Below are 70,979 nucleotides of genomic sequence, written 5' to 3'. Positions count from 1 at the left end.
CTTGAAGCATGTAGGGCCGGTCTTCTGTCCTGCAGACCTCGTCGGGGTGCTAGTGGGAGTATCCTGACGAGTAGGAGGTGTCCGTGGAGACCTCTATGGAGCATACTGAGCTGGGCGTGGTCCTCCTCCTAGACGAGTAGGTGTACCCTATGGTGAAACGTAGTGGGGACGAACACTGCTGCTACCCTGTCCATGTGAGATAGCCTTCCTCTTCAAGTCTCCCAGTTGAACACGCTTGTGTTCAATAGCAAGAGCCTTATCCAGTAGCCTCTGAAATGATGGAAATGTATGTGCAACCAGTGCATACTGCAGGGATCCATTAAGTCCTTCAATAAAGTGCTCCTGCTTTCTCTCATCCTCAGCAACTTCCTCCGGAGCATATCTCGACAGCTGAATGAATTTATCTCTGTACTCGCTGACAGACATGTTGCCTTGCTTTAATGACAGAAACTCCTTCTTGATCTTCATTAATCCAGCTGGAATATGGTAGTTTCTAAACTTTGTACTGAACTCTGCCCAAGTAATAGTATCAGCAACATCATGGGCAGCAGTATAGGAATCCCACCAGTCAGCAGCAGGACCTGTCAGACGACCTGAGGCATAAAGAACTTTCTCCCAGTCTGAGCATTGGGCGATGTTGAGCATCTTCTCAATTGACTTCAACCAATCATCTGCATCAAGTGGATCTGGTGAACTGGCAAAGGTCGGTGGCTTATGGATCATAAATTCCAGGTGCTTATCACGCGGTGGAACTGGTGGTGGTGGAGGAGGCAATGGTACTTGTTGTTGTTGCTGTTGTTGTTGTTGTTGTTCGAATTGTTGTTGCAGCTGTTGTTGCGCCCTTCTCTCCTGACGTATCTCTTCTCGCTCCTGGCGCAATTCCTGGCGTATCTCTTCTCTTTCTTGGTGCATTTCCTGGCGTTCTTGCTGCATCTGAGCCCGCATATCTGCCATAGTGTCCGCCATTTGTTGCATCATCCTCATCTGAGCTGCAACCAGTGGGCCAACTCCGCCTGGTGGGGGATTAGGAGGATTCATCTCTGCTAGTTGTGGCTGGGGTTGTCTAAATATCCTTCGAGTGTGTCATCTGGGAGGTAAATCAATTCCACCACCCCTCTTGGTATTGACCATCTGAGTTAGATACATATGGTAAGAGAGAATAGTAGACAAGGCAGTAATTACGAATTATGTTACTTTGGGGGATTTATTAGCTAAGCATATTAATGTTTTACCTACCATAGCTAATTCATTACCTTATGGTGGCACATACTAAGATGTCCATATATAATATTTCAATCAATCAAAGAAGCAAATCAGACATTTATCTTCAGAACAATCAAACAACATTTTTTTAAATAGAGAAAATAGTTTTTTTGATTTTGTCTTAGGCCTCCTATCTCTTAAAAATGTCTTAGGGGTAGGGATTCCAAGGTGTGAAATCCATCTTGTCTCAGAGTAGAAAAGATAAGAATGATCAGAGTAGAACAGTAGAAGGTGAGACAGGATCAAGATAAGAATAGAGAGAATCAGAGTAAGGTAAGTAGGTAAGGGTTTTGTCCATTTCTATCTAGGTTTTGTCCTACAGTCAACATTTTCTCTGGTACCACTTCTATCACACTCGGATTTAAGGGACAAATCTGGGTGCATCTCATATGTGCGCTAAGGAAGAACAACACACATAATAACAGAGTGCATAGAGATAAATGTCATAAATATCATAAATGTACTTATTACATAGCGAAAGTCTTACAAAAATAAATGATAAAGTAAAGCGAACTAAATATTATTCCCTGGCGCCACAATGCTGACTGGGAGACGCCACCTAGATCAAGTCGAAAGCCTCAGTATTAGGCGGCTCCTCTTCGACCACCTGTTCTTCTCCTGTGGGGGGGTGTGAGACAGCAAGAGTGAGCTCACATACGTTCATAGATCAACAAGTCGTGGGGAATAATGTGCATGAACTCACCAAAGGTGGGAGTTCATGTGAAGTGTAAGGCTGATCAACAAAATAGAGGCTGAAGCTGAGCATTGCTTTTATAAGTTGGTCAAAATTTTATTAGCAATTACTAAGTGTAAGTAAATACCAAACCTTAATAATAATAAAGAAAAGTAATGATAAAATAATCCCAAATGCGATACAAATGTCAAATTAAATTTAAGTTCCATAAATTAATCATGTGAGGGTCCGAGCTCCTCATGACCGTGAGGACGACTAGTATACCAGTTTTACACTCTGCAGAGGTTGCGCATGTTTACCCACAAGTCATGTTACCCATCTGCCAAGAGACGGCCAATCCCATACACCTCTACCGAGGAGGCGAGGCAGGGTAACACTACGAGGCCTTTACAATGTTCCACTAGCTTTAGAAATCCTGCTACAGTTTATAGGAAGCTCCAGTGCAGGAATCCCTCGCCTGACCGCCATCGCAGCAAAATCAACCCAAGGACCTCCCTACACTGACCACTCCCCTACTGCTCTTGCCCCTTTCGGGTAAGGAAGTCATCCACTAGCTTTCCTAGTTAATCAGCCAAGGGCGTCCCATTAAACCCTTGTGGTAGCACTATTTTCCCGGGTGGTTGCTCCATGTTCCCATTAACTTAATGATCTTAACATGAACAGTAATAATAAAAAGATAATAAAAGAGTAATCATGAATAGTGTATCTCCATACCCAAATCCATATAAAGCAATAGCAGTACTACCCAAAAATATTTCAGTGGTGAACAAGGTATAAAGATAACCAAAACTAGGGTAACCTATTGGATCCCATCAAAATTAACCTATGCAGATCATTATAATTAATATAAACATGGCTGGGAAAAAGGTAAGTGATCAAGGGCACAACTTTCCTTCAATGAGCTCCTGCTCAGTTACTTATACTTGCTGAACCTCAGAATCCACAGTGGCTTGCTCGTCTACTCGCATCAACACAATACATACATAGTATAGCAAAAATTAACATCACACCAAACATGTAAATAAAATATACAATAATAATCTACACATTAAAATAAGATTATAGGAACTGGAATCATTAAATTTGGAGTTATATATTTTAAGTTATGAATTTCTAAAGGTTTAATGTGCTTGAAATAGGATTAAACAAGAAATAATTTTCTTTCTGTTTTCATGACAAAACAGAGACTCTAAGTGATAGAGAATATTATTACAAAAATTTAGAAATTGGAATGGACAAATTTGGACTAAAAATGAATTTTCTATGTATTTTTACAAGTTTCTATATTTGTTTTTGTCTTAAAAACGAATTTCTATAATTATTTCTCTGTTTTTAATCTTCCCTGGACTGGGCGTCAATTCCTGGAAAACTCAGGGGTCTCTGTGCAAGATAGCCTAGACACAGTGAATAGTAATACATGGACAGCGGGTTTAAATCCAGAGAACCTAGGGTACTTTAATAATTTACTCAGCTGAAGGGGTATCCTGAATTCCTAGCCATAGGATCGCAAGTGGACAGTTGCGATTAGATTTTTATAAAACTTAAACCAGTCACCAACGACAACCGCCAGATCGAGATCCGATGGCCGCGAGGCATCCACGCCTTTGACTACCCCTCACCGCCTAATCCCGATCCGATGGATCAGATCGAATGCGCGAAAGGGTATTCGAAGATCTAATCCTGGACGCACGTCCGCAGATCAACGGCCCACGTGGCTTCTACCCTACTCCCTCGTTCACCGGCGGCGGGCGATAGAAACCCGAGTGCCGCCGTGGCGCCATTGCCGGCACAGGATGATACGACGCTAGCGTGACCTAAATTCGAATTCAATCGGCGCCACACAATGCACAAGCAAAAGGGAAGAGTTCGGACAGCTGCTCACCGACAATTGCGAGCCGCAGTGCCCTAGCCACGAAGAGGTGCTTGTTCTCCGCCGCGGACGCGTTCCGGTGAGAAATTCGCCGGCGTCGGACGCCTCCAATCCGATGCTGATGCTGCGGAAACACTTGCCGGGTCGAGGCAAAGTTCCCCGACCACTCGCTCCACGCGGCACACTTAACCCGGTGAAGTCTCCCTCTCGTCTACCCACGGTAGTAATGGCGACGGCAAATTCCTCGCGGAGTGGTGAACTACGAACGCAGGGGGGTAAGGGGAGAGTCTGTGTCCATGCCTTATAGTCCGGTGAGTCCGCATAGGTCGGCCAGCCGCGCAACGTCCGGGGCAAGGTAGTTGAGGGAACCTGCCATCACCGGCGACGGACTTGGTCCACGCGGTCGTGGCGAGGTGGACGGTCCTAGACAAAAGGGCCCACAAGGCAGCGATGGAGAGCTACAGATGGGTGAGTCGCGACCCCGGGTCCACGCGCCAGCGACGACTCACAAGCACGAGAGACCGGCAGCCGGGCCCAGGCTGTCGGCGTCACTACTCCACGGGTCGGGCTGCACGGAGTCAAAGGAGAACTGGGCCGGATTGAGGGTAGTTGGCCCATGCGCCATGTCTCCCCTTTCCCTTTTTTTATTTTATTTTCTGCATTATTTCAAATTTGAATTTGAACTTAAACTTAAATTCCTGCTTCTATGGCTCATCACCCCAAATTATATTTGTGAGATTAGGGGTATTAATTATGAACATATTTATTTACATATATATTATTTATATTTTCATATCCCCCTTCTCTTTTTCTTATTTCTAAACCCAAATTTCAATTTCGGGTTTAAACCAACGTCTAGTAATTATTACCTTATTATTTTTGTCCATATTATTTTATTTAATGCACAAACATATAAAACTCCAACATGATGCGTATATATTTTTTTATCATTTGTTTTAATTCATCTCTAAATCTTATGTATGCTCTTTTTATGATACAAATGAGGCACATAAAATAAGGAGACCTCTATATATTCTTTTTATACAATTTTGAGTATTATACACATTGACCTCCCTATCAATGCGCGGGAAGGCACCGCCACCACCCCCACCCTACTGTTGTGGTTGTTCTTGTTAAGCGGGTTCTCCTCGCGGTGGGTGCGGCAGCGGTTGGAATGGTCGATCGTGGTCGACTGAGTTCTTGAAGTCCATGTAGTTCCACCGGGTGTGGGGCATCTCCATGTGGTACGGGCACTGGGCGTTGAGGATCTTGTCCAGTGTTCGTACATTGCCTCGTGGCGCACCGTGGGGCCAAGTCGTTAGGGGCCCCGCCGTGTGCACTTCGTCTCTGGGCCTCTTGTCCCATCGCTTGTCCTGCTGCTGGTTCCCATCCTTCTTTAGTGCCTAGGGCGCAGGCTTCGCGTGGCCGATGAGGTCATGAGCCTGTTCATAGGGGGTGATTTAGATGTTTGCCTCTCGGAACAACAATTCTAAGGTGGCAGGAGCTTTAATTTCTGGAGGATGGCCCGGATGAAGGCAGAGTCATTAGACTCATGGTAGAAGTCCTCGATCACAGCAGCCTCCGCGACGTCGAGGATGCGGTTCCTCATGGTTTGAAAACGCTTCATGTAATACCCAAATTGTAAATAATAAGAAATGAGTTGATCTCATTATATCTTTTGCCCTCTATATATTAGAATATGTAAACAACCACATTTAAAGTGATTAATTAGCTAATGACACCTAAATAATCTATGCATCATGTTGGAGTTTATTTGTCTGTGCATTTAATAATAATCATGATAATAGTAATAAAAATATAATAATGTTGATATTGGGATTAGAGCCTAATTTGCAATTTGGAATTTAGAGAAAGAGAAGGAAAATACTATACAATACAAAGAAAATACAGATATAAATAAATAAAACTTTTCATATGGGTATTTGAGTTTGTGTATTTTATCTGAGTTTGAAATTGGCAACAAGATTTGAATTTAAATTTGAAATCTAAAATAAAGAGAAAAGAAAAGGAACAAGCCACATTGGGCCAAATCCACTTAAATCGGCCCACTCCCTACTCCACCGCGCGGCCCAGCCAATCGATTGAGCGCCAATAGGTGGGGCCTGAACGTCAGTCTCCCCACTGCCCGCGAAGCACTGCCCTCTCAATCCTTCCGTGACTGGTGTGTGGGCCCTGGTGTTTGAGTCAATGGCGTGTGGGCCATGGGCTGTTAGCCCCTTCACGTAACCGACGGTCGTCGCGAGCACAACGGGCTCCGCATCCGCCGCTAGCTGCCGCAACCGTCACCTGCAAATAAAAGGGGAAGCCTCGGTCGCGCTCAGGAATGCCAAGCCCCGTGCCATTGCCCGAATGCTCCACTCCGCGCGTGCCATTGAAGAGAGGGGGAAGTTGCAGGAATTGTTCACCGGAGCCAGGAGTTCGCGCCGTGAAGCTCCCCACCATGGTCCGACCCCCACGCGACACCTTTGTCGGTGAGCCCCTCTCCGCAAGATTTGCCTTCGTCCCTGCTATGCGATGCTGTGCTCACATTCGATGATTAGACTCGTGCGCCCAATGCACCTCGCGCCGGCATGAAACCACCGCGTCAATGGGTTGCGCCCGTCGCTTGGCGCGCCGAGGGGAAGACGATGGTCTCGTAACCATGGATTGGTGAGTGGACGGCGCAGATTAGATTCTAGGGCAGCGTTTCATTCGGGTAATCTGGTCTGTCCGATTCAGATCCTACGCTTGTGGATCGATCGCGATCACTTAATAGTCGAGGCCATTGATCGTTAATCTAATAGGCAGATCAGAACAGGTGCGTGGCGAGTGCACAGCCTTGGATCAGGGATCCAACGGCTCCGAGTGAAGCAGCCTTAAGCGCCGGAATAATTTAATCCGAGCAGCAAGATTTAGATCCTACGGATGGTATTAGATGATACCCCTTCGGCCGAGAGTCTTTACATAAAAGACCCTAGGTTTCTTGCTTATCAACCCGCGGTCCAGGACAGTAGTAAGATCCTTACAGAGAGGCTCGAGACTTTGCAAATTTAACCCCGAGCATTTGCAGAATTATGCGTGCAGTCTAGAGACATAGGAAATTGGATAAATTAATACAGAAAATACTTTTCTAGTATATAAAAATAAATTCTAGATCTTGTTTAATTCCTAGAAAATTCATTTTAGCTCCTTTTTAATCCATTCCAGTTGCAATAATTTTGTTTTAATATTGTTTATCACTCGGTAACTCTGTTTTAGCATGAAACTTATATTAAAATTAATCACTTGGCTATTTTTGTACCAAACACATAAAACCTTCGGAAAATCATAACTTGTAATCCGTAACTCTAAATTTAGTGATTCTCGAACCTATGATCTCGTTGCGATGAGTAGATTATTATCATGTATTTTGTACTCATGTTTGGTGTGATGTTAATTTCTCCTATATCATGTCTGTTTGTATTGCTTCGAGTAGATGAACCAATGACCGAGGATCCAGGTGTTCAGCAGGTAGAAGTTGCTAAACAGGAGCTCATTGAAGGCAATTTGTGCCCTTGACCACTTTTATTTACCCAATAATGTTCTCTATAATCATTTTGGCATGCATAGGCTTAATTTTGATGGGACCCAATAGGTCACCCTAGTTTGGTCATCTTTACACCTTGTTTACCCCTGAACTTTTGGGTAGTCTTTGCTATTGCTATATATGGTTTTGGGTGTTGGGATAACTATTACACATGGTCATTCTTTATTATTGTTGCTCTATTTCTGTTCATGATAAGACTATTATGTTAATTGGAACATGGAGCTTAACTTGAGAAACACGTGCCACCATAAGGGTGGAATGGGACGCCCTTGGCTGACTAACTAGGAAAGCTAGTGGAGTTCTACCTTACCCGAAAGGGGCAAGGGCAGTACAGGAGTTGGCGGTGTAGGGAGGTTCTCGGGTTGATTTTGATGCGATGGCGGTCAGACAGGGGATTCCTGCATTTGCGCTCCCTAGAAACTGTAGTGGGTTTTTTGAAGCTAGTGGAACTTTGTAAAGGCCTCGTAGTGTTACCCTACCTCGCTTCCTTGGTAGACGTGTATGGGGCACATACAACCCTGTGGCAAATGGGTAACATGACTTGTGGATAAAGGGTACAACCTCTGCAGAGTGTAAAACTGGTATACTAGCCGTGCTCGCGGTCATGAGCATCTCAGGACTCTCGCATGATTAATTTATGGAATTAAACTCAGTTTTGTCATATGCATTGCATTGTGGTTTATTATTAAATGTTGATCTATTATTACTCTGGGTTGGTATCTACTTACGTTTTGTAACTGCTAATAAAATTTGACCAACTTATTAAAAGCAATGCTCGGCTTTAACCCTTATTATTTGATCAGCCTTACACTTCACATGGGCTCCCACCTTTGGTGAGTTCATGCACATTATTCCCCACAACTTGTTGAGCTATGATGTTTTGTGAGCTCAGCCTTGTGATATATAAACCCCCACAGGAGAAGAACAAGTGGTCCAGGAGGAGCCTTACAACGAGGAGTACGAGCTTATCTAGGTGGCATCTCCTAGTCAGCTTGATGGCGCTAAGGAATAATACTTAGTTTGCTTTATTGTTCTCATTTATTTTTTGTAAGACTTCCGCTATGTAATAATGATATTTGTGACATTTATCTCTTTACACTTTGTCATTATATGTGATGTTCTTCTTTGGCGCACATATGAGACCCACCTGGCTTTATCCCTTAAATCCGGGTGTGACAGAACTGGTATCAGAGCAAATGTTGACTGTAGGACGAAACCTGGATAGAACTGGACAAAACCCTTACCTACTTACCTGACTCTGATTCTTTCTATACTTTTCTTGATCCTATCTCACCTTTTGTTGTTCTACTCTGACTAATCTTATCTTTTCTACTCTAGAAAGACAAGAAGGATTTCACACCTTGGAATCCTACACCTAAAACCTCTTAAAGAGATAGGAGACCTAAGACAAAAAAAATAATATATATATATATATATTCGCTATCTAAAGTGTTTGGATGTTTGTTCTAATGGTAAATGCTTGATTTGCTTCTTTGATTGACTGAATTAATATAGCAGGGCATTCTAGCATGTACCACTATAAGGTAATGTATTAGCCTTAGTAGGTGACACACTAATCTACTTAGCTAATAAAACCCCCAAAAAAGATCATGTCTCGTAATTACTCGTCTTATCTACAATTCTATCTTACCATGTGTTTCTAACCTAGATGGTCAATACCAGGAAGGGAGGCAGAATCGATCTACCTACCAACCACCGCAGTAGGAGGATCGTTAGACAACCACAACCAGAAATGAATCCTCCGAATCCTCCACCGGCTGGGACAGATCCAGTGGTTGTCGCTCAGATGAAGATGCTACAACAGATGGCAAACTCGATGAATGAAATGCAAGCTCAGATGAGGCAAGAACGCTAGGAGATGTGTCAGGAAAGGCAGGAGATACGAGAGGAGATGAGGCAAGAACGGTTGCAACCGCACCAACAACCACCACTACCTCCACCACCACCACCAGCTCCACCCCGGGACAAGCACCGGGAATTCATGAGTCACAAGCCACCTACATTTTCTAGCTCTCTAGATCCTTTACATGCTGATGATTGGCTGAAATCAGTGGAGAAGATACTTAATATCGCTCAATGCTCTAATCGGGAGAAGGTGCTCTACGCTTCAGGTCGTCTTACTAGCCCCGCTGTTGATTGGTGGGACTCCTACACTGCTGCCCATGATGCTGCCAATAATATCACATGGGCAGAGTTTGCTACCACAATTCAGAAACTACCATATTCCTACTGGCCTGATGAAAATAAAGAAGAAGGAATTCCTACCACTAAAGCAAGTCAACATGTCAGTCAGTGAATATCGTGATAAATTTATTCAGTTGTCGAGGTATGCTCCAAATGAAGTTGCTGATGATGAAAGGAAGCAAGAGCATTTCATGGAGGGGCTTGTTGGACCACTTCAGTATCAGCTGGTTGCTCACACCGTCCCATCTTTCCAGAGGCTTCTGGATAAGGCTATAGCTATTGAACACAAACGTGTTCAGCTGGGTGAGATGAAAAGGAAGGCTATCACCCAGGGGCAGGGGAGCAGTAGCATCCGTCCTCGCTATGTTCCACCCCAGGGTACACCAGCTCGTCCTGGAGGAGGGCAATGACCAGCTCAGTATGCACCACTAAGGACTCCACAGACTCCACACACTCATTAGGTTCACCCCGGCGAGACCTGCAGGACAGGGTACAGTCACCACTTGCTTTAAGTGTGGTGAGGTTGGGCACTATGCCAATGCTTGTCCGAAGAGGATTCCCAACACACCCGCTCGAAGCAATGTCCAAGGCAAGCAACCAACTCTAGGTTCTGGCAAGGGATTCAGCATTGTCAGGGTCAAACAAGTCAGTGTTGATGCTACCGTTGATGGAGATGACATCGCTATTGGTATGTTTTTTATTAATTCAGAACCTGCAACCATATTATTTGATTCTGGTGCTACGCATTCATTTATTTCTGCTCGCTATGTCAACACAAATGAGTTACCACTTCAAACTATGCAAAAACCACTGATAGTAATTACACCTAAAGGGCCTATTGAAGCAAACTATATGACCAACAGATTAACACTAACAATCATGGGAAGGGAATTCTGGTCTATGCCTATAGTATTAGAGGAGAGCAGTATAGATCTGATACTTGGTATGTCATGGTTAAGAAAAGTAAAGGCAGTTATAAATTGCGCTAGGGGAACCGTAGAACTCACCAGTCCAAAAGGGGAAAGATTCGAAGTAATGATTATCATAACCACCTCTACCAGACCCGCTGTATATCTAGTAGATGGGAAATTTGTGGGCAGAAACATCCGTGTGGTTAGAGACTTCCCAGATGTCTTTCCAGAGGACTTATCTGGGATGCCACCAAATAGGGAAGTTGAGTTTGTTATTGATCTCTTACCTGGAACCGCACCTATTTCAAAAAGGCCATACAAGATGTCAGTAGAAGAACTAAAAGAACTTAAGAAACAGTTAATGGAGTTACAAGAGGTGGGGTACATTCATCCGAGTTCCTCACCTTGGGGAGCACCATTTCTGTTTGTACAGAAGAAGGATGGTTCACAAAGGATGTGTGTGGATTATAGATCACTTAATGATGTCACCATTAAGAACAAGTATCCCTTACCTCGTATTAAAGATTTATTCGATCAGATGAGAGGTGCTAGAGTATTCTATAAAATTGATCTCAGATCAGGATACCATCAAATGAAGATTAGGCCATCTGATATTCCCAAGACGGCTTTCTCTACCCGATATGGTCTATATGAGTTCACAGTCATGTTGTTTGGCTTAACTAATGCACCAGCCTACTTCATGAATCTAATGAACAAGGTGTTCATGGAGTATCTTGATAGATTCGTTGTGGTATTCATCAACAAAATTCTCATTTATTCCAAGAACGAATGATAGTGATCATGAGGAACATCTACGGATGGTGCTACAGAAGTTACAAGATAATCAACTCTATGCCAAGTATAGCAACTGTGAGTTCTAGCTTGATGAAGTACCATTCCTTGGGCACATCATCTCCAAGGGTGGAATCTCAGTGGATCCGGTTAAAGTAACAGAGATAGTAGGTTAGAAGATACCAAGTTCAGTCACGGAGGTCTGGAGTTTCCTGGGACTCACAAGTTATTACCGGCATTTTATTGAAGGGTTCTCCAAGATAGAGAAACCTATGACCTCACTATTGGAGAAGGGGAAAGAGTTTAAGTGGACTCATGAATGCCAAAAGAGTTTCAATCAATTGAGGTTTAAATTGATGTCACCCCAGTGTTGATTATGCCAGATCTGCAGAAGGGATTTGACATATATTGTGATGCATGCCACCAGGGCTTGAGATGTGTTCTTATGCAAGGACATGTCATTGCCTATGTGTCTCGCCAGTTGCAGAAACATGAGCTGAACTACCCCACTCATGACTTAGAACTAGCAGCCGTAGTGCATGCTCTCAAGATTTGGAGGCATTACATTATGGGGACCAAATGCCAAGTCTATACTGATCACAAGAGCTTAGAGTATATCTTCACCCAGAAAGATCTCAACCTTAGGCAACGCCATTGGTTGGAGCTAATCAATGACTATGACTTGGAGATTCACTATCATTCGGGCAATGTGAATCTGGTTGCGGATGCCTTGAGTCGGAAGGAGCATGTTCATGCAGCTATTGTTGGCCAGTTACCCGATGAGATAGTAGAAGATTTCAAAAGACTCAACCTGGGATTAGTTGCACATACTGAAGGAATCACTATCGAAGTGGAACCTACCTTGCAGCAAGAAATATGCAAGGGTCAGATCGGTGATGCAAAAATCCAAGAAATCAAAGATCTAATGGTTGAAGGTAGAGGTCCAGACTTCACGAAGGATGAACAAGGCACAATATGGTTCAAGAACCGGATATGTGTTCCTGAGATTGATAGCCTCCGTGAGACCATACTGAAGGAAGCCCATCACTTAGATTACTCTATTAATCCTAGTAGCACTAAGATGTATCAACATCTGAAGCAGAAGTATTGCGGTATGGGATGAAAAGAGATGTAGCTGCACACGTGGTTGTGTGTGATGTATGTCAAAGAGTCAAAGCTGAACATCAAAGACCAGCTGGACTACTACACCCATTAAAAGTACCCGAATGGAAGTGGGAAGAAATTGGTATGGATTTCATTATCGGGTTACCTCGCACCCCGAAGGGTTACGATTCTATATGGGTGATCGTGGATAGACTCACCAAAGTGGCTCACTTTCCAGTCAACACAACTTACAAGGGTTCCCAGTTGGTAAAGTTATACATGGCTCGAATTGTGTGCCTACATGGCGTATCGAAGAAGATTATATCTGATCGAGGATCTCAATTCACCTCAAGATTTTGGAAGAGTCTTCATGAGAATACAAAGTTGAACTTCAGCTCAGCTTATCATCCTCAAACTGATGGCCAGATTGAGAGAACTACCCAAGTACTTGAGGATATGTTAAGAGCATGTGCCCTTAAGCATGGAGGCAGTTGGGACAAGAGTATACCATATGTTGAGTTCTCTTATAATAATAGTTACTAGGCCAGTCTGAAAATGTCACCATTTGAAGCTTTATATGGCAGAAAGTGCAGAACTCCTATGTATTGGGATCAGACTGGTGAAAGGCAGTTCTTTGGGTCTGAGATTATTCAAGAGGTAGAAGAACAAGTGTGGATGATCTAGGAGAACTTGAGAATAGCACAGACTCGGCAGAAGAGCTATGATGATAACTGAAGAAGACCACTACAATTTGAGGAGGGTGACCACGTGTACCTCAAGGTGTCATCAATTCGTGGAATGAGAAGATTCAAAGTTAAGGGAATGTTATCCCCATGCTTTATTGGACCCTTTAGAATCTTTAGGCGATTTGGGGAAATGGTCTACCAGCTTGAGTTACCAGATCATTTGTCTGATGTACACGATGTATTCCACGTGTCTCAACTCAAGAAGTGCCTCCGTGTCCTAGAGGAACAGTTACTGATGGAAGAACTCAGTGTGGAAGGTGATCTAACTTACACGGAGTATCCTATCAAGATCATTGACACATTGACTCGGATTACAAGGAATAAAGTAAACAAAATGTGCAAAGTGCAATGAAGTCATCATGGGGAAGATGAAGCTATTTGGGAGAGAGAAGATGAGCTACGAATAGAATTTCCCCACCTCTTCCCTAGTTCCTCTTAATCTCGAGATCGATATTATTTTTAAGGGGGATAGGATTTGTAATACCCAAATTGTAAATAATAAGAAATGAGTTGATCTCATTATATCTTTTGCCCTCTATATATTAAAACATGTAAATAACCACATTTAAAGTGATTAATTAGCTAATGACACCTAAATAATCTATGCATCATGTTGGAGTATATTTGTTTGTGCATTTAATTATAATCATAATAATAGTAATAAAAATATAATAATGTTGATATTGGGATTAGAGCCTAATTTGCAATTTGGAATTTAGAGAAAGAGAAGGAAAAATACTATACAATACAAAGAAAATACAGATATAAATAAATAAAACTTTTCATATGGGTATTTGAGTTTGTGTATTTTATTTGAGTAAGAATTTGGCAACAAGATTTGAATTTGAATTTGAAATCTAAAAATAAAGAGAAAAGAAAAAAAGAAAAGAAAAGGAAGAAGCCACATTGGGCCAAATTCGCTTAAATCGGCCCACTCCCTACTCCACCGCGCGGCCCAGCCAATCGATTGAGCGTCGACAGGTGGGGCCTGAACGTCAATCTCCCCACTATCCGCGAAGCACCGCCCTCGCGATCCTTCCGTGACTGGTGTGTGGGCCCTGGCGTTTGAGTCAATGGCGTGCGGGCCAGGGGCTGTCAGCCCCTTCGTGTAACCGACGGTCGTCGCGGGCACAATGGCCTCCGCATCCGCCACTAGCCAGCTCAGCCACTGCAGCCGTCGCCTGTAAATAGAAGGGGGGAAGCCTCGGGCGCGCTCAGGAATGCCAAGTCCCGTGCCATTGCCCAAATGCTCCACTCCGCGCGCGCCATTTGAAGAGAGGGGGAAGTTGCTGGGTGCACGCCGGGGGGAATTTCCTCCACCATACGTCCTCTAGCGGGTGCTCTGGCACTTTTGGCCGGGTGTGTGGATCCAAGAGGAGGCAGGATTGGCGCCTCCGAGGCCATAGCACAGCGGGAATTGTTCACCAGAGCCGGGAGTTCGTGTCGTGAAGCTCCCCACCGCGGTCTGACCTCCACGCGACACCTCTGCCGGTGACAGAAGAGCTATGCTGATAACCGGAGAAGACCACTGGAATTTGAGGAGGGTGACCACGTGTACCTCAAGGTGTCACCAATTCATGGAATGAGAAGATTCAAAGTTAAGGGCAAGTTATCCCCACGCTTTATTGGACCCTTCAAAATCTTTAGGTGATTTGGGGAAATGGCCTACCAGCTTGAGTTACCAGATCATTTGTCTGATGTACACAATGTATTCCACGTGTCTCAACTCAAGAAGTGCCTTCGTGTCCTAGAGGAACAGTTATCGATGGAAGAACTCGGTGTGGAAGGTGATCTAACTTACACGGAGTATCCTATCAAGATCATTGACACATTGACTCGGATTACAAGGAATAAAGTAAACAAAATGTGCAAAGTGCAATGAAGTCATCATGGGGAAGATGAAGCTATTTGGGAGAGAGAAGATGAGCTACGAATAGAATTTCCCCACCTCTTCCCTAATTCCTCTTAATCTCGAGATCGAGATTATTTTTAAGGGGGGTAGGATTTGTAATACCCAAATTATAAATAATAAGAAATGAGTTGATCTCATTATATCTTTTGGCCTTTATATATTAAAACATGTAAATAACCACATTTAAAGTGATTAATTAGCTAATGACACCTAAATAATCTATGCATCATGTTGGAGTATATTTGTTTGTGCATTTAATGATAATCATAATAATAGTAATAAAAATATAATAATGTTGATATTGGGATTAGAGCCTAATTTGCAATTTGGAAATTAGAGAAAGAGAAGGAAAAATACTATACAATACAAAGAAAATACATATATAAATAAATAAAACTTTTCATATGGGTATTTGAGTTTGTGTATTTTATTTGAGTAAGAATTTGGCAACAAGATTTGAATTTGAATTTGAAATCTAAAAATAAAGAGAAAAGAAAAAAGAAAAGAAAAGGAAGAAGCCACATTAGGCCAAATTCGCTTAAATCGGCCCACTCCCTACTCCACCGCGCGGCCCAGCCAATCGATTGAGCGTCGACAGGTGGGGCCTGAACGTCAATCTCCCCACTATCCGCGAAGCACCACCCTCGCGATCCTTCCATGACTGGTGTGTGGGCCCTGGCGTTTGAGTCAATGGCGTGCGGGCCAGGGGCTGTCAGCCCCTTCGTGTAACCGACGGTCGTCGCGGGCGCAATGGCCTCTGCATCCGCCACTAGCCAGCTCAGCCACCGCAGCCGTCGCCTGTAAATAGAAGGGGGGAAGCCTCGGTCGCGCTCAGGAATGCCAAGCCCCGTGCCATTGCCCAAATGCTCCACTCCGCGCGCGCCATTTGAAGAGTGGGGGAAGTTGCTGGGTGCACGCCGGGGGGAATTTCCTCCACCGTACGTCCTCTGGCGGGTGCTCTGGCACTTTTGGCCGGGTGTGTGGATCCAAGAGGAGGCAGGATTGGCGCCTCCGAGGCTATAGCACGGCGGGAATTGTTCACCAGAGCCGGGAGTTCGTGTCGTGAAGCTCCCCACCGCGGTCCGACCTCCACGCGACACCTCTGCCGGTGACAGAAGAGCTATGCTGATAACCGGAGAAGACCACTGGAATTTGAGGAGGGTGACCACGTGTACCTCAAGGTGTCACCAATTCGTGGAATGAGAAGATTCAAAGTTAAGGGCAAGTTATCCCCACGCTTTATTGGACCCTTCAGAATCTTTAGGTGATTTGGGGAAATGGCCTACCAGCTTGAGTTACCAGATCATTTGTCTGATGAACACAATGTATTCCACGTGTCTCAACTCAAGAAGTGCCTCCGTGTCCTAGAGGAACAGTTATCGATGGAAGAACTCGGTGTGGAAGGTGATCTAACTTACACGGAGTATCCTATCAAGATCATTGACACATTGACTCGGATTACAAGGAATAAAGTAAACAAAATGTGCAAAGTGCAATGAAGTCATCATGGGGAAGATGAAGTTATTTGGGAGAGAGAAGATGAGCTACGAATAGAATTTCCCCACCTCTTCCCTAGTTCCTCTTAATCTTGAGATCGAGATTATTTTTAAGGGAGGTAGGATTTGAAATACCCAAATTGTAAATAATAAGAAATGAGTTGATCTCATTATATCTTTTGCCCTCTATATATTAAAACATGTAAACAACCACATTTAAAGTGATTAGATAGCTAATGACTCCTAAATAATCTATGCATCATGTTGGAGTATATTTGTTTGTGCATTTAATAATAATCATAATAATAGTAATAAACATATAATAATGTTGATATTGGGATTAGAGCCTAATTTGCAATTTGGAAATTAGAGAAAGAGAAGGAAAAATAGTATACAATACAAAGAAAATACATATATAAATAAATAGAACTTTTCATATGGGTATTTGAGTTTGTGTATTTTATCTGAGTAAGAATTTGGCAACAAGATTTGAATTTGAATTTGAAATCTAAAAATAAAGAGAAAAGAAAAAAGAAAAGAAAAGGAAGAAGCCACATTGGGCCAAATTCGCTTAAATCGGCCCACTCCCTACTCCACCGCGCGGCCCAGCCAATTGATTGAGCGCCGACAGGTGGGGCCAAATGTCAGTCTCCCCACTATCCGTGAAGAACCACCCTCACGATCCTTCCGTGACTGGTGTGTGGGCCCTGGAGTTTGAGTCAATGGCGTGCAGGCCAGGGGCTATCAGCCCCTTCGCGTAACCGACGGTCGTCGCGCCGCGCAATGGCCTCCGCATCCGCGGTCCGCCACTAGCCAGCAAAGTCGTCGCAGCCATCGCCTATAAATAAAAGGGGGGAAGCCTCGGTCGCGCTCAGGAATGCCAAGCCTTGTGCCATTGCCTGAATGCTCCACTCCGCGCTCGCCATTGGAAGAGAGGGGGAAGTTGCGGGGTGCACGCCGGGGGGAATTTCCTCCACCGTACGTCCTCTGGCGGGTGCTCTGGCACTTTTGGCCGGGTGTGTGGATCCAAGCGGGGGCAGGATTGGTGCCTCCGAGGCCATAGCGCGGCGGGAATTGCTCACCAGAGCCAGGAGTTCGCGCCGTGAAGCTCCCCACCACGGTCCGACCTCCACGCGACACCTCTGCCGGTGAGCCCCTCTCCGCAAGATTTGCCTTCATCCCTGCTATGTGATGCTGCGCTCACATTCGATGATTAGACTCGTGCGCGCCCAATGCACCTCGCGCCAGCGTGAAACCACCGTGTCAATGGATTGCGCCCGCCGCTTGGCGCGCCGGGCGGAAGACGATGGTCTCCTGACCATGGATTGGTGAGTGGACGGCGCAGATTAGATACTAGGGTAGAGTTTCGTCTGGGTAATCTGGTCTGTCCGATTCTGATCCTACGCTTGTGGATCAATCGTGATCACTTAATAGTCGGGGTCGTTGATCGTTAACAGGCGGATCAGAACAGGTGTGTGGCGAGTGCATGGCCTTGGATCAGGGATCCAACGGCTCCGAGTGAAGCAGCCTTAAGCGCTGGAATAATTTAATCCGAGCCGCAAGATTTAGATCCTACAGATGGTAATAGATAATACCCCTTCGGCCGAGAGTCTTTACATAAAAGACCCTAGGTTTCTTGCTTATCAACCCGCGGTCCAGGACAGTAGTAAGATCCTTACAGAGAGGCCCAAGACTTTGCAAATTTAACCCCAAGCAACTCCGAATTATGAGCACAGTCCAGAGACATAGGAAATTGGATAAATTAATATAGAAAATACTTTTCTAGTATAAAAATAATTCTAGATCTTGTTTAATTACTAGAAAATTCATTTTAGCTCCTTTTAATCCATTCCAGTTGCAATAATTTTTCTTTAATATTATTTATCACACGGTAACTCTATTTTAGCATGAAACTTATCTTAAAATTAATCACTTGGCTATTTTTGTACCAAACACATAAAACTTCAGAAAATCATAACTTGTAATTCATAACTCTGAATTTAGTGATTCTCGAACCTACGATCTCGTTGCGATGAGTACATTATTATCATGTAGTTTGTACTCATGTTTGGTGTAATGTTAATTTCTCCTATATCATGTCTGTTTGTATTGCTTCGAGTAGATGAACCAGTGACCGAGGATCCAGGTGTTCAGTAGGTAGAAGTTGCTGAACAAGAGCTCATTGAAGGAAAGTTGTGCCCTTGACCACTTTTATTTACCCAATAATGTTCTCTATAATCATTTTGGCATGCATAGGCTTAATTTTGATGGGACCCAATAGGTCACTCTAGTTTGGTCATCTTTACACCTTGCTTACCCCTAAACTTTTGGGTAGTCTTTGTTATTGCTATATATGGTTTTGGGTGTTGAGATAACTATTACACATGGTCATTCTTTATTATTTTTGTTCTATTTTTGTTCATGATAAGACTATTATGTTAATTGGAACATGGAGCTTAATTTGAGAAACATGTGTCACCACAAGGGTGGAATGGGACACCCTTGGCTGACTAATTAGGAAAGCTAGTGGAGGTCTACCTTACCAGAAAGGGGCAAGGGCAGTAGGGGAGTTGGCGGTGTAGGGAGGTTCTCTTGTTGATTTTGCTGCGATAGCGGTCAAACGGGGGATTCCTGCATTTGTGCTCCCTAGAAACTGTAGCGGGTTTTCTGAAGCCAGTGGAACTTTGTAAAGGCCTCGTAGTGTTACCTGCCTCGCTTCCTTGGTAGAGGTGTATGGGGCTCATACAACCCCGTGGCAAATGGGTAACATGACTTGTGGGTAAAGGGTACAACCTCTGCAGAGTGTAAAACTGGTATACTAGTCGTGCTCGCAGTCATGAGCAGCTCAGGACTCTCGCATGATTAATTTATGGAATTAAACTCAATTTTGTCATATGCATCGCATTGTGGTTTATTATTAAATTTTGATCTATTATTACTCTGGTTTGGTATCTACTTACATTTAGTAACTGCTAATAAAATTTGACCAACTTATTAAAAGCAATGATCAGCTTTAACACTTATTATTTGATCAGCCTTACACTTCACATCAGCTCCCACCTTTGGTGAGTTCATGCACATTATTCGCCACAACTTGTTGAGATATGATCTTTTGTGAGCTCACCCTTGCGATATATAAACCCCCATATGAGAAGAACAGGTGGTCCTGGAGGAGCCTTACAATGAGGAGTACAAGCTTATCTAGGTGGTATCTCCCAGTCAGCTTGATGGCGCTAAGGAATAATACTTAGTTCTCTTTATTGTTCTCATTTATTTTTTTTTGTAAGACTTCTGCTATGTAATAATGATATTTGTGACAATTATCTTTATACACTGTCATTATATGTGATGTTCTTCTTTGGCACACATATGAGACGCACCCGGCTTTATCCCTTAAATCCGGGTGTGACACCTCTGGAATGAGCAGAGTGTCTCATCGCTTTGGTGCTTTATGGACTTGAGGTCCCAAGGTTGTGCCGGTTCATTGGAAAGGGATTGAAAGTTCGAGTCAAACCGGCGGCTAAAGTCATCCCAATCGTCAATGTTGTGGCAAGGAAGATGTCGGAGCCATTGCAGTGCATCTTGCCTAAGAACAATGGGCAAGTACGTTGTCATGACTTCCTCAGTTGCTCCAGTGGCCTGGGCAGTGATTGTGTAGACGGCCAACCACCCACCTAGATCCTGTTTGGGCTTGTAGTTGTCGACGTTGGAGACTTTGAAGATAGGCAGCCATTGAATTGCCCAAAGTCGGGTGAAGGGTCGAGACCCCGCACGTCCCCCAGTCCTCCTGGTGATATTCTTGGGCATGGTCGTGATGATGGTCCCTGGGAGGTGAGTGATCTCGTGTGTCATGTCGCCTCTCCCGGGCTGACCGGCCTAGAGCCGGGCTATTCGTATAGGCTACTTCCAACTCAGCTCTGGTGGCACGGCTACATGCCGGTGCACCATGATCTCGATCATACTCTTCCCCCTGCCTCATCTCCTTTTCGTTCCAGTGACCGCGTGAAGCTTTGATGTTGCTTCGTATGTATCGCCAACTATTGATGGCATGGCGTAGGTCATTTGCCGGATGGATGAGGGTAAGAAGATGGTTCGCTGCCTGGGTGAGTATCTGCCAGTAGCCTTCCACGTCTAGGATGCGCGGCAAGCCATTGGCGATCTGAGCCAAGGCTCCACCGACTTCACTCGGCGTGTTCAATGTTTGAGCAAAATCAGGTGGCAGATTCCGAGCAAGAAGCGGGTTCTCGTGTCAAAGCCTGTCGTCCTGCTCAGCTTGTTCCCGCTCGCGCTCCTGGGCATGGTGATGATCACGGCGTCGGGAATTGCGGCGCTCACGGTGCGCTCTGTCGTTAGGGGTTTCCCCTACTTCAGAGGCTTCATCCTGAGAGATGGGTTGAGCAGGATCTCATGCCCCGGCCTCGTGGTGATGCCAAATGTTATGGCGCCTGTTCCAACGTCGGCATGCCTCACGCTGCGGGGGCTCCTCCCCCAGTATAGTAGGCTCATCGTCGGAGACAGGTGTGTCCTCTATTCTTCCCTGGATAAACAAGACATCCGGGAAGAAAGAGCTTGGTGCGGTGCTTCGTGCTCCGGCCATATCCCTTGAGAACAGGGCAGTCAGAACAATCGTCGGTCGTGTCCCCGCAGCTACGCAGTGTCGAGGTTATTCACTTCCTTTTGTCAATTGATCTGAGTCCATGCCCGAGTGGGTGACGTGGACAAAGGGGTTCGTCGCGATAGAAGTGCAGCCTCAGTCGGCCGAGCCATAGGTGCCACAATGGTCCTGGGCCCACACGACGCGGGCGCAATTCTGCGTGGGGCCGAAGCCTGTCGAGATCCTCACGCCTTAGAGTTCGTCTGCGAAGTTCTGGCTGGAGTTGGGAGAGGCACATTGGGCGCTACCGGAAAAGATCTTTTCCCGGATGGGTCCACAATGCGATGTAGGATGCCTTCCTAATCTGCAAGGAGTGGGACCTGAAACAAAAGATATATCCGGCATTGAAGGTAACCAGGATGTTGAAGACGATAGCCATGGAGTCGTCGTAGATCAACATCGCACCCCTACCTGGCAGGCGAGCTATCGATGTTTGTGACCCGACTGCGCACCATAGGGTTACCCACGTGATGCTTATGGGTATGACGGCGTCGTTGACTGCGACTCGATTGTACATGCTGGAGCACGTCGGACTTTCAGTAGGATTTATACAGGTTCGAGACACTTGAATGTGTAACACCCTACTTCTTGTTGAGGATGTGTACTGGAATTTCTCTAGAGTATGAGGATTACATGTGAGCTATGAGGGTGCTCAGGTGTTGTTGATGAGGGCTAGTGTGTGATGAGATGAGATAGATTTTGTAGGGGTCCCCCTTGGCCTTATATACACGACCAGAGAGTTATCTCTTTACAAGTTATGATCACTATATATTCTACTTATCTCATCTTTTATCGCGACGTGTAGTCCTGCTTATCCGGAGTTCGATCACTTTCTCAGCCTAGTTAACGCGAATGTATAGCTCTTCGGGTGTGTGTAACTTCCTTACCTAAGATATCAGCGCTTCGGTCAACGCATAACTCGAATACCCAATCTTCGTCTTCTTGGATTAAGTTCGCCTAGTCTGATTGTGGCCCGTTGGTCCGTCCCACAAAGCAAACCATCGGGAGGCTCATCAGGCGGTCCATGACATGTTTCTTTGTTTATGAGGACCCGGGGATATCTATCCCCCACACAATGGGTCAGAACACAGCTGCAAAAGTGTCACACTGTGTCAAACCGACAACTCAAAGCGTTGGTAAAGCAGGAAGCAGTCGAACATCTGTTGGAGTTGCACTCAGTGATTGATTCAGACCAAGCTGAATTACCAGATGCAGTTACCGATTTGGTTTGCCAGTAGCAACACTTGTTTCAGAAATCACAAGGCTTGCCATCCCCAAAGGGCAGTCGATCATCATATCCCTCTGATTTCAGGTGCTCAGCCATTCAGGTTACGACCATACTGTTACACATTGCAACAGAACGACGAAATCGAAAAGAAGACACAGGAGATGATAACAAGTGGAATTATTCAACAGAGCTCAAGCCCGTTTGCTTCTCCAGTGTTACTGGTTAAGAAGAAAGACGGGGAATGGAGGCTATGCGTGGACTATCGTTGGCTAAACGACTATGAAGAACCGTTACCCCATGCCCATTTTCGATGAAATCATCGATGAGCTCAGTGGAGAAACTATCTTCTCAAAGCTAGACCATCACTCAGGGTACCGTCTGATAAGAATTGTGGAGGCTGATGAGTACAAGACAACATTTCAGACACACCATAGCCACTACAAATACCGAGTAATGCCATTCGGACTAACGGGAGCTCCAACCACATTTCAGGATTTCATGAACCAAATCCTAGAACCCTTTTTGCGCAAGTGTCGTGGTATTCTTGGATGACGTACTGGTGTATAGCACTAGTTTGGGCGAGCATGTTAAACACCTCAAGCAAGTCTTCCAGTTGCTTGACCAAAATCAATTACGGCTGAAGCAATCCAAGTGTCTGTTCGCACAGAACAAGCTTGAATTCCTAGGACACATTATCAGCGTTGCAGGTGTGTCCACCTATCTAGGGAAGGTACAAACAATAGAACAATGGCCCATTCCTTCTGGTGTCAAGGATGTGAGAGGTTTTCTCGGTATGACGGGGTATTACAGAAAGTTTGTATCTCAGTTTGGGATCATTAGCAAGCCATTGACTAATCTGCTAAGAAAGGACAGTGTCTTTGTATGGACAAACGAGGCTTTTCTAGCACTTAAACAGGCCTTAGTCAGAGCACCAGTATTGGCTATCCCTAACTTCTCTAAACAATTCATCATTGAAACCGATGCAAGTAGGACTAGAATAGGAGATGTGCTACAACAGGATGGACATCCGATCGCATACATCAGCAAGGCATTGGGTCCAAAGAACCTTGGATTATCTGACTTATGAGAAGGAATGTTTGGCGATTCTATACGCGGTGGACCACCGGCGCCCATATCTGCAACAGGGAGAGTTTCTGATCAAAACCGGCCAAAAAAGCTTGATAGATACATCTAGATGACCAGCGCGTGTCCACACCCTAGTAGCAAAAGGCACTAACTAAGTTGCTGGGATTACCGTTCAAGATAGTATACAAAAAGGGGGTTCAAAACCGAGTAGCCGATGCACTGACTCGTCGACCAGACATGTCTAGAGATGCAACCATGTTACAGGCTTACAGCTGAACCTAGTGGCTACTTCCTCAGTCGTTCCAAGTTGGTTACTCGAAGTGACCAAGGGTTATGATGAAACTGATGCTGCAGCACAACGGATCGATTCTGAGTAGCTTAGCCACCGGAGATGCTTTGCACAACAGCGCATTAGGAGGCCATTCTGGGTTTCCAGTGACTTACATGTGTATTAAAGCTCTTTTCAGTTGGCCAGCATAAAATCTCAGATCAGAGCCTATGTGCAGTCGTGCAACATCTGCCAACAGTCCAAACCGAACAGAGCAAAGTACCCAGGCCTGCTGCTTCCCCTACCAATACCTGATCAAGCTTGGCAGGTAGTTTAGTATGGATTTCATCTCTGGATTGCCCAAATCCCCGAACTATAACTGTGTCATGGTGGTGGTCGACAAGTTTTCGAAGTATGCGCATTTCCTACCATTAAGCCACCCCTTCACTGCTTTAACAGTGGCTAAGATGTACCCAGGGGCGAAGCTAGGTAGAAGCTAGGGGGTGCATATGCACCCGCGAAATTTTACAAAACTAATGATTCAGACCAGATTTTCATCATATATGCACCCCTATCGGTTATTATCATGCACCCTTAAGCTATTTGCATCCTCCTCTATTTTACTCTAGCTTCGCCACTAGATGTACCTATCAAAGGTGCATAAGCTACATGGCCTATCCACTTCTATCATTTCAGACAGGAACTCCATCTTCACCATTCGACTGTGGCATGAACTTTTCCAGTTGGCTGGAACCAAGCTCTATGTAAGCAGCTCTTATCACGCTCAGTCGGACAGGAAAACAGAATTGAGTAAATCAGTGTTTGGAGACGTACCTACATTGTTTTGTCCATGCTTGTCCTCGTCAGTGGTCAGCTTGTCTATCTCTTGCCGAGTTCTGGAACAACACGTGCTACCATAGAGCTCTGGGTCGGTCCCCGTTCGAGGTACTATACGGACATAATCCCAATCACTTTGGACTCACTTCTGCTGACCAATGCTCTAGCCCCGAGTTGCAGGACCTATTGCATACTCAACAACAGATGTTACAATAGATACAGATGCATATCTGCAGAGGGCTCAAATTTGGATGAAACGCCAAGCTGACAAAGGGAGGACGGAGCTGTCGTTCAGTGTGTGTGATCGAGTGTACGTGAAGCTTCAGCCATACTGTTTTTTTCGAAAGGACGGCAAGAGGATTGCTGAATATATTAATAGAAGGAGAAAAAACCAAATACAGGGACTACTGGCCAGCAAGGTACCAACTACAGCCAATTCAAGAAAAAAGAAGAAAGCGAAAAGAAGAGAAAAAAAAGAAAGAACCACCACTAAGAAAAAACAAAACCACCACTAGAGAACTCTCTGATCAAAAGAAAGAGAAAGCCGCACTGTATTGCAAGACATCCTCCTTGATTTGATGGGCGACGACAAGTTGATCATTCCCGGAATTTTGAAAAATTCGCCTATTTCTTTCTTTCCAAATATTCCACCAAAAATAGACTACTAGCCCGTCAAATAACCTTCGTCTTGGCTTATCAATTCTGAGTCTACATCTTCTCCACCAAGTATGCAACTGACCATCATAGTTTAGGTTTGCTAAAGAGTTGAGATTGGTCCAATGTAACAAAGTCCGCCAAATGTTTTTTGAGTAACTACAATCTTTGCACAGGTGACTCGGGGTTTCCGGATCTATGTGACAAAGAGGACAAATAGGGTTGTGATCCCATCCCCTCTTCTGCAAATTGTTAGCTGTGAGGATCTTTTCATGTAGGAGCGTCCACGCGAAAAAACGGCATTTAGGCTCCGCTTTTGCCTTCCATATTGCTTCAATTTTGATTCTAGACATGCTTCCATTGAACTGAGCTTGGTAGGCGCTACGGGTAGAGTATTCGCCATTGGCAGTCCAGCGCCATAATATTTGATCTTCATTTTCAACGTCCCTTACAACGTCACTGATGGCTTCCCACAGTGCCATCAATTCTTGAATTTCAGTACCTTCCTGAATCGGCCAGATATTGGATATCCATCTATTATCCTCTAGTCCCCTATTGACCGTGATATTCTTATGTCTCGTTTTTCTGAAAAGAGATGGTGCAATGTGACGAGGTGCCATCCCAGAGATCCAACTGGATTTCCAAAACAATGCCTTATTGCCATTGCCCACTGTGACCACCGTAGAGGCGTGAAATAAGTCCTGATCAGTTTTATCACAGGGAATGTCCAGACCCACCCAGGCTCTGTCCTCATTTTTCCAGCTGTACCACATCCAACGCAGACGTAGTGCCCGTGCGAAGCGTTCCAAATCTAAGACCCCGAGGCCTCCCAAAGACTTGGGTCTAGCTGTGACTTGCCAATTGATTAGACAATGACCACCACTCGAATTCTCTGGACCATCACCCTTCCAAAGAAAACTGCGCCGGATACGATCAATCCTCTGAATGACCCATTTTTGAGGTGGGAACACTGTTAAGTGGTAGATAGGTTGAGATGATAGCACCGTCTTAACTAGTGTTTCTCTACCAGCTTTTGATAGGAGCTTGCCCTTCCAACCTGCTAGTCTAGCACCAATCTTATCAATTAGAGGCTGCACCTCAATCCGTCGAAGTTTCCTAGAGTGTAAAGGAAGACCCAAGTATTTTCCAGGGAAGGTCGAGATCCTCCCGGGAAAAAGATGAATGAGTGAGCTGACCGTATCTGATGGACAACGAATTGGAAAGATTTCCGTTTTTGCTAGGTTAAACTTGAGGACTGAGCAATTAGTGAAAATTGTCAAGAGTTGTCGTAAATTTTGCAGCTCCGTATGGTCCGGATTGGCAAAAATTCCAGCATCATCAGCATAAAGCGAGCAACGCAAACGAGCTGATCTAGGTAGCACCGGCTTTAAAAAACCAAATCTTGCTGCTTGCTCAATCATTTTTTGGAGGGGGTCAATGGCCAAGATGAATAACATAGGCGAAAGCGGATCGCCTTGCCGCAGCCCCCGAGCATGTTTAAACTTATTGCATGTACGTCCGTTGACTAGAACTCTAGACGATGATGTAGCCAAGATGGCCGCAACCCAATCCCTCCACTTTTGTCCAAAACCCAGGGCCTTCAAAACATCTAGAAGGTAAGGCCAGCTCAAAGAGTCAAAAGCTTTCGATATATCCAATTTAATAAAAAGAGCTGCCTTATTGCTCTTGTGAAGACTACGAATAACATTTTGCACGTAGAGGAAATTGTCATGAATGCAGCGTTTCTTTATGAAAGCATTCTGTGAGGTGGACACGAGCTTATCAAGCATTGGGGCCAGACGGTCAGCCAACACCTTAGTAATAATTTTAGCCAGACTGTTGATCAGACTGATTGGCCGAAACTCACTGAACTCTGTAGCTCCCTCTTTCTTTGGAAGCAGAACAATGTGCGCCTCATTTGCGAGATGTAACTTTGAGGTTTTATGGTTATGGAAATCTTGTAATGCCTTAATCAAGTTGACCTTGATAATTTCCCAACAGTTTTTGTAGAAGATCCCAATGAAGCCATCAGGGCCTGGGGAGCGGCTCGCTGGTAAAGCCTTAATTAAGTCAGTGATCTCTTGGTCAGTGAATGGGGCTTCCAAATGTGAAAGGTCATAGGGTATGTAGTCGAGGGATGACCAGTTAAAAGCCATGATCCTAACAGAGCTCTTCCCTAGAACATTCTGGAAATGTGAGAATGCCGCCTCTTCTTTTTCTTCCTGAGTGAATGCCATTCCTGAGCTAGTGTTGATGTTCCTGATATAATTTTTTTCCGCCTGACCGTTGCATGTATTTGGAAAAAAGAGGTGTTTGTGTCCCCATGGCGAATCCACGATAGTCTGGAATGTTGCTTGGCCCTGGATTTTTGGATGGCTGCTAATCCAAGGGCTTTTGCTTTAAGATAGTGGCGGAACTCCAGTTCCTCCCCTGAGAGTTGTCTGTCTTCTTGTGCCCGCTCCAGAAGTAGCAGAGTTACTTGCACCATTGCCAACTGCAGCGGGATGTTGCCTATATTTTGCCTCCGCCAAATCTTTAGTGCCTTAGCTGTCCGACGCATTTTGACATGGAAACGTAGAATGGCGTCGTCTGAATGAACTGGTTGTTCCCAAGTGCTTTGCACTATTTCCTTGAAGCCGGGCATGGAGGTCCAATATGATTCAAAACGAAAACCCTTGTAGAAATCCAAGGTAACATCCCCCTGTAGGAGCAAAGGGGCATGATCTGAAGTCATGGATGCCAAAGCCTGGAGATCGGAATTGGGGAAAAGGTCCTGCCATTCTGTAGAGCAGAACACATGGTCGATGCGAGACATAGTAGGCGTGTCCTATTCATTTGACCAAGTGTATCGACGCCCCCTCATTGCTAGTTCCACCAATTGCAAGCCATCTATTACTCGTTTGAAACGGTTCATCATTTGAATATTAACCCTTGTGTTGTTTTTGTCGCTCATACGGTAAATTAAATTGAAGTCCCCTAGAAGGAGCCATTTCGGGTGTATGATCTGTTTAAGGTGGGTGATCTCATCAAGAAAGAGAATCTTGTCCTGATCCGACTGTGGTCCGTAGACCCCTGTAATGGACCAATCTGTGCCATCAGCCAGTAATGTAATAGAAGCAGATACTGTGTGATCAGTGGTATGCGGGGAGTGGAGTTGGAAAAAACGGTCATGGGTTGCCAGCAAAATGCCCCCAGAGGTCCCAGTGGCTGGTAGCGCCACTGATTGGGCAGCAAGATTCGGCCCCAAAATTTGGCAAAGCAGCGTAGTAGTCCAATTAGCGATCTTAGTTTCTTGCAGGCAAACAATTGTTGCACCAGATGAGAAAATCATATTGCGTACACTCGCCCGCTTGGCAGCGTCATTTAGACCTCTCATATTCCAACATAGCACCTTACAATTTGATTGTGACATTTAAAGAAAAAATCGACTACTAGATAAATGTTGCAACATCAACAAGGCCAAGAGACTGACCCAATTCCCATGAGGCTGGGCGCAAAAGACCAAGTACAAAGCCAGGGACAGAAACAAGACAGGAAGGGAGGGAGAAAACTGATTTTGCTCCCCCCAAGCTGACACCTTACTACGTTCCACACACTTGTAGGAAGGCCTAGTTTTAAAACTACCAAAAGGGAACAGACCCTGACACACAACTATTGTCAACACTCCAGCAGACTGTAACATGGATAAAAATAGGAAGACGACCCTAATGAGCCAGCTCCACCATTAGACCAGCGCAGATGGGCAAGCCAGAACAGCTGGCGCGACTTTGGTGCCCCTAACCTTCCTCTTCAACTGCTTCCCATTTTCCAGCAGGTTCTTGATGGCCTCAATCTTTCCTTTGGACAGTGGTTGATCAAAATGCTGCACAAGCTGTTGAACCAAATCATTATGTGAGTCAGCAACGTTAGGGGCCAAATCTTTTAACTTATGAGCAAGCAGTTCTTGGGCAATCTGAATCGCCCCTTTACCGTCTCGTTTTTTTTGATTTGTTTGCTAGTCTTGTACTATGGCGAGTTACAGCGTAGGCAGCTGTTTTAATTGGCATTTGTGTGGAGGTGGAAGGTCCCGAAAATGGAACTGTTTTTGGCAGCTGATCTTGGGGGGTTGAGGTTGGTTCTGAGGCTGCTCCCAGAATATGCAAAGGACTGCACCCATTTGTTTCATGTACATGAGGTTGTGGTAAGGCTGGTTCAATAGCAATATCAGAGGGTATATGGTTCAAGCTGTCTGCAGGGATAAGGTGAGGAGCAGAGTGATTGCATTCATGAGGAAACCGGTTCAGACCAGTTCTATCAGGGTTTGTGAGAGGTGTTTGCGCAATCAGGGGAGGGGAAACTGGTCTTGTTATCGAACTGATAAAATCCACTAGGCATGGATAAGGTTGTACCTCAGAAGGAAGCAGAGATGGTTCAGGAGCAGCAGTGTTGGCCGACAAAATCAGTAGCCGAGAGGTTGAACCACAAGCTGGCATTTAAATTCTTTGGTCCATTCACCATTGTCAGTAAGGTTAACCCGATGGCTTATGAAGTCGCTTTACCTGAAGGAAACAACATGCACTCTATCTTTCATGTATCTCAATTGAAACCATTTGTTCCTGCTAATGTTAGTTGCCAGCTTGTCTTTACCAGATCTAACTCGACTACCAGATCCCTGAAGAGGTTTTGGACTCATGACTGAAGAGAAGGGAAGGCAAGGTGGTGCCTCAACTGCTGATACGCTGGACCGGTTGGCCGTCATATCTAGCCACCTGGGAGGATGAACACCAGATCAAAGAGCAATTTCCAAGGGCGCCAGCTTTGGGACAAGTTGTCTCCAGGAGCGGAGGCAGCGGTGGGGGCGGGCGGGGCTCGAGCCTCTCCTACCGCTGCCGAGTTCATGAAGTCTCACTAGAGCCCCTGCTAAGATTTTTAGCATATATATACAATATAGAAGGGGCTTTTATAATATAGTGGTTTAGTTCAGCCTCTTCTAAATTTTTTTCTGGCTCCGCCCCTGATTGTCTCTGAAGGAGAAGGAGATGTCAACAATGCTGGTGTTCAAGTGACGCGAGTGAAGCTACCCAAGGAGCTTGGGAGAATCACCAGTAGGAGGCAGGAGAGACACCGGCCAAGCAACGTAGGCACAGCCTACGGATGACAAGGCCTGATGAGGACATCACTATCATTGATACAACCACACCAGTGACCACTTCACCATTCGTAGCTAATCAAGGACCAATGACACGAGCCCGTGCACGTAAACTTAATTATAAGGTGAACTCATTCCTTGCTATTGAAGCTAATTCTTCTTTAAATGAGGTACTAAAGTCTTGCGATGGCTTTATTATACTCAGTTGTTTAGGAGGTGAACCATCTTTTACTGGAGAAGGCAACAAGGCAATAAAGGCTGCTGCACCCGAGAGGATTTCGTAACTGCAGCAAGTGCATGTTTAAGAGGGCATATCTTTCAACTCCCAAGGCCGTTTAATGCAAATAAGTACTTGATAGAAAGCTCTCTTTGTCTACTTTCTAGTGGATCAAGAATCAATAACAGATCAGACCCAAGGAGTCTAGGAATGGCCAAGAGACTTCGTGACTCCACCAGCCCGAGGGGATTTCGTAACTGCATCAAGTACAAGTTTAAATGGGGCATATCTTCCAACTCCCAAGGCCATTTAATGCAAATAAGTAATTGTTGGAAAGCTCCCTTCGTCTAATTGCTGGTGGATCAAGAATTAATGGGAGATTACACCCGAGGCGTCCAGGAACTGCCGAGAGAACTTCATGACTCCACCAGAATTCCTTCTTTCTATTTCTCTATTTAAGCAACTAGCAGCCACTATGTAACACCTACTTTGTAAATAGAGTCTAAGCAGAGAAATTGTACTTCGTATACATATATGAGTTATCTATGTTTCTCATTTCATGTGAACACCACAATTGAACAAATAAATAATTAACAAAAGACACTCAAATAAATCATGCATCATGTTGGATATTATTTTTGTGTGTATACATTTTGTGACTATAAAAATAAAGAGACAGGAAATATATTAATTCAAAAAGGAAATCTAGAATCTAAAAGAAATTCTAGAATTGAGAAAAAAAGGAATACTAAACAAAGATAAAGAAAATAGTTTGATCTCCTTATTTGGGCTCAACTGGTACATTTAAAATAAATATAAATTCACAGTTAAATTTGAATTCAAATTTGAGTTCTAGAAATTAAAAGGAAAGGAAAAAGAGAAATAAAAGAAAGGACCAAAGACACCTAGCTGGGCCAATTTTAACCAATTCGGCCCACTAAGTCTTTCCCCGCGCAGCCCAACTAACCTACCGGCGCCGACATGTGGGAACTCTGTGTCAGCTGCCCCATCTCACGCGCGTGCTCTGGCGACTGTCCTGCGGGACCATTTTGTCAGCCCGTCCGATACCCGCTTCGCGTCTCACCCCCCCCACTGACTCCTGGACCCGCTTCGCTAGGCTCCGCAACAGACTTCACCGCATCCCCTGCCGACGACGCGGGATCCCCGGCGACGACTGCAACCGGATTCCAGACCTCGTCCTAGATATATAACACGACTCCCCGGTGCTCCTTTTGACCATGCTCAGCCGTTCAACCCAATAGCGCATCCTCATCGCCGTTAGTCTATCTCCACCGTGAGGGCAAAGCGTGCCGCCGCGTTCAAATCAAGTAGCCGCCGACGTCGGGTCCCCGAATATCGGTCTAGGAGCTTCCCCAAGCCTTCTGGGGGGTGACGCGTCGCCCACCGGTGAAGTCGATCGCTGGGCAGGGTGTAATCGCTCACCGGACTTCATTTCTCCGCCACCGTCCGCCTTACGTCGCGGCTGGCGTCACTGAGGCAACGATCACCGGTAATAAGCCCATCCTTGTCTTCGTTATACATTGCGCATTGTGTAGCTACGATGAATTGGAAAACGGGGAGCGGGAATGCGTGATTGAAGTCCGCCGATCGTGGGCGCCGTCGTGGCTCGGGGTGCGTCGTCGTGCGTGTGTGCCCTGTTGGGGCGATGATCGTGCGCCGTCGGATCGGTGCGGACGGCTGCGATTAGTTCGCGCATACCGGTTCACCTGTTTCGATCCGGTCCGTTCATTTCTGATCGGGCGCCTAGAGTTCATTGAGGGAAACATAAAATCTGGACGGTTGAACTAGGATCTAAAGGCTAGGATTGCTTACCGTTTCGCGGGAGCTCAGGCCTAATCTGGGTCGTCGGCTTTAGATCTGACGGCAGAGACTCTCTCGTACCCCTTCGCATGTGCAAATTGCTAAAGAACCCCTTAGCTTTCACATAAACAAACCCGCCGTCCATGGCTGCTGTTCTCTGTGCCTTAGGAAACTTACACCGAGAGCCCTGATCTTTCTGGTAATCGAGGCCCAGTCCATAGCTCTTTAAATTCAGTAATTTAATTTTAGAAATTACTTTTAAACACAAAAATAAGTGCTAGAACTTTAATAATTCATAGAAAATTCATAACAGATACAAATTGAGTCATTCCACTTTCTAAAATTTTGTAATATTATTCTCTATCACATAGAGGCTCTGTTTTGTCATGAAAATAGTAAGAAAATTTATTTCTCACTTAATCTATTTTAAACACATTAAACCTTTGTAAATTCATAATTTAATATCTATAACTCCAAAATTTATGGTTCCTGTTCCTAGGATTTTATTTTAATATGTAGATTATTACTGTGTATTTGTTTATATGTTTGGTGTAATGTTAATTTTCTTTATATACTGTGCTTGTTTGTATTGTGGCGAGTAGAAGAGCATGTGACTGAGGATCCTGGTGAGCAGCAGGTTGAAGTAGCTGAGCAGGAGCTCATTGAAGGCAAGTTGTGCCCTTGACCCCTTTTTACCCAATAATGTTCTTTAATACCATTTATTCATGCATAGGTTAATTTTGATGGGACCCAATAGGTCACCCTAGATTGTTTATCTCATTACCTTGTTTACCCCTGAATCACTTGGGTAGTTTGCTATTGCTTTACATGGTTTTGGCATAATCATTTATTATATCTAAGTTCCAATTATTCTTGTTATTCTATTTATGTTCATGTCAAGTTCATTAATGTTAATTTGAACATAGAGCTTAACTTGAGAAACACGTGCCACCACAAGGGTTTAATGGGACGCCCTTGGTTGACTAATTAGGAAAGCTAGTGGAAGACTACCTTACCCGAAAGGGGCAAGGGCAGTAGGGGAGTTGCATGCAAGGAGGTTCTCGGGTTGATTTAGCTGCGATGGCGGTCAGACGGGGGATTCTTGCAAGTGCTCTTCCCATAAACTGTAGCGGGTTTTCAGAAGCTAGTGGAACTTTATGAAGGCCTCGTAGTGTTGCCCTATCGCGCTTCCTAGGTAGAGGTGTATGGGAGTCGCGACCCCTTGGCAGATGGGTAACATGACTTGTGGGTAAAGGGTACAACCTCTGCATAGTGTAAAACTGGTATACTAGCCGAGCTCACGGTCATGAGCAGCTCAGGACTCTCTGATGTTTAAATTATGGAACTTAAATTTAATTTTGTCATTTGCATTGCATGGGTTTATTAGTAATTTTGTTCAAATACTTTATTTAAGGTTCGGTATTTACTTACACTTAGTAATTGCTAATAAAATTTTGACCAACTACTTAAAAGCAATGCTCAGCTTTAACCCCTGTCATTGATTAGCCTTACACATCACATGAACTCCCACCTTTGTGAGTTCATGTCCACTGGTTTCCCACAACTTGTTGAGCTATGATCATGTGTGAGCTCACCCTTGCTGTCTCACACCCCCCCCCCCCCCACAGGAGAAGAGCAGGTGGTTCAAGAGGAGCCACAAGGCGAGGAGTATGATCTGATCTAGGTGGCGTTTCTCAGTTGACATTGGCGCCGACGATCCTTAGTTTGTTTTATATTTATTATTTTATTTTGTAATAAGTCTTCCGCTATGTAATAAATACTCTGATTATTGTGACATTTATCTCTATACACTTTGTTATTATATATGTTGTCTTCTTGGCGCATGTATGAGATGCACCTGGCTTTGTTCCTTAAAGCCGGGTGTGACAGAAGTGGTATCAAAGGAAATGTTGACTGTAGGACGAAACCTAGATAGAAATGGACACCCCTTTCCTACTTACCTTACTCTGATTCATTCTATACTCATCTCATCTTGATCTTGTCTCACCTTTTTCTATTCTACTCTGGTTAATCTTATCTTTTCTACTCTAAGACAAGATGGATTTCACACCTTGGAATCCTACCACTAAGATCTTTTTAAGATATAGGGAACCTAAGACAAAATTTAAAACTATTTTCTTTATTTAAAAAAAATGATTGGTTGATTGTGCTGATGATAAATGCCTGATTTGCTTCTTTGATTGATTGAACTATTATAGATGGACATCTTAGCATGTACCACCATAAGGTATTGAATTAGCTATGGTAGGTAAGATATTAATCTGCTTAGCTAATAAAATCCCCCAAAGTAACCTGATTTGTAAATACCTGCCTTGTCTACTATTCTCTTACCATATGTATCTAACTCAGATGGTCAATACCAGGCGAGGTGGTGGAATTGATTTGCCTCCTAATCGACACACTCGGTGGATATATAGACAACCCCAGCCACAACCAACAGAGATGAATCCTCCTAATCCTCCACCAGGCGGAGTTGAACCACTGATTGCTGCTCAGATGAGGATGATGCAGCAAATGGCGGACACTATGGCGGATATGCGGGCTCAGATGCAGCAAGAATGCCATGAGATGCGTCAAGAAAGAGAAGAGATACGCCAGGAGTTGCGCCAGGAGCGAGAGGAGATACGCCAGGAAAGGAGGGCGCAACAGCAGCTGCAACAGCAACAGCAACAAGTACCACTGCCTCCACCTCCACCACCAGTTCCACCCCGTGATAAGCATAGGGAATTCATGAGTCATAAGCCACCTACATTTGCAAGCTCTCCTGATCCACTAGACGCGGATGATTTGCTGAAGTCCGTTGAGAAGATGTTGAATATTGCACAATGCACTGACCAGGAGAAGGTTTTATATGCTTCTGGACGTCTGATAGGTCCTGCTGCTGACTGGTGGGATTCATATACTGCTGCCCATGACGCTGCGAATACTATTACTTGGGCAGAGTTCAGTACACAGTTCAGGAACTATCATATACCAGCTGGATTAATGAAGATTAAGAAGAAGGAATTTCTATCGCTGAAGCAAGGAAGTATGTCAGTTAGTGAGTATCGCGACAAGTTCATCCAGTTATCCAGATATGCCCCTGATGAAGTTGCTGAGGATGAGAGGAAACAAGAGCATTTCATTGAAGGACTTAATGGACCCCTGTAGTATGCTCTGGTGGCGCATATATTTCCATCATTTCAGAGGCTGCTTGATAAGGCCCTAGCTATTGAACACAAGCGTGTTTAGCTGGGAGATTTGAAGAGAAAGGCTATATCTCAAGGACAAGGAAGCAGTAGTGTTCGTCCTCGCTACAGTTCACCCCATGGTACACCAGTTCGCACTGGCGGAGGCCAGCGCCCAGTTCAGCAGTCACCACTGAGGACTCCACCTCCTCGACAGGCTACCCCCACTGGCACCCCGACGAAGTTTTCAGGATAGAGTCCAGGCACTACTTGTTTCAAGTGTGGGAAGACTAGACACTATGCAAATGTCTGCCCACAGAGGATGGCTACTACTCCAGTACAGAATAGGCAGCAAACTCCAGGATCTGGCAAGGGATATTCTATTGCCAAGGTTAATCAAGTCAGCGTTGATGCTACTCTGGATGGTGCTGACATCGTACTTGGTATGTTTTATGTTAATTCAATTCCTGCAACCATCTTATTTGATTCTAGTGCTACATATTCATTTATGTCTGCTCGATATGCCAACACAAATGAAATACCACTGCTAAATATGAGAAAACCAATGATAGTAATTACACCTAAAGGGCCTGTTGATGCAAATCAAATGACACATAGATTGACATTGACCATTATGGGTAGAGAATTTGGAGCTACTGCTATAATATTAGAGGCAAGCAGTATAGATCTGATCCTTGGTATGTCATGGTTAAGAAAGGCAAAGGCCATTATAGCATGTGGTAGAGGTACCGTAGAACTCACTACCACTAAAGGAGAAAGATTTCAAGTTAATATTGCAGTAACCACCTCATCCAAACGTGCAATGTTCTTTATACCTGAGGAGTTTGTTGGTGACAACATCCGTGTGGTTAGAGACTTTCTGGATGTCTTTCCAGAGGAGTTACCAGGGATGCCATCTGATAGAGAAGTTGAGTTTGTTATTGATCTCTTACCTGGAACTGCCCCTATATCTAAACGGCCATACATGATGTCTGTAGAAGAGTTAAAAGAACTGAAGAAGCAGTTAACAGAGTTGCAAGAGGCTGGGTACATTCGTCCGAGTTCCTCACCTTGGGGAGCGCCGGTTCTGTTTGTACAGAAGAAGGATGGATCACAACGGATGTGTGTGGATTATAGATCACTTAATGATGTTACTGTGAAGAACAAGTATCCGTTACCCCGTATTGAGGATTTATTTGATCAAATGAGAGGTGCTAGAGTATTCTCGAAGATTGATCTCTGATCCGGTTACCATCAGATGAGGATTAGACCATCGGATATTCCCAAGACAACATTCTCAACTCGATATGGATTATATGAGTTTACTGTTATGTCGTTTGGATTAACCAATGCACCAGCTTATTTTATGAACTTGATGAATAAGGTGTTTATGGAGTATTTGGACAGATTCGTCGTGGTATTCATCGACGATATTCTTATTTATTCCCAGAGTGATAGCGATCATGAGGAACATCTGAGATTGGTGCTACAGAAGCTACGAGATAACCAGCTATATGCCAAGTTCAGCAAGTGCGAGTTTTGGATTGGCGAGGTGCCATTTCTTGGTCATATCATTTCTAATGGTGGAATATCAGTGGATCCTGCTAAAGTTAAGGAGATAATGGAGTGGAGAGTACCCACAACAGTTACTGAGATTCGGAGTTTCTTGGGACTTGCTGGCTATTATCGAAGATTTATTGAAGGATTTTCTAAGATTGCTAAACCTATGACTTCACTTTTGGAGAAAGGAAAAGAATTTAAGTGGGACGATAAGTGCCAAGATAGTTTTGATCAATTGAAGAAGAGATTGATATCGCCACCAGTATTGGTTATGCCAGATCTATAGAAAGGATTTGATATTTATTGTGATGCATGTGGCCAAGGCTTGAGATGTGTGCTCATGCAAGAGGGACATGTGATTGCCTATGCTTCTCGTCAATTGCGGAAACATGAATTGAACTACCCCACTCATGACTTGGAATTGGCAGCCGTTGTGCATGCACTTAAGATTTGGAGACATTACATCATGGGAACCAAGTGCCAAGTATATACGGATCATAAGAGTTTGAAGTATATATTTACTCAGAAGGATCTCAACCTTAGGCAACGCCGTTGGTTGGAGCTTATTAAGGATTATGATTTGGAGATTCACTATCACCTGGGCAAGGCAAATTTGGTTGCAGATGCCTTGAGTCGAAAGGAGCATGTTCATTCAGCTATTGTTGCCTAGCTACCCGATGAGATTGTTGAGGATTTCAGGAGACTTAACCTGGGGATAGTTGCTCACACAGAAGGAGCTACTATTGATGTGGAACCTACTTTGGAGCAAGAAATCCGCAAAGGTCAACTTGATGATGCTAAAATAAAAGAGATTAAGGATCTAATTACTGAAGGTCGAGTTCTAGAATTTACGGAAGATGAACAAGGCACCGTATGGTTCAAAGACAGGATGTGTGTTCCTGATATTGAAAGCCTTCGGGAGACTATATTGAAGGAGGCTCATGACTCGGATTATTCTATTCATCCTGGTAGTACCAAGATGTATCAGGATTTGAAGCAGAAATATTGGTGGTATGGATTGAAGAGAGATGTAGCTGCACATGTGGCTATGTGCGATGTATGTCAAAGAGTTAAGGCTGAACACCAGAGGCCAGCTGGACTATTGCACCCACTGAAGATACCTGAGTGGAAGTGGGAAGAGATTGGTATGGATTTCATTACTGGATTGCCTCGCACCCAGAAAGGATATGATGCTATATGGGTGATTGTGGATAGATTGACTAAAGTGGCTCACTTTATTCCTGTCAAGACTACTTATAAAGGTTCTCAGCTAGCAGAGTTATATATGGCTCAGATTGTGTATTTACATGGAGTACCAAAGAAGATCGTGTCTGATCGAGGTTCACAGTTTACCTCAAGATTTTGGAGAAGCTTTCATGAGAACATGAGTACAAAGTTGAATTTTAGTATGGCTTATCACCCTCAGACCGATGGACAGACCGAAAGAACTAATCAAGTATTAGAAGATATGTTGAGAGCTTGTGCCCTTCAACATGGAGGAAGTTGGGATAAAAGCTTACCTTATGCTGAGTTCTCATATAATAATAGTTATCAGTCCAGTCTGAAGATGTCACCTTTTGAAGCTTTATATGGGAGGAAGTGCAGGACTCCTTTGTATTGGGATCAGACTAGAGAAAGACAGTTCTTTGGGCCTGAACTGATTCAAGAAGCAGAAGAACAAGTCCGTATAATTCGAGAGAATTTGAGGGTGGCTCAAACCAGGCAAAAGAGCTATGCTGATAATAGAAGGAGGCCACTGGAATTTGAGGAAGGAGATTATGTGTACCTCAAGGTGTCACCACTTCATGGGATGAGGAGATTTAAAGTTAAGGGCAAATTGTCCCCTCGCTATATTGGACCATTCTTGATCTTTAGGCGAGTTGGGGAGATGGCATACCAACTCGAGTTACCTGCTACTCTATCGGATGTGCATAATGTGTTCCACGTGTCTCAGCTCAAGAAGTGTCTCTGTGTCCCCGAGGAACAGTTACCAATGGAAGAGCTCAGTGTTCAGGGTGATTTGACTTACACGGAGTACCCGATCAAGATTCTTGACACATTGACTCGAGTTACAAGAAATAAGGTGATAAAGATGTGCAAAGTGCAATGGAGTCACCATGGCGAAGATGAAGCAACTTGGGAAAGAGAAGAAGAGCTTCGCATAGATTTTCCCCACCTTTTCCCTAGATCATCCTAAATCTCGAGGACGAGATTATTTTTAAGGGGGGTAGGATTTGTAACACCTACTTTGTAAATAGAGTCTAAGCAGAGAAATTATACTCCGTATACATATATGAGTTATCTATGTTTCTCATTTCATGTGAACACCACAATTAAACAAATAAATAATTAACAAAAGACACTCAAATAAATCATGCATCATGCTGGATATTATTTTTGTGTGTATGCATTTTGTGACAATATAAAAATAAAGAGACAGGAAATATATTAATTCAAAAAGGAAATCTAGAATCTAAAAGAAATTCTAGAATTGAGAAAAAAAGGAATACTAAACAAAGATAAAGAAAATAGTTTGATCTCCTTATTTGGGCTCAACTGGTACATTTAAAATAAATATAAATTCACAGTTAAATTTAAATTCAAATTTGAATTCTAGAAATTAAAAGGGAAGGAAAAAGAGAAATAAAAGAAAGGACCAAAGACACCTAGCTTGGCCAATTTCAACCAATTCGGCCCACTAAGTCTTTCCCCGCGCAGCCCAACTAACCTACCGGCGCCGACATGTGGGACCTCTGTGTCAGCTGCCCCATCTCACGCGCGCGCTCTGGCGACTGTCCTACGGGACCATTTTGTCAGCCCGTCCGATACCCGCGCTTCGCGCCTCAGCCCCCCCCCCCCCCCCACTGACTCCTGGACCCGCTTCGCCAGGCTCCGCAACGGACTTCAGTGCATCCCCTGCCAACGACGCGGGATCCCCGGCGACGACTGCAACCGGATTACAGACCTCGTCCTAGATATATAACCCGACTCCCCGGTGCTCCTTTTGACCGTGCTCAGCCGTTCAACCCAATAGCGCATCCTCATCGCCGTGAGTCTATCTCCGCCGTGAGGGCAAAGTGTGCCGCCGCATTCAAATCAAGTAGCCGCTGACGTCGGGTCCCCGAATATCAGTCTAGGAGCTTCCCCAAGCCTTCTGGGGGGTGACGCGTTGCCCACCGGTGAAGTCGGTCGCTGGGCAGGGCGTAATCGCTCACCGGACTTCATTTCTCCGCCACCGTCCGCCTTACGTCGCGGCCGGCGTCACTGAGGCAACGATCACCGGTAATAAGCCCATCCTTGTCTTTGTTATACATTGCGCATTGTGTAGCTACGATGAATTGGAAAACGGGGAGCGGGAATGCGTGATTGAAGTCCGCCGGTCGTGGGCGCCGCCGTGGCTCGGGGTGCGCCGTCGTGCGTGTGTGCCCTGTTGGGGCGATGATCGTGCGCCGTCGGATCAGTGCGGACGGCTGTGATTAGTTCGCGCATACTGGTTCGCCTGTTTCGATCCGGTCCGTTCATTTCTGATTGGGCGCCTAGAGTTCATTGAGGGAAACATAAAATCTGGACGGTTGAACTAGGATCTAAAGGCTAGGATTGCTTACCTTTTCGCGGGAGCTCAGGCCTAATCTGGGTCGTCGGCTTTAGATCTGACGGCAGAGACTCTCCCGTACCCCTTTGAAAGTTGCCTAGAGGGGGGGTGAATAGGGCGAAACTGAAATTTACAAAGTTAATCACAACTACAAGCCGGGTTAGCGTTAGAAATATAAACGAGTCCGAGAGAGGGTGTAAAAACAAATCGCGAGTGAGTGAAGAAGTGAGACGCAAGGATTTATTTTACCGAGGTTCGGTTCTCGCAAACCTACTCCCCGTTGAGGAGGCCACAAAGGCCGGGTCTATTTCAACCCTTTCCCTCTCTCAAATGGTCCCTCGGACCGAGTGAGCTTCTCTTCTCAAATCAAACCGGGAACAAAACTTCCCCGCAAGGACCACCACACAATTGGTGTCTCTTGCCTCGGTTACAATTGAGTTTTGATCACAAGAACAAATGAGAAAGAGAAGAAGCAATCCAAGCGCAAGAGCTCAAAAGAACACAACAAATCTTTCTCGCTAATCACTAAAGCCTTGTGTGGAATTGGGAGAGGATTTGATCACTTTGGTGTGTCTTGTATTGAATGCCTAGCTCTTGTAAGTGGTTGGAAGGTGGAAAACTTGGATGACTTGAATGAGGGGTGGTTGGGGGTATTTATAGCCCCAACCACCAAACTAGCCGTTGGTGGAGGCTGCTGTCGCATGGCGCACCGGACAGTCCGGTGCGCCACCGGACAGTGTCCGGTGCGCCAGCCACGTCACCCGGCCGTTAGGGTTTGACAGTTGGAGCTCTGACGGTGGGGTCGCCTGGCTGTCCGGTGGTGCACCGGACATGTACTGTAGACTGTCCGGTGTGCCACCCGCGCGTGCTCTGCTCCTCTGCGCGCGCTGGCGCGCATTTAATGCTGTAGCAGGTGACCGTTGGCGCAGACTAGCCGTTGCTCTGCCGTTACACCGGACAGTCCGGTGTACACTGGACATGTCCGGTGAATTATAGCGGACCGGATTCCCGAAGCTGGCGAGTTCAGAGTCGCTTCTCCTTGGAGCACCGGACACTGTCCGGTGTACACCGAACAGTCCGGTGAATTATAGTGGAGCGCCTCTGAGTTTTCCCGAAGGTGATGAGTTTAGCTTCAAGTCCCCTGGTGCACCGGACATTGTCCGGTGCGCCAGACCAGGGTGCCTTCGGTTATCCCCTGCTCTCTTTGTTGAACCCTTTTCTTGGTCTTTTTCATTGGCTTTTTGTGAACCTTTGGCACCTGTAGAACTTATAAACTAGAGCAAACTAGTTAGTCCAAATGTTTGTGTTGGGCAATTCAACCACCAAAATCAATTTAGGAAATAGGTGTAAGCCTAATTCCCTTTCAATCTCCCCCTTTTTGGTGATTGATGCCAACACAAACCAAAGCAAGTATAGAAGTGCATAATTGAACTAGTTTGCAAAATGTAAGTGCAAAGGTTACTTAGAATTGAGCCAATAAATATTGATTACTAGATATGCATGGATTGTTTCTTTATTTTTAATATTTTGGACCACGCTTGCACCACATGTTTTGTTTTTGCAAATTCTTTTTGTAAATCCTTTTCAAAGTTATTTTGCAAATAGTCAAAGGTAAATGAGTAAGATTTTGAGAAGCATTTTCAAGATTTGAAATTTTCTCCCCCTGTTTCAAATGCTTTTCCTTTGACTAAGCAAAACACCCCTTTCAATAAAATTCTCCTCTTAGTGTTCAAGAGGGTTTTTAAGATACCAATTTTTGAAAGTGCTACTTTCTCCCCTTTTAGAACACAATAAGATACCAATTTGAAATTTACCAATGAAAATCATTAGTTTTTAAAATTAGGGTGGTGGTGCGGTCCTTTTGTTTTGGGCCAATACTTTCTCCCCCTTTGGCATGAATCGCCAAAAACGGATACTTAGAGCGAAATATAGGCCCTTTTAAACTACTTACTCCCCCTTTGGCAAACAAATAATATGAATGAAGGGTTATACCAAAGTTGGAGAGTTGCTCGGAGCGACGGCAAAGGATGAGTTATGGAGTGGAGTGGAAGCCTTTGTCTTCGCCGAAGACTCCAATTCCCTTTCAATATACCTATGACTTGGTTTGAAATTCACTTAAAAACACATTAGTCATAGCATATATATAAAAGAGACATGATCAGAGGTATATTTATGAGCTATGTGTGCAAGATATCAAAAGAAATTTCTAGAATCAAGAATATTTAGCTCATACCTAAGTTTGGTAAAAGTTTGTTCATCTAGTGGCTTGGTAAAAATATCGGCTAATTGATCTTTGGTATTAATGTATGCAATCTCGATATCCCCCTTTTGTTGGTGATCCCTAAGAAAATGATACCGAATGGCTATGTGTTTAGTGCGGCTATGCTCAACGGGATTATCCGCCATGCGGATTGCACTCTCATTATCACATAGAAGAGGAACTTTGGTTAATTTGTAACCATAGTCCTGCAGGGTTTGCCTCATCCAAAGCAATTGCGCGCAACAATGGTCTGCGACAATATACTCGGCTTCGGCGGTTGAAAGAGCAACCGAATTTTGCTTCTTTGAAGCCCAAGACACCAAGGATCTTCCCAAGAACTGGCAAGTCACTGATGTGCTCTTTCGATTAATCTTGCACCCTGCCCAATCAGCATCCGAATAACCAATTAAATCAAATGTGGATCCCCGAGGGTACCAACGCCCAAACTTAGGAGTATAAGCCAAATATCTCAAGATTCGTTTTACGGCCGTAAGGTGAGATTCCTTAGGGTCGGCTTGGAATCTTGCACACATCCATACAGAAAGCATAATATCCGGTCGAGATGCACATAAATAAAGTAATGAACCAATCATCGACTGGTATACCTTTTGATCGACGGATTTACCTTCCGTGTCGAGGTCAAGATGCCCATTGGTTCCCATGGGTGTCTTGATGGGCTTAGCATCCTTCATTCCAAACTTGTTTAGGATGTCTTGAGTATACTTCGTTTGGCAAATGAAGGTGCCCTCTTGGAGTTGCTTTACTTGAAATCCTAAGAAATACTTCAACTCCCCCATCATTGACATCTCGAATTTTTGTGTCATGATCCTACTAAATTCCTCACATGTAGATTCGTTAGTAGACCCAAATATAATATCATCAACATAAATTTGGCATACAAACAAATCATTGTCAAGAGTTTTAGTGAATAGAGTAGGATCGACCTTGCCGACTTTGAAGCCATTTGCAATAAGGAAATCTCTTAGGCATTCATACCATGCTCTTGGGGCTTGCTTGAGCCCATAAAGCGCCTTAGAGAGCCTATAGACATGGTTAGGGTACTCACTGTCTTCAAAGCCGGGAGGTTGCTCAACGTAGACCTCCTCCTTGATTGGTCCGTTGAGGAAGGCACTCTTCACGTCCATTTGGTAAAGCTTGAAGCCATGGTAAGTAGCATAGGCTAATAATATACGAATTGACTCAAGCCTAGCTACGGGTGCATAGGTTTCACCAAAATCCAAACCTTCGACTTGGGAGTATCCCTTGGCCACAAGTCGGGCTTTGTTCCTTGTCACCACACCATGCTCGTCTTGTTTGTTGCGGAAGACCCACTTGGTTCCTACAACATTTTGGTTAGGACGTGGAACTAAATGCCATACCTCGTTCCTAGTGAAGTTGTTGAGCTCCTCTTGCATCGCCATCACCCAATCCGAATCTTGGAGTGCTTCCTCTACCCTGTGTGGCTCAATAGAGGAAACAAAAGAGTAATGCTCACAAAAATGTGCAACACGAGATCTAGTGGTTACCCCCTTATGAATGTCGCCGAGGATGGTGTCGACAGGGTGATCTCGTTGGATTGCTTGGTGGACTCTTGGGTGTGGCGGCCTTGGTTGTTCATCCTCCTTGTCTTGATCATTTGCATCTCTCCCTTGATCATTGCCGGCATCTTGAGGTGGCTCATCTCTTTGATCTTCTCCTTCATCAACTTGAGCCTCATCCTCATTTGGAGTTGTTGGAGATGCTTGCGTGTAGGAGGATGGTTGATCTTGTGCATTTGGAGGCTCTTCGGATTCCTTAGGACACACATCCCCAATGGACATGTTCCTTAGCGCGATGCATGGAGCCTCTTCTTCACCTATCTCATCAAGATCAACTTGCTCTACTTGAGAGCCGTTAGTCTCATCAAACACAACGTCACAAGATACTTCAACTAGTCCTGAGGACTTGTTAAAGACTCTATATGCCCTTGTGTTTGAATCATATCCTAGTAAAAAGCCTTCTACGGTCTTAGGAGCAAATTTAGATTTTCTACCTCTTTTAACAAGAATAAAGCATTTGCTACCAAAGACTATAAAATATGAAATGTTGGGCTTTTTACCGGTTAGGAGTTCATATGATGTCTTCTTGAGGATTCGGTGTAGATATACGGTTGATGGCGTAGCAAGCGGTGTTGACCGCCTCGGCCCAAAACCGATCCGGCGTCTTGTACTCATCAAGCATGGTTCTTGCCATGTCCAATAGAGTTCGATTCTTCCTCTCCACTACACCATTTTGTTGTGGGGTGTAGGGAGAAGAGAACTCATGCTTGATTCCCTCCTCCTCAAGGAAGCCTTCAATTTGTGAATTCTTGAACTCCGTCCCATTGTCGCTTCTAATTTTCTTGATCCTTAAGGCGAACTCATTTTGAGCCCGTCTCAAGAATCCCTTTAAAGTCTCTTAGGTTTGTGATTTTTCCTGCAAAAAGAACACCCAAGTGAAGTGAGAATAATCATCCACAATAACTAGACAATACTTACTCCCGCCGATGCTTATGTAAGCAATCGGGCCGAATAAATCCATGTGTAGGAGCTCCAGTGGCCTGTCAGTCGTCATGATGTTCTTGTGTGGATGATGAGTGCCAACTTGCTTCCCGGCTTGGCATGCGCTACATATCCTGTCTTTCTCAAAATGAACATTTGTTAATCCTAAAATGTGCTCTCCCTTTAGAAGCTTATGAAGATTCTTCATTCCAACATGGGCTAGTCGGCGGTGCCAGAGCCAACCCATGTTGGTCTTAGCAACTAAACAAGTGTCGAGTTCAGCTCTATCAAAATCTACTAAGTATAGCTGACCCTCTAACATTCCCTTAAGTGCTATTGAATCATCACTTCTTCTAAAGACAGTCACACCTACATCAGTAAACAAACAGTTGTAGCCCATTTGACATAATTGGGATACGGAAAGCAAATTGTAATCTAATGAATCAACAAGAAAAACATTGGAAATGGAATGGTTAGGAGATATAGCTATTTTACCCAAACCTTTGACCAAACCTTGGTTTCCATCCCCGAATGTGATAGCTCGTTGGGGATCTTGGTTTTTCTCGTAGGAGGAGAACATTTTCTTCTCCCCTGTCATGTGGTTTGTGCACCCGCTATCGATGATCCAACTTGTGCCCCCGGATGCATAAACCTACAAAACAATTTTAGTTCTTGACTTTATGTACCCAAACAGTTTTGGGTCCTTTGGCATTAGACACAAGAACTTTGGGTACCCAAACACAAGTTTTGGAACCCTTGTGTTTGCCCCCAACAAACTTGGCAACTACCTTGCCGGATTTGTTAGTCAAAACATAAGATGCATCAAAAGTTTTGAATGAAATGTCATGATCATTTGATGCACTAGGAGTTTTCTTCTTAGGCAACTTAGCACGAGTTGGTTGCCTAGAGCTAGATGTCTCACCCTTATACATAAAAGCATGATTAGGGCCAGAGTGAGACTTCCTAGAATGAATTCTCCTAATTTTGCTCTCAGGATAACCGACAGGGTACAAAATGTAACCCTCGTTATCCTGAGGCATGGGAGCCTTGCCCTTAACAAAGTTAGACAATTTCTTAGGAGGGGCATTAAGTTTGACATTGTCTCCCTTTTGGAAGCCAATATCATCCTTGATGCCAGGGTGTCTCCCACTATAAAGCATACTACGAGCAAATTTAAATTTTTCATTTTCAAGTTCATGCTCGGCAATTTTAGCATCTAATTTTGCTATATGATCATTTTGTTGTTTAATTAAAGCCACATGATCATGAATAGCATCAATATCAACATCTCTACATCTAGTGCAAATGGAGACATGCTCAACGGTAGATGTAGAGGGTTTGCAAGATTTTAATTCTACAACCTTAGCATGTAATATATCATTTTCACTTCTAAGGTTGGAAATAGTAACATTGCAAACTTCAAAATCTTTAGCCTTAGCAAGCAATTTTTCATTTTCAATCCTAAGACTAGCAAGAGAAATATTCAATTCATCAATCTTAGCAAGTAAATTAACATTATCATCTCTAGGATTGGGAATTGAAACATTACAAACATGAGAATCAACCTTAGCATTTAAATTAGCATTTTTATTTCTAAGGTTGGCAATTAAATCATGGCATGTGCTTAGCTCACTAGTTAATTTTTCACATTTTTCAACTTCTAGAGCATAAGCATTTTTAACCTTAATATGCTTTTTGTTTTCCTTGATTAGGAAGTCCTCTTGGGAGTCCAAGAGTTCATCCTTCTCATGGATGGCACTAATTAGTTCATTTAATTTTTCCTTTTGTTGCATGTTTAGGTTGTCAAAAAGAGTACGCAAATTATCCTCCTCATCACTAGCATTATCATCACTAGAGGACTCATATTTAGTGGAGGATTTGGATTTAACCTTCTTCCTTTTGCCGTCCTTTGCCATGAGGCACTTGTGGCCGACGTTGGGGAAGAGAAGTCCCTTGGTGACGGCGATGTTGGCGGCGTCCTCGTCGGAGGAGGAGTCGGTGGAGCTCTCGTCGGAGTCCCACTCGTGGCACATATGGGCATCGCCGCCCTTCTTCTTGTGGTACCTCTTCTTTTCCTTTCTTCTCCCCTTCTTGTCGTCGCCCCTGTCACTGTCACTAGAAATAGGACATTTGGCAATAAAGTGACCGGGCTTACCACACTTGTAGCAAACTTTCTTGGAGCGGGGCTTGTAATCTTTCCCCCTCCTTTGCTTGAGGATTTGGCGGAAGCTTTTGATGATAAGCGTCATTTCCTCATTGTCAAGCTTTGAGGTGTCGATTGGTTGTCTACTTGATGTAGACTCCTCCTTCTTCTCCTCCGTTGCCTTGAATGCGACGGGTTGTGCCTCCAGCGTGGAGGAGGTGCCTTGCTCGATGATTTTCTTTGAGCCTTTAATCATTAGCTCAAAGCTCACAAATTTTCCTATAACCTCCTCGGGAGACATTAGCTTATATCTAGGATCACCTCGAATTAATTGCACTTGTGTAGGGTTAAGAAAAACGAGGGATCTAAGAATAACCTTGACCATTTCATGGTCATCCCATTTTTTGCTCCCGAGGTTGCGCACTTGGTTCACCAAGGTCTTCAAGCGGTTGTACATGGCTTGTGGATCCTCCCCTTGGTGAAGCATGAAGCAACCGAGCTCCCCCTCGATCATCTCCCGCTTGGTGATCTTTGTCACCTCGTCTCCCTCGTGCGCGGTCTTGAGTACGTCCCAAATTTTCTTCGCACTCTTTAACCCTTGCACCTTGTTATACTCCTCTCGACTTAGAGAGGCAAGGAGTATAGTGGTGGCTTGGGAGTTAAAGTGGTGGATTTGGGCTACTTCGTCCGAGTTGTAGTCCTCATCCCCTATGGATGGTACCTGTACACCAAACTCAACAACATTCCAAATGCTTGTGTGGAGTGAGGTTAGATGATGCCTCATTTTATCACTCCACATGTTATAATCTTCACCGTCAAAAACCGGTGGTTTGCCTAATGGAACGGAGAGTAAAGGAGTACGCTTTGAAATATGTGGGTAGCGTAGGGGAATCTTACTATACTTCTTGCGCTCATGGCGCTTAGAAGTGACGGACGGCGCGTCGGAGCCGGAGGTCGATGGTGATGAAGAGTCGGTCTCGTAGTAGACCACTTTCCTCATCCTCTTTTGCTTGTCGCCTCTCCGATGCGACTTGTGGGAAGAGGATTTCTTTTCCTTCCCCTTCCCTTTGTTGGAGGAGTCTTTCTTCTCCTTCCTCTTGTTGCGGGACTCTTCCGATGAAGTCTCCCCGTGGCTTGTAGTGAGCTTGTCGCCGGTCTCCATCTCCTTCTTGGTGTGATCTCCCGACATCTCTTCGAGCGGTTAGGCTCTAATGAAGCACCGGGCTTTGATACCAATTGAAAATCGCCTAGAGGGGGGTGAATAGGGCGAAACTGAAATTTACAAAGTTAATCACAACTACAAGCCGGGTTAGCGTTAGAAATATAAACGAGTCCGAGAGAGGGTGTAAAAACAAATCGCGAGTGAGTGAAGAAGTGAGACGCAAGGATTTGTTTTACTGAGGTTCGGTTCTCGCAAACCTACTCCCCGTTGAGGAGGCCACAAAGGCCGGGTCTATTTCAACCCTTTCCCTCTCTCAAACGGTCTCTCGGACCGAGTGAGCTTCTCTTCTCAAATCAAACCGGGAACAAAACTTCCCCGCAAGGACCACCACACAATTGGTGTCTCTTGCCTCGGTTACAATTGAGTTTTGATCACAAGAACAAATGAGAAAGAAAAGAAGCAATCCAAGCGCAAGAGCTCAAAAGAACACAACAAATCTCTCTCGCTAATCACTAAAGCCTTGTGTGGAATTGGGAGAGGATTTGATCACTTTGGTGTGTCTTGTATTGAATGCCTAGCTCTTGTAAGTGGTTGGAAGGTGGAAAACTTGGATGACTTGAATGAGGGGTGGTTGGGGGTATTTATAGCCCCAACCACCAAACTAGCCGTTGGTGGAGGCTGCTATCGCATGGCGCACCGGACAGTCCGGTGCGCCACCGGATAGTGTCCGGTGCGCCAGCCACGTCACCCGGCCATTAGGGTTCGACCGTTGGAGCTCTGACGGTGGGGTCGCCTGGCTGTCTGGTGGTGCACCGGACATGTACTGTAGACTGTCCGGTGTGCCACCCGCGCGTACTCTGCTCCTCTGCGTGCGCTGGCGTGCATTTAATGCTGTAGCAGGTGATCATTGGCGCAGACTAGCCGTTGCTCCGCCGTTACACCGGACAGTCCGGTGTACACCGGACATGTCCGGTGAATTATAGCGGACCGGATTCCCGAAGCTGGTGAGTTCAGAGTCGCTTCTCCTTGGAGCACCGGACAGTCCGGTGAATTATAGTGGAGCGCCTTTGATTTTTCCCGAAGGTGATGAGTTTAGCTTCAAGTCCCCTGGTGCACCGGACACTGTCCGGTGGCACACCGGACAGGCCGGTGCGCCAGACCAGGGTGCCTTCGGTTATCCCCTGCTCTCTTTGTTGAACCCTTTTCTTGGTCTTTTTCATTGGCTTTTTTGAACCTTTGGCACCTGTAGAACTTATAAATTAGAGCAAACTAGTTAGTCCAAATGTTTGTGTTGGGCAATTCAACCACCAAAATCAATTTAGGGAATAGGTGTAAGCCTAATTCCCTTTCACCCTTCGCATGTGCAAATTGCTAAAGAACCCCTTAGCTTTCACATAAACAAACCCGCCGTCCATGGCTGCTGTTCTCTGTGCCTTAGGAAACTTACACCGAGAGCCCTGATCTTTCTGGTAATCGAGGCCCAGTCCATAGCTCTTTAAATTCAGTAATTTAATTTTAGAAATTACTTTTTAACACAAAAATAAGTGCTAGGACTTTAATAATTCATAGAAAATTCATAAGAGATCCAAATTGAGTCATTCCACTTTCTAAAATTTTGTAATATTATTCTCTATCACATAGAGGCTCTGTTTTGTCATGAAAATAGTAAGAAAATTTATTTCTCACTTAATCTATTTTAAACACATTAAACCTTTGTAAATTCATAATTTAATATCTATAACTCCAAAATTTATGGTTCCTGTTCCTAGGATTTTATTTTAATATGTAGATTATTACTGTGTATTTGTTTATATGTTTGGTCTAATGTTAATTTTCTTTATATACTGTGCTTGTTTGTATTGTGGCGAGTAGAAGAGCACGTGACTGAGGATCCTGGTGAGCAGCAGGTTGAAGTAGCTGAGCAGGAGGTCATTGAAGGCAAGTTGTGCCCTTGACCACTTTTTACCCAATAATGTTCTTTAATACCATTTATTCATGCATAGGTTAATTTTGATGGGACCCAATAGGTCACCCTAGATTGTTTATCTCATTACCTTGTTTATCCCTGAATCACTTGGGTAGTTTGCTATTGCTTTACATGGTTTTGGGATAATCATTTATTATATCTATGTTCCAATTATTCTTGTTATTCTATTTATGTTCATGTCAAGTTCATTAATGTTAATTGGAACATAGAGCTTAACTTGAGAAACACGTGCCACTACAAGGGTTTAATGGGACGCCCTTGGCTGACTAATTAGGAAAGCTAGTGGAAGACTACCTTACCCGAAAGGGGCAAGAGCAGTAGGGGAGTTGCATGCAAGGAGGTTCTCGGGTTGATTTAGCTACGATGGCGGTCAGACGGGGGATTCTTGCAAGTGCTCTTCCCATAAACTGTAGCGGGTTTTCGGAAGCTAGTGGAACTTTGTAAAGGCCTCGTAGTGTTGCCCTGTCGCGCTTCCTAGGTAGAGGTGTATGGGAGTCGCGACCCCTTGGCAGATGGGTAACATGACTTGTGGGTAAAGGGTACAACCTCTGCAGAGTATAAAACTGGTATACTAGCCGAGCTCACGATCATGAGCAGCTCAGGACTCTCTGATGTTTAAATTATGGAACTTAAATTCAATTTTGTCATTTGCATTGCATGGGTTTATTAGTAATTTTGTTCAAATACTTTATTTAAGGTTCGGTATTTACTTACACTTAGTAATTGCTAATAAAATTTTGACCAACTACTTAAAAGCAATGCTCAGCTTTAACCCCTGTCATTGATTAGCCTTACACATCACATGAACTCCCACCTTTGTGAGTTCATGTCCACTGGCTCCCCACAACTTGTTGAGCTATGATCATGTGTGAGCTCACCCTTGCTGTCTCACCCCCCCACAGGAGAAGAGCATGTGGTTCAGGAGGAGCCACAAGGCGAGGAGTATGATCTGATCTAGGTGGTGTTTCTCAATTGACATTGGCGCCGACGATCCTTAGATTGTTTTATATTTATTATTTTATTTTGTAATAAGTCTTCCGCTATGTAATAAATACTCTGATTATTGTGACATTTATCTCTATACACTATGTTATTATATATGTTGTCTTCTTGGCGCATGTATGAGATGCACCTGGCTTTGTTCCTTAACGCCAGGTGTGACACACTAAAGAACGCGGGTTTTTGTTTGATGTAAGTTTAGCCTTTGCTACTTCCTTGTAAATGCGTGTGTCGGCTAGACCACCCGAATATTTGAAATAGGACCCCCAACTTTATCAGATCCGTTCTTGCTTGTTATCTTGTCCTTGCTTGTTCTCGATTGCTTGCAGGTTCAAGACTGTTCTTGGTATGGCAAAAGCAGCAACAACAGGAGCTAGTGTAACTATCGCTAAGGTGCAGCACCTTTGTGGTTATTGTAGTCGGATAGCACAACGTCGACCTCCACCCCCAAATCGTAGTTATCAGGAGAAGGTGTACCTGTCGCTCAAGGCGCCACACCATCTTGGTTGTGGTAGTCGGGCAGCCAACGTCGTTCTCCAACAAGTTTTCCACCTCCATCATCTCTCATCGAAAGATTGGACACCATTCTACCCGTTGGGTTTATCAAGGCCCAACAAGAGGTGCACAGGCCCTGAGTAGGTGAATTAAGCCCATGGCCATGTATCGTTGCTCTAATATATATACGTTGTGGGCAGACAGAGAGTTATGTTTTTGGTTGTATGAACTAAGACAGCGGCGACGATCCGATGCGATCGTCTCTCGAGTCGATCGTACATTCCACCCACCATAATTACCCGAATTCGATTTGAGTGTTGTCGTGTTGCTCGATTGCTAACACCCTCCCTCCTCGAACAGCGCCCGACATCTCTTAAGGTAGTGTTTGGTTCTGGAGTTAGGTGGGGTGGAGTCGTTCCATTCTACTTTTTGTGTTGTTGAGTTGTATTCCGGTTGAAGCAGAGTGGCTCAAATTCTAGAATATACCCTTGAGATGCGGCATCCCGTGGCTCCTCAAAATTAATCGGATTTGGCTGCTCGTGAGCCGAGCCTCCCATTCCCATCCCATCTCTTCCCTGATGCTCGACATAAGCTCACCCAAGTTTGTTTCAATTTTCTTCTATAGATAAATTACTTGGGGCAGTTTAGAATTTGCACGTTGTTTATGTGAGACTACGTCTATTAGCTATTTCTTAATTATAAAACTCAATGCCTACTGATATGTATGATATAAGTATGTTTTTATTGATCATTGAGTTAACATATGAGAAACGAAAAAAAATATACTCTATTTTGTATTTATCAACCAAATATTAGATGAAGTCATTGTAAAATTAAATTATCAAACATAGAACAGAGTGACTTTGTTATCAAAATCTATAATGGAGCCATTTCATCTAAATGAGCACCAGAACCGAACACTGCTCAGAGTTCCAAGACAAGGTGTCCCGGCCCAATGAGTCGCCTGCAACTGTAATCGAGTGGTTGGGCTTGGGCCCGAGGGCCTATCGGCCATTCATCATCACCGTCTCTCTTTGCCTGGGCCGCTCCAATGTGACATGACCTGATGTGACGCGACGTGATACGATCCCACCGCGCGGCGCGGAGCACACGGGTGGCTAGTAGTGTAGTAGGGCCGGCAGGGCATCTTTTCTGTGGGCCTGTGGCTGGTGCAGGGAGAGAGATGAGGTACCGGCGCTGAGTCGCTGACGGGTGGGGCCCGGGTCGGTGCCGAAGGAGGGGGTGGGGTGGTGGCGCGTCCATCCCACGCGACTCTCCCACACAAATACCATCACCTTCGCTACCATTGCTTCACCATCACCACCACCCCGCGGCTGCAGCTCAGCAGCTCCAGACCTCACCAGAGGCACCTACCACACCGCCCGCCGCCGATCCCGTCACCCGTCTCCTCCCCGCTGCGGAGCGTCTCCAGCCCTGCCCGGTGCCCGCCCAGATGGTAAGCACGCGGCACCACACTTCACCTCCAGTCCTGTTCATCGGCTATGCGATCTGCATTTTCGTTTGCTCGATCGACGGATCTGCCATGCTCTTCTTCTTCACCTCCCTCGTCTTCGTCTCCACTGCCTCTGAATCTTGTTTCGCCTCCTCTCCCCCGGGTTCTGCAGGCAAACGCGGCGTCAGGGATGGCCGTGGACGACGACTGCAAGCGCCGGTTCCTGGAGCTCAAGGCCAAGAGGACGCACCGCTTCATCATCTACAGGATCGACGAGAAGAAGAAGATGGTGGTGGTGGAGCAGGTGGGCAAGCCCGTGCTCGGCTACGACGACTTCGCCGCCAGCCTCCCCGCCAACGAGTGCAGGTACGCCATCTTCGACTACGACTTCGTCACCGAGGAGAACTGCCAGAAGAGCAAGATCTTCTTCATCGCCTGGTACGCCACGTCGTTCCTCGCCGCTGTCCAGTCCACCCTGGCTTTTGAAGTGCTCGCCACTCACGGACGCAGTTGCATGATGTGTGTGAATGAAGGTCTCCTGACACGGCGCGCGTGAGGAGCAAGATGATCTACGCCAGCTCCAAGGAGAGGTTCAAGCGGGAGCTGGACGGCATTCAGGTGGATCTCCAGGCCACCGACTCCGCCGAGGTTGGCCTTGACGTCATCCAGGGCCGTGCAAGCTGAGGATGCCCAGCGATGAACTGCCCATGCCAGAGGATGTATGAGCATCATCAGTTCAGATGAGAACTTGACTGGGCGGGCTATGTAAAAACTGCATCCACCGCAGTGATGAAATCAATCTAATCAATCTACCACCCCCTTCAGCGTGCGTGTTCTTGCTACATATCAACAACAGCATTATGATGGTGGAATTCTGGTAATCAGAATTTCTTGATGATCCATGGCACTTTTTGCCTTGTGCGACCTCAGGACCTGGTTGAAGGATATGCAGAGGTTGAAGTTTGAGCATGACTTCTCAGCGGTTGAAAAAGACACAAAGTCCAGAACATAAAATTCCAGCAAATCAAACATCATTAGGCAGTGTATAACTTGAGTTCAGAACATCCATAACTTCTCAGAAGAGTCCAGGTTAAACCGTTAAGCAAAGCCATGGACTGAGGATAGATATGTCTGACGACCAAAACATACAGAACACATAGTCTGTCCAAAAATTATTGTTCCAAAACACTAGGCGAGCTCTCAAACGCACACAACGACGACGAAAAAAAACAGCATGCTGGGTTTATTTATACACATCCCGTCCATCATATTTACAGAACTGAGGCACGCCTCTCAGGAAGCTTCGGCGGTCGAGAAGTGCATCTTAGCAACAGACTCGCGCAAGAAGCTGCTTCCACAGTTGGCTTCCTGGCTACCCATGCTGTAGTCCATGATCCCGGCCTCATGTTCGCTGAGATCGTCTGCTGGAGACTGGCCACCAGTGGTGCTAACGCCTTTCGGCCTAACAAGTTCACAGTGTGTAAAATCAACGGAATGCGTCACATGCTCACAGAGACAAAATAGCAGTAAAAAATACGCTAGCAAAACATACCCGATACCAGGAACCTGCGGTGCAGATGGATTCTGGGCAGAACTCTGTTGTTGGTTCTTCTTCGACTTCCCCTTCTGCCTCTTCTTCTGTTTGTTCTTCTCCTTCTTGCGGTGCTTTGACCGGCGCTGATAGCTGTTGGTCACTGAATGGCATACCGATGTCACAGGGGGGTCGTACACATCAGGAGCCCACTTGACATGGCGGTTTTCACTTGGTGATGATGCCACTCCGTTCTTTTCACGACCTCCTTTCATGGCAGAGACCAGCTTCAAAGTTGGCTGCTGGCACAGTAAAGTAAAGAAGGCGGTCAATAATTTGCCGTTAAGCGACATAAATGACCACAGAAGCCTTAATGTCACAGCAGTTGTCAAACAAAGCTCCAGAGAGCAAATAGTGAATGTCCGACAACACGTCAAGGGGCATAAACCGGTTGGTTCACATCAACGAAAAAGGAACCGTTAGTTGTTTTTGCTGCCAAATTGCCAACTATTGTCTGGCATGCATGAATAGCAGATCAATATTCAATACAAAAGCATACCAGTACACTTTAGGTGGTAAATACAGTTTTGCAGTACCATACGTAAATAAGCAAATCAATAGATTTAGTTCACACATATTTATCGCCAGGCTTGTTATACCTTTCTTCAGTTACCAGTTACAAGATTATAGCCGAAGCAAGGGACGCCAAGTCAAGGCCTCAAGGGCAGCTTCAAACAAATACAAACTCCTTTTTTTCTTGGAAAAAGAAAAGATAATCAATAAAGAAAGATGATCTGGGACGCTCTGGCATAGCATGGCTGCCAGTTGCTAATATGGCCACCTGCTGGCCCTATATCTTTTAAGCTTTAACCTCCAAACAATCAGTTAACACAGATCATAGAATACAACCATGCATCTTTAAATTACTTCAAAACATTATTGCATTCTGAAAGGATGCATCTAATTTTGTATGGGCATGAGTGAATCATGGCTACAGACAGGAAAGCAACCACCAATCAAATTTGATTACTTCAAGCATCTAGCTTAAAACTAAAAAGCTCTAGTTGGAATCCAGCCTGTTGTCAGATTCTGACAATAAGATGGTTGCTTCCCGTGAACGAAAAAGGCAATATGAGCAGTTTGTGCTGCTAAAATGCCAACTATTGCCTGCCATGCATGGATAACAGATCCGTAAAGAAGCATGCCAAGACATAACCGGTAATACAGTTTTCAAGTACCGTTACATAAACAAGCAGATCAATAGATTTAGTTCACACATGTATTTATCACCTGGAATGTTAAACATTTCTTCATTACCAATTAAAGTATTGGAGCAAGCTTTCAATTCACATGCAAGCTTCCCATATAGCCAAATTAAGAACAAACAATTAATTACATTTGGACAGCGAATGTCAGGTCATGTGCAACTTTAAACAATTGGAACTGAGGGTTTTGTTGAAGATAATCAATAAAGAAAGAAATACTAATATGGTGAGTTTGTGTTCAGCTTTAGCCAGAAAACACTCAGTCAACACAACAAAACCAGGATGTCTTTCAATTAGTTCAAAGTATTATTGCATTCCAAAAGGTTGTTGCTAATTTTGTATGAGCATGACAAACTGGAAAGCAAATATGAACCTGATTTGATTAGGCATTAAGGCTGCTAGCGAACACTAAAATAACCAAGATGGAGTCCATCTATTACTTTGATCATACATAATGATCGCAACCAAAAGATCTCATTCAAGTACACAGAGCGTATGACTTATTTGTAGAACTTTAAGTACAATCGCAATCATTTAAGACAAATGGTAAAATAATTTAACATGAGGTACTCACAGGTAAGGACACAGATCGCCCATAGGCAGGAGCACACGTGAGCTCGTCACCTACATGGCAGCATGAACAATCCTCCTGCTGAGGCTGACCAGATGAGGGTGGGAACGTCGCACACTTCTGGAGGCCTTTCTTCACCTCCAAGCTGATCAACTTGGAGAAACCCGTACATATCTGACCCTCCAAGGGAGCACTGCCGCCCCCTGTGGCTTCACAGGTTTCATCAACTGAATTGCAGACAAATGGAATATCGGCACGGGTCGGAGGGTCATCAGCAGAAGTCACTACTGGCACTCCTTCAGGACCATTACTGCCCGCCATGGCTCCACAAGCTTCATCAAACAAGGCGCAGTGCTTCTCTGGCAGAAGCGGAATACCAGTGCTGGTAGTAGATGTCACTACCGACGCTCCCTCGAGACCACAGGAACCACCGTCCATAAAGTGACTGGTTTAGCACTTGCAGAGACGCAGAGTGATACAGCAACACCGCAAACGTACAACCACGCTGCGCTACTGATGCTACAGAAACATGGACAAGAACAGATGTAGCTGTTATTCCTCCTCAATCCTCATAGACATACCACATATATCCAGATTTAGATGCTAATGCTAAGTGCCAGAGATGCAATCGTGAAGGTGAACGAACTCCAGGCATAGCCGCATAGCAAAGGCCGATCCTGAGTGGCACGAATTAAGCTTGTGGTAGACTAATACAGTACTACGGTAGTATATTCGCTATACATACATTAACCATAACAAGAGAAGGGGTATCCAGGATGCTACCTGACCCGCAGCAGCGTAGATCCGACCTTGGAATCGATCCAGACAAATCCGATCCAACAGAAGACGGCAGCGAAAACGGCAAACAAGTCGGCGTGCGGCACGAAATGACAGGCGCGAGCAACGATTGAAGGCGAATACTCTTGTGGCAGCAGGAGCAGAGCAGCAACGGGGAGATGTAGAAATGGAGGAGGGAAGGGTAGAGACAGGTAGATCAGGGTGGGGAGCGGGCGGGGACAAGCGTTAGGAGGACGAGGTGGGGGATTGGGCACGCCAAGACCAAGGCTTCAGGCGGTGCGCGCAGGCGGAGGGGGACGAGAGCGCGTCGTCGCGGGGGAGAAGGCGCAGGGACGAGCAGCAGCAGCATCCCTGCACGCACGAAGGCATCTTGGATCGGCGGCGCCGCGGGGCGCAGGCCGCCGGCGAGGCTCCGCCGCAGATCTGAGCAGAGAGGCGGCTGAGGCGACGAATCTCTTCGCTTCCGCGTAGGAGGGATTCCTTTCTTCTTATTCTTTTTTTTTTCTGACTTGTGATTTTCTCCAGCGACGAGGGTGTTTATATAGGAGGCCGTGTGGATAAGGTGACACGTGGGGCTGGCTCTGGGCCTTTTTGGGGGGCTTTTGTTTTGGTCTCCGGAAATGACGCTTCTCCACTGTCTTATTGGGCCCCTTGTGGCTGGGCTCTGTTGGGCCTTGCTGGTGGAAGCTTCTGGATGTCTTGTCCAGCGACCAGCCTGCTCCGATCGCTCCCATTGGAACAAGGCCAACAATACCATGCATATAAGCTGCAATTACTATAATATAATAATCCTAGTAAATCATTAATGAAGGATACGTTTTCTAGACGATCAAACAAAGACAAGGGAATTAATTTGCACGTTCCATGTTGTACACCATGCATCACTAATTCACACATGATGATTTTCTAATCGCCTCATTTTTTTTCAAGGTTCATTCGTATATCAGGCCGCCTCAACCCTCAAGCAATCATCAATCACCGTTGTAACTTATGAACCACAGTTGATGTTAATTTCCAGCTTCATAAAGATATCATTTTCGAGAGGTTTGTAGCCGAGTTGGATAACTGGTTTGAGTAGCACTTTCTTGGTCTTGATTCGAGTCCCCGTGGGAAACCTTAATGAAGGGTTATGTGGGCAAATACCGAATATATCCCTGAGTGCGATCACGTCTCTATATATAGAACCTGTACCCCCTCATATGGAACAGAGAAGAGAAAGAGGCCAGAGGTCCAACCCTATATCATGTGTCTCGTGTGTTACTTTGTCGTGCTTCTGGGAAGGGAGACGGGTTCTTTACAGCTTCTCACGCCTCTACTGCTGACGGGAGGGAAGGGAGCGGATCTGGTGATCCGTGGTGACGTAATTATCAACACGTTATCAGCACGCTCTACCTCGACGTTGCTGCGGGATCAGATCTGCATCAACTCTCCGTCAAGCCGGCAGGTCTCCGGCCTAGCCGAACTGTCCTACGCGACAGTCTTCGATTACTCCTCTACGCAATCGAACGGTATAATTTTTCGTCGATAAATTACCTAGAAAGTAAATCGGCGACGACTCTCCTGGTCGCACGTTGCGCGCCTCTCTCTCCTCCACTGGTCCACCTCTGCCCGCAGTAGTGCAGATCCGGCTCGCCCGCTTTAGGTCTTCAGCGTGAGCGTAGGGCACGACGCTTCCTCTACGCGCGATCGTGTCGATTTTGCCCCCCGTTTTACCGAACGGATGTGCTGCTCGCTACTGAATGGATCTCGCATACAGAAATATGCGCATTGCGCTGGGGTCGCGCTGTGCACCCGCGCTAGAGGCGGAGCACGCTGGGACCTCACCGCCCGCCGGTAGTCACGTCTGCGCAGAGGCACTTGCCTGTTGCAAATGCACCTGGGCGGCGGGCCCCTCTCTCCTGTTGCATCCTGTTGACCAGCCCGTGCCACGACCACTCTTGCTGCGTCCTGTTGACCAGCCCGTGCCACGACCAAAAGAAAAAAAGGATCATCGCACTCCCATGCACTTAACCCGATCAAATAGCGCTGAGGCAGCAAGTGGATTGACTGTCGCTTTGTATCTGTGCTGTTTGCATGTCCGTTTGTACGTGCGAAAGAAAAATGTGGTCGAGCGCGGCATGCATGCATGTGCTCCCGGTCAAAGCGGCTTGCAGTTGAGAGGGTTGTGCAACTTTAAAATAAAACCACCAAATCTCTACTACTTATTAAGCTAGCAATAGTAGCCTGCCACTTTTGGTTCTGCCACCCAAACTCCCGCCCAACGCGCCCTGCGAAAATTTCCAAAATTCTCGACCAACGCGCCTGCGAATTCCCGCCCAGCAAAAATAAGCGGGGCCGCGAGGATCAAACCCTGGCCATTTCAGCCACCACGCGCAACACAATGCAACAACCAATCTCTTGCTCATATGGCAAGGGCCAACGCTTATAAGCCGCACTATGCCTACTTTACTAGCCGGTATGGTACTAACCATATCTGTAAAGAAAACAACACAACAGTACCGGTGTCCTGGGCTGAATGTTTGGTGCGGCCCATACTCCAGCTATGTTTGGAGCAGCCCATACTCCAGCGACGGACGCCAGCTGTCTCCCTTCATTCTTCGGTAAACTCCGCCTTCCGCGACGTCGCGCCCAACCGCTCGCACAGCTCCACTCCCGCGGCTTCCCTCTCCACGATCTCCACTTCTCCACCTTGAATGCGCTGGAGTTCCCCTCCCGCACTTTGCCTACGCCAGAGACATCCGCAACCGCAAGCGCCCCTTCCTCCTTCCTTCATCAGGAGCCGGAGGACCTCGCCGTCCACCACCTCCCCTACTCCCTTCCTCCATCAGCGTGGCGTCGGCGACCTGTCTCGGTCGAGCATCAGCCGAGAAGGAGCAGGTGAGCGGGCATCAGCCGAGCGGAGCGAGCAGGAGCCGGAGGACCTCGCCATCCACAACCTCCCCTCCTCCCTTCCTCCATCGGCGTCGGTGAGGGGTGCTTGTGGCTTGCGGACTGTGCACGCCACCGCAAGCCGGGACTGTGGGCGCCACCGCAAGCAGGTTGGTCGCACTGCGTTTGCGAGTCATCGGATACTGCTCTAACTGTTTTTCTTTCCATGTGCTTGCTTCTCTTGCTCACTGCTCCTCCCTACCCCAGTCTCTGCTGCACGTGGAGGACAACCTTGCCGGCGAGCGAGGAGGAACGCGAGGACTCAGACGCACCGCCACGTCTGGTCTGCTCCTACCCCCCAATTCTCTGATCCTAAATTGTTTCCCTCACCTGCCTGTCCTCTACGGAAGACATGAGGTTCTGTTCATGTGCTTACTTTGATTATACTGTTTAGCTAGATCCTCACCGTTTAAATGGATTGTAAGTCTGTGATCAATAGCTGCAGGGGGGATTACTGTGATTTTAATAATAATCCTCAACCTTCAAGTGTCCTATGACTAATTTCATTAGTCTTCACAGACCAACTACTATACTCTGCAGGGTGTGGTTAGTTTTTTGTTTAATTTGTTTTGTCATTTTCAAATGATGCAGACTAAAAACGCAGATGCCAACTACAAATAGCTTAGTGATATGTTGATGAAATTGTATTTTGCTCTTTGATGTGCTTCATTTTGGCCTTTAAATTAAACAAACTATTTGGGTAGATCATCTATTGGTGTATCTGTGTGCTCTAAATTACTATATTTGTATTTTTCACAGGACACATATTGCTGTTGCTCTGCTTGAACAACTGAAAATCTTGCTTGGGTGTGTTGATTCATAAAGTATTGCCAGCGAGCGAGGAGGAACGCGTGGACGACTCAGACGCGTCGCCAGGTCTGGTATGCTCCTACCCCCCCCCCCCCAATCCTCTGCTCCTAAATTGTTTCACTCACCTGGCTGTCCTCTGTGGAAGACATGAGGTTTTGTTCATGTGCTTACTGTGATTATACTGTTTAGCAAGATCCTCACCCTTTAAATGGCATGTAAGTCTGTGATCAATATCTCAAACAATCCAAAAATTGGGCACCCATTTGCTTGGTGTTTGTCATATCTTTGATGCAGAAAACTATCTAACTGTTTCTTTTCTCTATCACTTTCCTGCAAGAGATTCTTCAATGCTTAGAACTGAATGCAGTGACATGTACATGTATTTGTTTCGAAGCTCTATGTAGGGGCTTCTACACCAAGTGTACACACACCTATTCGTATATTGGCTCATGGATCATATGCGATTCATGATATAGCATCGACGTTATGGTTCAATTATCGTGATATATGTTCCCGTTGCAACGCACGGGCACTCACCTATAAACAAAAAAAAGAAACAACAGATCAGCCTATACTTTGACACGGTTAACTGTGATATGAGCTACATTTTTATGCTGTTGGAATGAACAGCCAATACAATATGCAGACTAAATGTTTAGTGATATTTATTCTACAGAGATACATATATAGTGAAATTTAACCCAATAAAGCATGGAAATTATTTAGACATCTAGATCTCATCATCATCACATGGACATGTGGATAAACAGCGAGCGAGCAAAACAAAAGAGATAAGAGATTTTTATTTAACATCAAGTGATTTTATTGCATGCAAACCTTCCTCACATTTCTAAGTCCATAACAATCAGACCTTTGCATTACATCAGGTCACCTGCAATAGAACAATGACATAACAATTCAGCTAATTTAAGTATGCAGCATAACCAAAAGTAGGTTTGCATGCACAAAACATGCGAGGAAGGGTTCCATGCATGTGCCTATTTATCCAAATTTTCTGTTTTGCACTCTGAAGCACTTAGTGCTTTGATGCTGAAACGTCTTCTATTGCCTTGTGAGACTTGTCCATCATTTCTTTCAAACGTTCTTCAGAGGCGTAATAATTATTATGACATAATGAAACAATCAGATCCACGTCTTTCTCAGTTTGTTGTCGTCTTGAAACATCCCTCAGTTGAAAACAGTATCAGGGGTAAGTTCTTTTTCCCCTGATAGAAACCATCAAATGCATAAAATTCTTTCAGCTGATTAGCGGTTTGGTTTACCAACACATGATTACTGGTCTTCCTGTAACTGGTAGGTAGGTATGCAGCTCCTGTGCTGTGAAGTTGTTGAGAAGACTGACACAGTGGTCTATCGTTGAAAGGTAAACAACAGCGCACCTTCCTGTAACTGGTAGATAGGTATTCAGGTGTGGTCGTTTTTCTAAGGTAAGCAATTTTATAAGTTATTACTATCTGGCAGTTCATGATTACTGGTCTTTCTTTTTTCACTGCCTTGGGTTTTCTGATCTAAGGAGGAAGGCAAGATCATGAATACTACTCAATGCTTCTTTAATAAAGTCATGAACAACAATGCATGGATTTTTTATTTTATCTTTTTGTTAGCCAATTGCATTGACTAGGTTGTCTACAAAACATGTACCGCAGAAGTATAAATCTAAAAAGTGTTACGTTAGTACTTAGTGATATGCATTAAGTTCAGGGTTTGATCTAGCTACCGCACTACATCCAAATATGCAGTATGCACTTACATTTCTTGTTTGTTCAAGCTTTTCATCATGCTAAAATATTTTCCTATTGAGTCAAAAGGGAGGCAACAAAAGCTGAGAGAAGTCGGCAGAGTTGCCACCATATGTTTCTGTTGTTTCTCGGCACGATGCATAATGGTAAGGGTTTCTGTCCACTGGAAGTTGTCGCCGTCGGGCCCGAGCTCCGCGTGTTTGATCTCAGGTTTGGAAACTGGAATACCCTGTTCGCTTCTACCGCCGTTTCATAATTAAACATGGACCTGTTATGCAGAAAGTGCTCGTGTTTTTTTACACGATTTATAGATTTTGGCGGAGGAGGGGTAGTGCGTTTTTTAACTGAATCATATATCTGCTTAGCGGTTGCTGTATTCTCTTATAACAGTTTCGTGTGGAGAGGAACGGAAAATTTTCTTTAAGAAAACAATGAAATTCCTCTTTTGGGTCAGGTTGTGTAAATTGTTAGTAACGAAATATGGTCCTGGGTGCTTAGTTTTATATTGCTGAATACTGAATTCACATGTTCCAGTGAGAAGTGGTGCACTTTTTTCTCGGCATTTCACTTGGTGGAATGTGCAAGTAAATATTTACTCTTTTCCTCCAGGGCTGGTCATCCAGTTTCATTGTCAGATGATTGTGGTGGCCATTCTCATTCAGACGCAATAAGAGCTATCTGCTTCAGTGTGAGTGGAGCTTTGTTTGCTTCAGCTGGTGATGAAAAACTTGTGAAGGTTTGGAAGACTGATTCGTGGCGTTGCATCCAGACTATGTAAGCCACAGTATATTATTGGACTCTGTTCCATTGCAATAATTATATTTCACAGTTGATGTTATTTAAGCGAAAAGACATATTCATTATATAGTTCTGTCCGTGAATTTCACACTTTTGAGAATGTAATTTGAATAAGGATTTGTTGCAATGTTTTTTATTGCAGAACTTCGGAGAAGAGGGTCAGTGTGGTTGTTATTAGCAACAATGACCTGTATGTATCTTTTGCAGATAAATTTGGTGTTGTTTGGTTAGTCTTGTTGGGAATTTTGTGTTCATGTGTTCCGTATTATTTTATGCAGGCACTGGAATTAACAAGCTGGATTACCTTGCAACGATGGATTTGGACCCCGACTCTCCTACATACTCCCAGGTGATCCACAGGCTCCCAGTCACCCACATCGGCGATGAGCTGCATCACTCTGGCTGGAACTCGTGTAGCTCCTGCCATGGTGATCCATCAGCAAAGCGTCGCTTCCTGATCCTTCCTTCATTGTTATGAGTACAGAATAAGTGGACATGGTCTGAATCAATTGAATGAATCGGCTGCTGACCTCAGGACTGAGAATATGTGGTGTGGCTTCAATGGTTATTTGCAGGTCAGGACGTTAGTATGTTGTTGACACAGCGATAGACCTGAGAGGGCACCATCCTTGCATAACGTGTTTGAGTCTAAGGACATTGCTGAGAAGACTGGGATTGGCTTTCCTCACACGTCTCATTGCCTTGCATCTGGTGACATTATGATTTCTTGCCTTGGGGACAAGGAGGGGAATACAACTGGCAATGGCTTCCTGCTGTTGGATTCAGAGTTTAATGTCAAAGGCCGATAAGTTCTTCTCATAGTTTAGGCCCATTGATGTTGTAGTGTAGCATGTATCTACGCCAAACTACAAAGCACGACCTGTTATCGTTGAACTACATCATGTTGTTATACAGTTTGCCACGTCAAAAATAACATAAAAGCACACGATCAAGATGTGTATAATGGGTGTAGTTCAAGTAATGTGCTCTGAAATAGCTGCATATGTATGGCAAATTGCTTGACATGTGAAGACAGATTCACTATGCTGATCTCAGTATCTCGATTAATTATTAAGCCTTTGCTACATGCAGTTGGGAAAAGCCAGGTCACAGTCCCTTGTTTGGATATGACTTCTGGTACCAGCCTCACCACAAGACTATGATCAGTTTATCATGGGGAGCCCCTGCAGCGTTCAGGACATGTTTCCGTTGCAACGCACGGGCATTTACCAGTGTGGTAAGCTCGTGGACTTCAAAGTTCAGATTGTTTGCTCACACTTCTCTTTCAATTACAGTAAAAGCCATGATCATTTCTTTGCATCTATCTTTAGCTGCTGTTTAGATTCTTTCAGAAACCTAGGTATTTTTTTCTCGGACACTAAAACTCAAGGTTGTAGTGGTTTAGTTGTTCATATCATAGCACATGGTATCTACATCAATGGCAGCATTCTACATATTTCCTGGCTATCATTGTGTAAAATGGAAGGTCATCTTTCTGCATTAGGAGTTCTTATTCCCAGTTTTTTTATGTTTAATTGCTTACATCTGTAAAGAGAGTTTTCTGAGCTATCTTATGTGTTCCCATGCTATGTAGTTAGATTGTAAATTGTGTTGTCTCTAGCAAGAATAGTAAGATATATGATTATGGTATTGTAGAACTTTGTTACATATTGGTTTGTACTTCGGGATATGTAATTTACTTCGCACATCTGGTCCCTAATAACAAACAAATTGTAGGTATAACATGGTGAAACAAGGTCTCATCAGCGACCCTGTTTTCTCTTTCTGGTTTAACCGACATGCTGATGAAGGAGAAGGTGGTGAAATTGTATTTGGTGGAATGGATTCTAGCCACTACAAGGGTGATCACACGTTTGTCCCAGTCACTCGGAAGGGATACTGGCAGGTTGGTTTTTGTTTCTTGTATTCTCTAATAACTTTGTTTTTCGAATGTATATATCGGTTTAAAGTGTACAATTTGTTGATGCAGTTCAACATGGGTGATGTACTGGTTGATGGAAAGTCCACTGGTACTGCAATGTTTATATCTTTTGTTATCTAATCTCATGTCAATGAGAAATATAACTAAATGTGGCATCTATCATTATCAGGGTTTTGTGCCGGCGGCTGTGCAGCCATCGCAGATTCTGGAACTTCCTTGCTTGCTGGCCCCACAATAAGTTTTGAGCTCTGTATTTTATCGGCATTTGAGATTGAAGCAGGTGCTTAGTTTTTTTTTGTGTCTTTGGTGATATTTTACGTATATAATAAAACCTTTTCCGAATGACCCTTATCTTCGTTGAATGAAAAATGTAGTTGATGCTATCGTGTCTGCCTAAAAATGCCCCCTTGCTACTTCTATTACTGTATCATCATATCATGCCCTTGTGTTGACAAATCGATTGTCAGGTGCTTAAGACCTTGATAGACAGTTTGGAAATTAGACCCAGTTAGATATACTGGGTTGCCTCCTGGACACTTTACCCTACTTTTGATATTTGCCTAGATGGTGTGTGGTGGTCTGAACATATATGATCATCACTCTCCTTTTTCTGTATTTTGTATTCAATCCTGTGGTGCTCACATAAAAATATCTAGGTGGTGACCTGAGTCTGATTACCATTCCCTGCTTTGCATTGCTTTGCATTTTGTGTTGCACCCTGTTTTTCTCTGATGCTTACAAGTTAATATGTTCAATGCAGGCCATAATTACTGAAATCAATGAAAAGATTGGTGCTGCTGGTGTAGTCAGCCAGGAGTGCAAGACTGTTGTTTCTCAATATGGACAGCAGATCCTAGATCTTTTGCTAGCTGAGGTTTGTATATTCCAAACCATGGATTTGTTTTTCTGATTGCTGGTTTGATCAATTGCTCTTGAAGCTCTGCGGTAACTCAACTTGCTATTGGGTTATTTTGCAGACACAACCAGCGAAGATCTGTTCTCAGGTTGGTCTGTGCACTTTTGATGGCACTCATGGTGTCAGGTGAGTATTGTAAACAATGTCTGTAGTGTGACATAGCCTGCCATGAACTCATGATAACGATAACCATCTGGGCAATCCTGTCTTATATTATGGTGTCCCTGTACCTCATTTGTTTCTTTGCTATATGCTATACAAACACAGTGCTGGAATTCGGAGCGTAGTGGATGATGAAGCTAGGAAATCAAATGGTGGTCTCAAGAGTGATCCAATGTGCAATGCCTGTGAGATGGCTGTGGTATGGATGCAGAACCAACTTGCCCAGAACAAGACGCAGGAGCTCATCCTGAACTACATTAATCAGGCGAGCTTAACTGACCCAGAGCACAGAGGCGTTTCTGTACCATTTAGCATGCTGCTTTGCTTAACTATTTCACCATGATAGCTTTGCGAGCGTCTTCCGAGTCCGATGGGAGAATCAGCCGTGGACTGTGGCAGTCTTGTGTCCATGCCTGACATTGTGTTCACCATTGGAGGCAAGAAGTTCAAGCTGAAACCAGAGCAGGTGTGATCCCCTCTCCACTATCACACTCTTGGCCCTTGATCCTTATTAGCCCAACCACACCCCCACACGCCATCTTGTTGCAGTATCTGAACTTGATTCTCTCTTTTGGTTATGCAGTACATTCTGAAGGTTGGTGAAGGACAGGCTGTCCAGTGCATCAGCGGATTCACAGCTATGGATATCCCACCACCCCGTGGCCCTCTTTGGTAAAACCGTGCACCGCTAAGCTCCTGGTCCTGGCTCGCACGAATCTAAAATCTTTGCGCATAACATTTGGACTAATTGCAATTCCAGGATCTTGGGTGATGTTTTCATGGGAGTCTACCACACCGTCTTCGATTATGGCAAGCTGAGGGTTGGCTTCGCAGAGTCGGCCTAGGGATATGGTCTGGCAGCTACCCGTCCAGAGGCAAACGCGTAATTTGTGTGTTTATGCGGCCGGCGATGTGTGTATATATGCTACTACATGTTTAGTGATGCATTCCGAGACCTGAGACAACGCCCGTCTGTTTTAACGTGGCGCAAGAATAATTCTGGTTCTGCATGTATTCTCCGTACACAAAGGCGTGTCTGATGCAATGGTGACCATCTTGCGGTTGCGTGTTTGAAATAGCCTTTTCGCATTCGTGGGCATTTGCGGTTGCGGGTTCGGAAAAGATTTTTTTGTATTTGTGGGATATGCGAGAGGCTTTGTCTTGGTTTTATCTTTTGTTTAGTTTAAGCTACATAGGATTTGTTTAGTTTTTAAACTCAGGCAACCTTGTCTCGTACTGCGCGTGCTCCCAGCGTCAGATTTTGGGCATTTGGTTGGGCTGGGCTGGCCTTTGAAGCAGACAACATATCCGTAGTCGTCTCATGCTCCGCGTGGCTCTAGAGATGTCAACGAGTGGTTGTAGTGCGGGTGAATAAATACCTGTCTATGTTTATATTAAGTTATTCTGTATTTATAAAGATGGTATCTTATGTACATGTACGTGTGTATATATATAGAATACTACCTTCTCAAATCAGATCTAACGGTGCACGATATCAGGGGGGGTCTATTAAACGAACCAACCAAGGATGTAAGGTCAAGATTCTACACGTGCACACACTTTTTACGTGCACTGAATATTGTCCCCACTCATAATGCCTAACGCGTGGACTTTTAAATCCGCGCTTGCTGGATTAGGCACCCGTTTGATGATAAAAAAATAACTAAACAAAAACATCACAAATAGCATACCACATATCTCTACTAATCCTTAAGACGATAGTGTAGACCAGGCACAACCGTGCCCCCGCCTCTATCCCGACCGTCCGATTGCATCCATCCCCACCGTCCGATCCCGCTACCGCAGCCGCCCCCGCGCAGCGTTGTCACACCCGGTTTTAGAAGGCAAACCGAATGCGAACCATGTACGTGCCAGGATCAGTTATTCACGTACACAGCAGTTACATAATATGGACATCATCACACAGTGCTCAAAATAGTATTAATAAGGGAAATAGTCGATTACATCATACGTCTGAGACGTCCATATAGTTCTTACAATAAATCAAAGTGCGGAAAAGAAACGTAGATAACGCGGCCTTCACAGGCAGCCGACTGGGGGTTGCCGCTAACCCACACCTAGAACTCGTCGTAATCTTGGAACTCCTGGAAGTCTCCTTCCACAGCTTCATCTTCGCCTGAGCAGTGGTTGCAATGCTGACAACCTGGGGGGGGTTTGGTGTGTAGAGCAAGGGTGAGTACACATCAACATACTCAGCAAGTATCCTGTTTGGCTGTAGTGGACTAGCTTTATGTGGGGATAAGTCAAGCAGTTGCTTTTAGTTGGTCAGATTATTATTTACTAGTAGAAAGCCAAGTTTTAGCATTACCCAAGTTATTAACCCGATGTACCCTTTCCAAACGGAAAGAATACCACTTACCAGCACCATAGTCATAACCAAAACCATCAATCTCATAACCACCTGTACCACAATGTCTCTGATCAAGTACCACTAATCATTGGAGCTCCCTTGGCCGCTCATAACCGCGAGCACGGCTGATATATCAGTTTCATAACACTCTGCAGAGGTTGTGCACTTTACCCACAAGCCGTGATTCCCTCTTGCCTCGGGCCGATCAAACCCTTAAACACTACCAAGGTGAATAGGCAGGGTTTCACTACGTAGCCTTTACAAAGATTCCCCGGGGCTGTAGCCACCCGTTAGGTTTCCTAAATGCACCGCACTCCTCCCCAAGGGGCGAACCCAAACTTGGCAGAGCGAGCCGCATACACCGAGCCCCATTGACGGCACGACGGCTAAGTGAACTACATCCCGGATCCTCTAATTATTCAGCTAAGGGCACCCCATTCCACCCTCATGGTTGCACTGTTTTCCCGGGCGGTCATCCATAGAACAGGTCCTTACGGAGAGGCACTCGAGAAACCGCTCGAGTCCCCTTGAATACCACAAGTACAACATCATAATAAGAGAAGGGAAAACAGCGTATCATAGATAATCACATCATGTTCATTGATTAGAGTTGAGCAATAGCATCAGACTAAGTAGTAATAATCCGACCCAAATAGGTAAACAAGGACATGGATAACAAAAGCTAGTCAATCCTTAGGTATAAATGTGTAAAGCGGGGGGTGAATTAAAGAATGAATAGGACAGAGATAGGTCAAAGGACACTTGCCTCCACCAACCGACTGCTGCTCAGGGGCTTCTCCTGCGAATTCCTCGGGCTCTTCGACCGGATCGTTCTCTATGCGAGCGCAAACATACATACATCCATCCACATATTTAATACAAAAGAACAGTACACCATACAAGATAACAAATAAAGTGAATATGCACCAAGTATGACATTCGATAACGCCTTTGTTATGGTTAGAAAGAAACGGGAAAGGTCTCGCAGGGGGGGTTAAATCTTATGCACTAATGACACAATTGGTTTTTAACAAAATAATTCTGTTATATATATTTATATATACTGATGGAAACCTAATCACTTTTAGTTGATCAACATTGCACAGGGTAAACAATTAACTACGTGAATCAATAACATAACGGAATTTTAAATTAAACTTCCTATTTTCCCATAGCATGAACAGTGATTAGCCTACTTAAAATACAGTAATTATGATCACAGAAAGTAAATAAAATAAAATAAAAAAAATAAAAAACAGAAGGGGGGGGGGGCGGTTGAACCGGCCCTAGGGCGGTT

General features: G+C 44.8%; 4 protein-coding genes and 1 long non-coding RNA gene across 7 annotated transcripts; 4 read left to right on the top strand and 1 right to left on the bottom strand.

Moving 5' to 3' along the window:
• Positions 1–17,374: 17,374 nt before the first annotated feature.
• LOC118472176 (uncharacterized) lies at positions 17,375–19,926 on the top strand. Its single transcript, XR_004850117.1, has 2 exons — positions 17,375–17,727; positions 18,702–19,926. It is a non-coding gene; the product is annotated as an uncharacterized lncRNA (long non-coding RNA).
• Positions 19,927–53,320: 33,394 nt separating this feature from the next.
• On the top strand, positions 53,321–54,732 carry LOC100192897 (Actin-depolymerizing factor 4). 2 transcript variants are annotated; one of them, XM_008649134.4, is made up of 3 exons: positions 53,321–53,833; positions 54,003–54,268; positions 54,364–54,732. In XM_008649134.4, exons 1-3 carry the CDS (start codon positions 53,831–53,833, stop codon positions 54,512–54,514), a joined length of 420 nt encoding a protein of 139 aa, XP_008647356.1. In that variant the 5' UTR covers positions 53,321–53,830; the 3' UTR covers positions 54,515–54,732.
• A 112-nt stretch (positions 54,733–54,844) lies between these two features.
• LOC100274856 (BRI1-KD interacting protein 130) lies at positions 54,845–58,519 on the bottom strand. Of its 2 annotated transcripts, none has more exons than XM_008649396.3 (4): positions 57,981–58,519; positions 57,201–57,716; positions 55,383–55,663; positions 54,845–55,292 (listed from the first exon to the last, which is right to left on the bottom strand). In XM_008649396.3, the coding sequence occupies exons 2-4, from the start codon at positions 57,633–57,635 to the stop codon at positions 55,124–55,126; spliced, it is 885 nt and encodes a 294-aa protein (XP_008647618.1). In that variant the 5' UTR covers positions 57,636–57,716; positions 57,981–58,519; the 3' UTR covers positions 54,845–55,123. The 2 variants fall into 2 exon arrangements, with proteins under 2 accessions (XP_008647618.1, NP_001142590.2); NM_001149118.3 differs by having other exon boundaries at positions 54,931–55,292; positions 55,383–55,660; positions 57,981–58,500.
• A 4,541-nt stretch (positions 58,520–63,060) lies between these two features.
• On the top strand, positions 63,061–64,757 carry LOC109940303 (WD repeat-containing protein wdr-5.1). Its single transcript, XM_020539743.1, has 4 exons — positions 63,061–63,703; positions 64,103–64,267; positions 64,434–64,481; positions 64,570–64,757. The coding sequence occupies exons 1-4, from the start codon at positions 63,606–63,608 to the stop codon at positions 64,580–64,582; spliced, it is 324 nt and encodes a 107-aa protein (XP_020395332.1). The 5' UTR covers positions 63,061–63,605; the 3' UTR covers positions 64,583–64,757.
• Positions 64,758–66,028: 1,271 nt separating this feature from the next.
• Positions 66,029–68,402, top strand: LOC103631003 (aspartic proteinase oryzasin-1). The gene is made up of 9 exons (XM_035959909.1): positions 66,029–66,197; positions 66,282–66,321; positions 66,403–66,467; positions 66,994–67,107; positions 67,211–67,275; positions 67,417–67,576; positions 67,658–67,777; positions 67,895–67,983; positions 68,072–68,402. The coding sequence occupies exons 1-9, from the start codon at positions 66,036–66,038 to the stop codon at positions 68,154–68,156; spliced, it is 900 nt and encodes a 299-aa protein (XP_035815802.1). The 5' UTR covers positions 66,029–66,035; the 3' UTR covers positions 68,157–68,402.
• Positions 68,403–70,979: the final 2,577 nt, after the last annotated feature.

The sequence above is a fragment of the Zea mays genome, chromosome 6 (genome assembly GCF_902167145.1).
Source record: "Zea mays cultivar B73 chromosome 6, Zm-B73-REFERENCE-NAM-5.0, whole genome shotgun sequence".
Lineage (NCBI taxonomy): Eukaryota > Viridiplantae > Streptophyta > Magnoliopsida > Poales > Poaceae > Zea > Zea mays.
Note: the sequence above shows the minus strand (reverse complement) of the source record. Positions and strands in the feature narration are given on the sequence as shown.

What these genes read in the sequence shown, in the direction of transcription:
- LOC100274856 (XM_008649396.3), bottom strand. Translation starts at nt 57,635, where the DNA reads ATGGACGGTGGTTCCTGTGGTCTCGAGGGAGCGTCGGTAGTGACATCT. An exon ending in GGCGATCTGTGTCCTTACCT is followed by an intron (nt 55,664 to 57,200) that starts GTGAGTACCTCA and finishes TTACTGTGCCAG; the next exon opens with CAGCCAACTTTGAAGCTGGT. An exon ending in CCGCAGGTTCCTGGTATCGG is followed by an intron (nt 55,293 to 55,382) that starts GTATGTTTTGCT and finishes TGAACTTGTTAG; the next exon opens with GCCGAAAGGCGTTAGCACCA.
- LOC109940303 (XM_020539743.1), top strand. Translation starts at nt 63,606, where the DNA reads ATGTTTCTGTTGTTTCTCGGCACGATGCATAATGGTAAGGGTTTCTGT. An exon ending in CTCCGCGTGTTTGATCTCAG is followed by an intron (nt 63,704 to 64,102) that starts GTTTGGAAACTG and finishes CTTTTCCTCCAG; the next exon opens with GGCTGGTCATCCAGTTTCAT. An exon ending in TGGCGTTGCATCCAGACTAT is followed by an intron (nt 64,268 to 64,433) that starts GTAAGCCACAGT and finishes TTTTTATTGCAG; the next exon opens with AACTTCGGAGAAGAGGGTCA.
- LOC100192897 (XM_008649134.4), top strand. An exon ending in AAGATCTTCTTCATCGCCTG is followed by an intron (nt 54,269 to 54,363) that starts GTACGCCACGTC and finishes GTGTGAATGAAG; the next exon opens with GTCTCCTGACACGGCGCGCG.
- LOC103631003 (XM_035959909.1), top strand. Translation starts at nt 66,036, where the DNA reads ATGGTGAAACAAGGTCTCATCAGCGACCCTGTTTTCTCTTTCTGGTTT. An exon ending in GATGGCACTCATGGTGTCAG is followed by an intron (nt 67,276 to 67,416) that starts GTGAGTATTGTA and finishes ATACAAACACAG; the next exon opens with TGCTGGAATTCGGAGCGTAG. An exon ending in TCAAGCTGAAACCAGAGCAG is followed by an intron (nt 67,778 to 67,894) that starts GTGTGATCCCCT and finishes TTGGTTATGCAG; the next exon opens with TACATTCTGAAGGTTGGTGA.